This window comes from Salvia splendens, chromosome 3 (assembly GCF_004379255.2).
Source record: "Salvia splendens isolate huo1 chromosome 3, SspV2, whole genome shotgun sequence".
NCBI lineage: Eukaryota > Viridiplantae > Streptophyta > Magnoliopsida > Lamiales > Lamiaceae > Salvia > Salvia splendens.
The window spans coordinates 23,814,445-23,883,077 of NC_056034.1; the positions used below are offsets into that span (position 1 = coordinate 23,814,445).

General features: G+C 38.5%; 3 protein-coding genes across 3 annotated transcripts; all 3 read right to left on the reverse strand.

The window, feature by feature from the left end:
- Positions 1-36,628: 36,628 nt before the first annotated feature.
- On the reverse strand, positions 36,629-38,677 carry LOC121795524 (myb-related protein 2-like). Its single transcript, XM_042194068.1, has 6 exons — positions 38,338-38,677; positions 38,188-38,264; positions 38,056-38,101; positions 37,918-37,978; positions 37,772-37,841; positions 36,629-37,632 (listed from the first exon to the last, which is right to left on the reverse strand). Exons 1-6 carry the CDS (start codon positions 38,501-38,503, stop codon positions 37,060-37,062), a joined length of 993 nt encoding a protein of 330 aa, XP_042050002.1. The 5' UTR covers positions 38,504-38,677; the 3' UTR covers positions 36,629-37,059.
- Positions 38,678-50,931: 12,254 nt separating this feature from the next.
- Positions 50,932-51,615, reverse strand: LOC121796764. The gene has a single exon (XM_042195549.1). The coding sequence runs from the start codon at positions 51,613-51,615 to the stop codon at positions 50,932-50,934; it is 684 nt and encodes a 227-aa protein (XP_042051483.1).
- Positions 51,616-59,750: 8,135 nt separating this feature from the next.
- Positions 59,751-60,691, reverse strand: LOC121796765. The gene is made up of 3 exons (XM_042195550.1): positions 60,308-60,691; positions 59,884-60,208; positions 59,751-59,770 (listed from the first exon to the last, which is right to left on the reverse strand). The coding sequence occupies exons 1-3, from the start codon at positions 60,689-60,691 to the stop codon at positions 59,751-59,753; spliced, it is 729 nt and encodes a 242-aa protein (XP_042051484.1).
- Between the last annotated feature and the right edge of the window lie 7,942 nt (positions 60,692-68,633).

The following is a 68,633-nucleotide window of genomic DNA, read 5'->3' on the forward strand; positions in this document are numbered from 1 at the left end:
CAACCCTATAAGTCATTATCCATTGATATGTGGACCTTTCAAATTTGGTCGAACAACTGAATTATCTTGTTTGGTAGCCTACTATGAGAATTGACTTTAATTCGATTCCATCCCATATTCATGACCTATCTTATGTTCTTTCAAGCTACGTGGGGATGATCATAACCAATTGTTACAATTCGAATTCGGTTCATATCCAAATTAAGACTGTTTGATTACACTTTGAGTTCTTGATACATATTCTGAGTTCTTGATGCAACATTTGCAAGGAGAGGCAAATTTCTTTTCGAGCCCCTGGCGACGAGCCGACTATCTTGTATGGAATTTCGTTAAATCGACGAACCTCCATAATCTCTGCTTTGCAAGCAACCACCATGATCAGAAAAGGGCGTCCGACGTATCTTGTGTACTTGAATGGAGAGGAGAAGAAGGACTTGAAAGTGGAAGACGTAGCAGTAGTACGAGACTTTCCCGATGTGGTCCCTGAAACCTTACCTGGACCGCCACCCGACAGACAATTAGAGTTCACTATTGATTTGGAACCAGGTCTGCGCCAGTATCAAAGGTGCCATACCGAATGGCCCCTAAGGAGTTGGCAAAATTGAAGATTCAGTTGCAAGAACTGTTAGACTTGGGTTTCATTCGACCTAGTGTGTCACCATAGGGAGCGCCAGTGTTGTTCATTAAGAAAAATGATGGAACGATGAGAATGTGCATCGACTATCGTGAACTCAACAAGATGACCTTGAAAAATAAGTACCCACTGCCGAGGATTGATGATTTGTTTGACCAACTTCAAGGAGCGGGTGAATTTTCGAAAATGGACTTGAGGTCGGGATAACATCAACTAAAGGTCCGACGCGAGGATGTGCCTAAGACCGCTTTTCGCACTCGTTATGGCCATTATGAATTCGTCGTGATGCCATTTGGGCTGACCAACGCCCCGGCCGTCTTCATGGACTTGATGAACCGAGTTTTCCACGAGTATCTCGACAAGTTCGTGTTAGTCTTCATCGATGATATTTTAGTATACTCGAAGAACGAGTAGGAACATGGAGGGCATTTGCAAACTGTGTTGGAAACGTTACGAAAGGAGAAACTTTATGCCAAGTTTAGTAAGTGTGAGTTTTGGTTGACTCGAGTGAACTTTCTTGGTCATATTGTGACGACAAATGGGATAGTAGACCCAACAAAGGTCGAGACCGTGCAAAATTGGAAATCGCCGAAAACGCCAAGTGAAATCCGCAGTTTCTTGGGAATGGCGGGATACTATCGACGCTTCATCGAGGGATTCTCTAAAATCACGAGACCAATGACACAACTATTGAAGAAAGAAATCAAAGTGGTTTGGATGCCGGAGTGCGAGGTGAGTTTCCAACTGTTGAAAGAGAAGTTGACTACAACACCTGTTCTAGCTGTACCGGCAACCGACAAGGACTTCGCCGTCTATACTGATGCATCGAAAGTAGGACTTGGATGCGTGTTGATGCAAGATGGGAAAGTGATAGCATACGCTTCCCGACAGTTGAGACCGAATGAATTGAATTTTCCGACGTACGACTTGGAGCTTGCAGCAGTAGTGCATGCACTGAAAATTTGGAGACATCATCTCTACGGAGTGAGGTGAGAAATATATACGGATCACAAGAGTCTCAAGTTTTTCTTCGAGCAGAAGGAGCTAAACATGCGACAACGACGTTGGTTAGAGATCGGCGAAAGATTATGACTGTGGTATTCACTATCATCCGGGCAAGGCGAACGTAGTAGTCGATGCTTTGAGTAGGAAAAACCAACCGCAATTGGCTTATTTCCTAACGCAAGAGGAAGCGTTGATTCGCGAATTCGACAGAATGGGATTGGAAATAGTAAAAGCGCCCGAGACAGTAGGAGGAAGAATCGCGACCTAGTGATTGAGCCATATTTGAGAACCTAGCTCATAGAAGCCCAACGACGTGATGAGAAGTTGGAAGAGTTACGTGTGAAGGTGATAGCCGAGAAGCTTGATCATTACCGTGAGGAGGCGGATAATGATTTGACGTACGATGGACGATTGTGTGTGCCGAGCGATGAGGCCCTAAAAGATGAGATTTTGAGTGAAGCGCACGACACGCCTTACACTGCTCACCCCGGAAGCACGAAGATGTATCGAGATTTGAAGCAATGTTTTTGGTGGAACGGAATGAAAGGAGACGTGGCGTCGTATGTGGAGCGATGTCTAGCATGCCAACAAGTGAAGGCCTTACACCAACGGCCATATGGGAAATTGCAACCACTTGAAATTCCTGAATGGAAGTGGGAGCATCTAACTATGGATTTCGTGACGGGTTTGCCAAAGTCACAGAAGGGCAACACTGCAATTTGGGTGATCATCGATCGACTAACTAAAAGCGCGCACTTTTTACCAATTCGAATTACTTATGGCGCGGACAAGTTAGCAAAGCTCTACGTGAATGAGATTGTGCGTTTGCATGGGGTGCCAAAGACCATTGTTTCCGACCGTGATACAAAGTTCACATCAAAGTTTTGGATGAGTTTGCAACGGGAATTAGGCACACAACTGAACTTCAACACTGCTTATCACCCGCAATCGGATGGACAGTCAGAGGGGACGATTAAAATGCTCGAGGATATGTTGCGAGCCGTTGTCTACGATCGAGGGGAAAGTTGGGAAATTGTTCTAACATTGGTTGAATTCGCCTACAACAATAGCTACCAAGCGACGATCGATATGGCTCCGTATGAAGCTTTATATGGCAGGAAGTGTCAATCCCCAGTATATTGGGATGAAGTTGGCAAGAGGAAGATGTTAGGACCCGACGCTATAAAGGAAATGACCGAAGTTGTGCATCAAATCCGCGCAAGGATCAAGGAAGCTCAAGATAGGCAGAAGTCGTATGCAGACGTGCGTCGAACGGAAATCAAATTCGACGTTGGTGACAAAGTGTTCTTGAAAGTATCCCCAATGAAAGGAGTTGTGAGGTTTGGAGTGAAGGGCAAGCTGAAACCGCGCTTTGTAGGACCGTACGAGATTATCGATGAAGTAGGTCCTGTAGCGTATCGTTTGGCGTTACCTCCCAGTTTTGGGAATGTGCACAACGTGTTCCATGTGTCGCAGTTACGCAAGTACGTGTTCGACCCCAAGCATGTGATTCATCAAGAGGAAGTAATCCTAACCCCCGACATGAGCTACGAGGAAAGGCCAGAGGCAATCCTAGATCGGAAGGTGCAAGAGTTGCGAAACAAGTCGATAACATTCGTGAAAGTGCTGTGGAAACACCATGGTCCCGAGGAAGCCACGTGGGAGTTAGAAGATAGAATGAAAGAAAAGTACCCCGAGTTGTTTATGTGAGACGATCAAATTTCGGGACGAAATTTCTGTTAAGAGGGGAAGGATGTAACATCCCAAAATTTTTGTGACTTTTTTTATATGTCGATTGGAAATTTCATTTATAAAATTTAATTGTTGCTACGTGATTAAGTTAACTATGTGGAACAATTGTCATGAGTAATGTGGAATGAAGTGATGTATATTTATATATTTCAATGTGGGGGATTAATTAAGTGAATCATACATTTTTTTGTTCTAGCCAAAACAATTGAGAACTTTTGGCCCCCTTCAATTATTGAAATTAATATTTTCTCCTTGGATTTAATTAATTATTTTGGGATTTTTATCCCAATTAAATCCAAATCAAATTATCCCTAAATTGTGCTACATGAAATTCGAACTCTAGCCTATTATTTTTATGAGTGTCGAAAATCCCCTATTTTAATTAGGAGGATGGATTATTTTCTTTGAATAAATTAGTGCCTTGTTGATTCCCTTCTTTTATTTTAAATCCAATTAAAATCATGCCACATTTTGTTTCCTCACCATAATTAAATGAAGATTTGAATTATTTCCTTGTGGCAATTAGAGCTAATTTTTTGCCCCTTCCTTATTGTAGAGGAAATTATAATTGTTTCCTATTTCGTGGAACCCTTTTCATTCAAATTAATACCTATGTCTAATTAATTGGGGATGTGAATATTTTCCTTCTATTGTGTCTCTATCCCACACCTCTACATGCTTTTGTTTTGCCTTGTGGAAATTTATTTATTTGTTACCTATTTTATGGGAGTCTTTTCCTATAAATAAATTTCCAAATTTAAATCCTATTCTTATTTAATTGAGGATTTAAATAATTTCCTTGCGCACCCTACTAATTTTCGCCCCTCTCCCTTTTTATTTCTTACTTGGAGATTTAATTTATTTTGTTCCCTTGTTTATGGAATAGTCATTGTTTTATTTCCTAAATTGTGAATCTATTTCTCTACAAGTAAATACCAAATAAATTATTGGCTAATTAATTAGCAAAATTTTCGAAAAACTCACCCCCAAGTCACACGCCTATTTCCTTCTTTTAATTGTGGAATTTTTGGATTCTATTTTCTTCCTCCACAATTAATTAATTAATTTATTTGTGGGATTAAACCTAGAACTATAAAATCACCTAAACCTAACCCTAGCCCCCATTCTTCTCCCTCTCCCACACGTCAATCTCTCTCTCCCTCTCCCTCACACGCCTCCCTCCTCCCTCTCTTCATCCTCTCCAAAATTCCTTCCAACCTTGTTCTTGCATCCATTGGAGTTGGATTTTCAAGAGTTCCCGATGGATCGCGTCAATACTTGCTTCTACCGTTTGATTTTTGATTCAAGAAGGTATAACTAAAATCTTTTCCTCATCTTCTCCATTGAAACCTTGTTCTTGATTCCCTCATGTATATAGTGGGTGTAGGAATCATAGATCGCATAATTAATCGGTGGGAGTTTGTGTTTTGTATGAGGAGAATTGTGAATATGCGATTTTGAATGAATATGTGTGAAGTTTGAATGATTCATTGGTGAATGATGTGTGATTATATGAGAACATGATTATGAAAACCTTTTGAAGCATGTTTGTGTGTGGGGAGCATGAAAAATTGTGTTTGGATGAATGAGGAAGAAACCCTAATTTCGAAATTGTGAAACCTGAAAACTGTGGTGTTCGGACAATGGATTCCGACGTGAGTTTGACTGACAAACGATCTTATGTTGGTGCGAATTTTTAACTGAGTAAACTTCAAGGTGGTTTCTGTGTTGTGTGTAAATTTCAGCCCCTTTTGATGAAAGGTGAAGTTTTAATAAAGTTTTGAAGTCGACTGCGCAATTCTGCCAGAAACTTGTATTCTCGCCCAGAAAGTTTCGTTTTCTATTTGACAGACCAATTGGCCTCGTTTTGATGTGAATTTTGAACTGGATGAAAGTTGAAGTGTCTTCTGTGTTGTGTGAAAATATTAGCCTCATTGGACATCGGATGAATATTTGATAAATTTTTTAATTGAACTGCGCAGTACTGCCAGAGTGTTTTTGTTCCGACTAGAGAGTTGCACTTTTGTTTTGACTGGCCAAATGACATGATTTTGGTGTGAAATTTTAACGGGATGAACTTGAATGTGTCTACTATGTTGTGACCATATTTTAGCTTCATATGAGGTCGGATGGAGTTTTGGTGATTTTTACAAACTAACTGCACCGTTCTGCCAGATTTGTTATTATGTTGAAATATCACTTGTTGCCAAGTTTGGGTGAATTATATGAGGCATGTATGATTAAGGAATGTATCCTATGACGTGATTATGTGTGACACGTTGAGAAATATTATGGCATGTTTTCCTTATGTTGACGAATGGTTGGGATGGGTAATTTAAGAGAACGATGAAAGGAACGATAGGACATGCATGATAATGTGAATTGATGGAAGGCTGATTTGTGTTGTGATGTTGGCAAGGGTTATTGTGTGTACGTGAGCACGAGGAACGATGGTTGCCTTAAGTTGGATATTGAATTGATTAAGCAAACGAGGTGTGCTTTCTTTTACAATTCTTTTATTTTCCGAAAATATGATGTGGTGTTATAAGGGTGGTTTAACTCGTTATGTCATGCCATGATGTTTTGTTTATGAGATTGTTGCCTGATGCCTAGTTCGTCCGAGCTTGCTTCGTTAGGCTATATGGCTGTGTTGTGAAACGAATTCGGGTCTGAGTAGGGCCGCAAACCCTATCAGGCTGTGTACACTGGTGGGATCATGAGCCGTCCTTGCTAGTCGGCCGGTCTCGTGGGCGAATAGTGTGGCCACACTTTCGTCGCACATGGAATGATGATTGTGATTGATGGATTGTTGAGAAAGTGGGGAGATTATTTGACTGGCTAGTCTATGAAATGTTTTTGTGTTCTCGATGATATTTCTTAACTACATGTAAAACTCGAGATCACTGGTATGGATGACATAACTGTATAAAATGTTTTCGGCATGAGCCCATTGAGTACAACAAGTACTCAGCCCTGCATATGTTTTCCATATGTGCAGGTTGAGCGGGATGTTGCGATGGATGTTGAGTCTGCCTAGGGAATTTGGATGCGTTGTGTCTTCATACATAGGCGTCATCCTTGACTCTCTTTACAACCTTATTTCCGCTGCTATATTTTTTAACTATGCCTCAAGACTTTATTTTACTTCGTACTACTTTTGGCATGTCAAATACTTTTAGACGTTAATCCGCTGTTTACTTCGTTACTCTAAAACGGTTTTTCGTAAACTAAAACCTTTGTTCTTTCGGAAATTAATTGGATTTTGATATTTATTTTTCCCCGCCGCTTCCTTTGAAAAATTGTTTACTATAAGTCTTTGCTAATTAATAATGAATTTATGACATTAAGTTTCTTTAAACTAAAATATTATTCTTTTAAGCTAATGAAGTCTTTCATATAAACTGTCATCCTTAAATATTGTCTTTATTGTTATTCCGTGGTCACGATCTCCTCGTTTATCGTACCCCTAGTATGGGCGGTCGTGACAACTTTCTACCACCACATCCCTCACTTTTTCCTCATCTAGGAAGGAGGGAGCTGAATCTTCAAAGAATCCTTCATCGTTTGTGTTTTTCTTAAACCCCGAGGGGTCGAAACTCTGTTACTCTGTTTTTAGTTTATTTTCTCCAGATAATTTCTGAATCTTAGTTGTTTTTGATGTTTTTCTCTTAGTTAACTCTTGTTACATTCTGTTTGTTGCTCGATCTTTGAATCTGAGTTTGGAATTTTGAGTTTAAGTTGTGATTGTTAGAGATCATTTGTGAAATGGGGTTTTTAATGCACGCTGTGTTGGATCTCATGTTTTCTGATTTTTAGTTTCCCTGCTTCGATTTAGTTAAGTTTTCGCCACTAGATAATGTTATGTTCTGAGTTAGATGTTAGATCTGCATGATTTCATTGGTTTATGTTTAGATCTGAGTCAGAAATGGAGTTTGCGATGCATGTTGGTTTGGATCCGGTGTTCTCTGAGTTAGATTACGCTTTAATGATTGTTTGTTGTTCTGTTTTAGATCTCTCATAGTTAGATGTGCGTAGATCTGTGTTTTAGTTCATCAACTTGCATGAAATTAGGATAGATGCTATAGATCTGCTTACTTTCCGTTCGATCTACATGGATCTGTGTTTAATTTGTTTGTTTCCTGTTTTATAATAGGTGCTCTGCTTAGATCTGCCGTAGTTGTTTTTTAATTAAATTGCTTAGCAAAAAAGATGGCCGCAGTTCGTTAGAGTAGCAGTCCCTGTCACCTTTTTATTGTTTTTAGCTTTCTAGTAGTGCATTCGGTTGTGTCAGTGGTCCCTAGTTACTTTTTTGCAGAAGTACCTTTGTAGCCATAGTCTAGTTGATCAGTTAGTAGCTTACTTGATCCATTGACGGTTTATTTTGATCAAGTGCGTGAACCCTATCTGTTCTAATCTGCATGAGAACGAGAGTCATATCAACTTAGAGCATAATGAGCTTTCAAATGGCGCCGTTGCTAGGGATGGATGGCGTTTTATATGCATGTGTTTGAGATACTTGGTGTATTTATTTTTAATTCTTCTATTTTCCTTTTCAGTTTATGTACTGAGGCCTGAACTTTGGACGTTGGAATAACGCAGCCAACTGGAGAGATACAAAGACCAATTGGAGAATCAAAGAAGTAGCTAGCCCGGTCATCACCAGATCTGGGTTAAACATAGGGGGACCATCAAATACAAGTTCTGAAGGAGAGGAGGATCAACCCACGTTTGCTGAGTCGAAGGAGGAGACTGTTGTAGAGGGAAGACCAGTTAGAATGGCTTATTGGATGACGATCCTGAGATCGGTTCTCTCAGTGCTCACTTGCATGGTGAGCCAGCCCAGGCCATCGTGGTGACTCAAGGGCAAACTAATATAAAGGTGAAAAATAATGTGTTGGCCGTTATGCCCCACTATTATAGAAGGAAAATCGAGAGCCCATATTACTTCATGCATGAGTTCTGCAAAATATGCGGAATTCAGAAACGTCCAGCTGGATCAACTGAGGACGATCACCGACTAAGGGTCATTCCTTTCACATTAAATGGAGAAGCGAATACTTGGTTCATGAGGCTGCCCCCCAATTCTATCAGGACGTGGGCTGATTTCAGATCCAGTTTTTGGATTATTTTTCCCCTTCCACGAAGACTAACGGCTCTGAAGAAGGAGATACAAGGAGCCCATCAGGATGGCGATGAAACTTTGAGTCATGATCTGAGTAGGTTTAAGGGGATGCTGGATGCCTGCCCAAACAACCATATGGTAGAGGTAGAAATTTACAACAATTTTTATGAAGGAATGACACCCGAGAGCAAAGATTTGATGAATTCCTCAAGTGGCGGTGATTTCTCTAAGTTGAAGGTGAGTGAAGCGAAAAGAGTCCTTGATAGGCTGGTCAATGCCAAGAAGGCTTATGACACTCCTAGAGCCCTGATATTAAGGCGAGTAGCGGCAAATACGACCACATAAACAACTGAAGATAGATTGGAAGCCCGGATGGATATGCTGGAGAAGGCGATACTGACTGCCATGGAGAAAAAATAACCCATCTGCTCCTTCGGAGAAAGTGAAGACTGCATCAAGTCAGGAAGAGACTTATCCCAGTTATGGACCTCCAGGGAACAGGATTTTCAAGCACAGGTGAATGCGGTGGGGAGCTGGAATCAGAATAGTAACTGGAATCCTTGGAAGAATAAGGATGCCCCATAGAGGGATTACCCCCACTCCAGGTGGGCGGATCCGAACACAGCCCAACCACCACCACCATCGATTACCTACCAATAACCACCAGCGCTGAGTTATCAATAGCCGCTAGCCATTAGTTATCCACCACAACCAGAAGGGCAACCCCATTGGAAAAATCGTAACCATGATAGGCAGAACAACTAGAACAATAACAGGGGACAAGGGAACCAACCTAACTGGTCAAACCAGAATCAAAAAAATCAGATGGTCTCTTACGTTCCACCACATCAGATAGGATATCAGAACAACAATCCGAATGCCCAGCCACAGCAGCATAAGAATCAGGGATCGCATGGAAATTTTCACCATGGACATGGGTCAATAATCCACCAGGAGCTAGTTAGAGCCAACCAATTTCCAAGCAACCTAAGCACATAGATGACCTAGTAGGGGATTTGCTGAACTCTCAACAGCACCTCCAGGGCAATATGCAAGCTAATAACGATCTGGTGCATCGATTACAAGATGCACAACAAGAGCAGAAGGCAGCTATGGATATGCTCACAAAACAGATCTCGCAGATGGCCACAACGTTGAATGAGATATGTGGACATGATGGTCGGATCCCTGCTACTGTCAAGATGCCCAATAGAGCAAATATCAGCAAAATCGCTCTGCGATCAGGAAAGGATTATGCCGAGCCTTTGGGAAGGGCAGAAAGAGGAAGCGAAGAGTTAATCCCAGGGGGAAGTGGAAGAGAGAATGGTGAAGAGAATCATGTGAATGAGGCGAAAAAACCACTGACTCAGTTAGCTAACCCACTACCGATTGACCAAAATGAGGGCGAGCCGATTGAAGAAACAAGGAGGCATGGGGGTAAAACCTCCAATGAAGGTTGTGGCAACACAGTCAAGCGTACTAAACCCTTCCCCTACAGAGGGGAGAAAAAAGGAAGATCCACCGATTTCATGGAAATTTTTGGCAAACTGGAAATCAATCAGCCTTTCTTACAAGCGTTGAAGCTACCTCCGTTCAGTAGGTTCATTAAAGACTTCGTAGCAGGAAAGGCAAAGGCTGATGGGAAGAATGTGATTGGAGAAAGTGTATCGGTCGTAATCTAGAAGAGGAGACTTCATTCCAAGAGGACTGATCCTGGGATGTTCACTTTACCAATCATCATCGGGGATGTTAAAATTGAGCATGCTATGTGTGATCTGGGAGTCAGATTAGTGGATACAAAGGTGGTCATCCAGCTCACAGATAGGTCATGTATCAACCCAGAAGGAGTATTGGAGAATGTGATAGTGATGGTACATGATTTCCTCTACCCTGCAGACTTTCACGTGATTCGTATGAATGAGTCTGAAGTCCGTGAGTCAAGCAGAGTATTGTTGGTGAGGCCATTCTTGAGAACGGCCAAAACCATAATTGATGTAAGCGATGGTACAATTTGCTTGGACTACCATGGGGAAAAATTCAACCTTCAATATTGATGAAGCTATGAGGAAACCATTGGATACTGAAAATTTGCATTTTCTGGATGTAATTTACCCATTGGTCCAAGAATTTCTTGAGACTGAACTTTTTGCAGGAACAACTTGCAGCTGCTGAACTGAGCGACTCGATTGAAGATGAGGTCGCCGAATTGTGTGAGTCACTTGCAGTCTGAGCAGTCTGGAGAAATTACCTGATTTTGGAGAACTTGCAGCAAAGAATATGGAAAAGAACCCACTACCTCAAGAGGCGATCTCACCTAAGAGGGAGTTGAAGACACAGTGATAAGGCTCGTTTCATGCATGTGTTTTATGATAAAATTATACCTAATTCTGTAATCAGACGTGAAACTGTGAGCAAGGTGTGTGTAAATTCTGCCATAATCAGAGAATGAATGAATCAATTGGGCGGATAGACGGAACAAGATGAATGAAGTAAGAACTGTTGTGCTGAGTTAATCAAGCTAGAATTGAGTGGAGCTAGCATGAGCCCTCCCCATATGCAAGATTGAGTGTAATCCGAAGACCCCAAAAGCCAAGGGCAGAAGTGACTTTTCGAGAGGATGGTACCCTGGGGATTAGAGCCCTACGCCTCTCTATCTATCGAAATCCCAACGCGAGTAGGAGAGGATGAACATGGAGATCCACAAAGATACATTTTAGAATTCAGCTCTCTTCTAGGGCTGAAAGGGGAGTTCAACACACTTCATGTTCTTGATTTCTATCACACACACACTTGGGTTCTAGTTTACTTTTAGTTGGGTGGTGGTTTTATTTCGAAGTTTAATGCTGTGTAATGTCGTCCCGAGAAGGGGCGAAGATACAATCTTTATTTTGAGTTTTGCTACGTTTCGTTTTAAGTTTCCTTACTGTTATCAAACTTGAATGTTTTATTTTGCAAAGTGAATTTGATGATATGATTTTAGCTTACCTTGGATTGTTTTGTTTCCCATGCATAAGTTTTCTGTTTTACCTTTGGTTTCTGATTTGTGAGCATCTTTTAGCCAAGCGATTTTTGTTACTGTTAACTTATAATTTTTGCTTAGTTGCAAAGAAATTATGGATACAGTTTTCTAGGATGTTTAGATCTGGTCGTTTGTAGTATGGTAGAGTAGATCTGAGTAGGTTTATGTTGACTGAAGGTGAGAACATGTCTGATTTAGCTTCGGAAGTTGTAGATCTGGTAGTCGATTTGTGATTTCTACATGCTTATGGCTTAGTTGCTTGTTTACATAGATGCAGTTTAATTCTTAGGGCAAATTTTAAATTACAAGTTTGTTATGTTAAGTTTGTTGGGTCACAAATTGTTCGGGAATGTTCAGAACTGATAATGTTCTGTTTTCATTTTGATTCTATGAGGAAGACGAAGTTGTTAGAAAATGTTTACTTTATCGTACGTTTTGCAAGAGATTTTACTCTATTTGGCCATTTCCGGAAATTTCAGTATGAATTGATCAAGTAGACTCTAGTTTAGTTTTCACGAATTGATCAGTTTAGTTAATTTAGTTAGTTTATCTCCTAGTTTGTTCAATTGAGTAGTTTAACTTAATCCACCTTGTGAAGCGTGGCAGCAACCATTCCATTTTATCCTCAACAAATGTAGAACACATCATCTATGTGGGATCGATAGTATTGTGGGTTAAGGTTTTGAAAGCCCTAAGTTCCTCCATTTGCGCACTTAAAGTTGAATTAAGTCAAGTTGATCAGTTTAAATTTTCACAGGATCCATTCACATGCATTTGCAGATGAAGGAATACACTGGCAAGCTGGAACAATTTGACACTTTAACTTGATCAGTCCACAACGACAAACTCAGAAAACAACTACGAGAGATAACAGTCTACAAAGAATGATCTTTCAAATTGCGCCGTTGCCGGGGATGATGGCGTTCATCATACATTTGTTGCAAGACACCTTGGTGTAAATATTGTTAATATTTTCTTATCTTTCTTTTGATTTTCAGTTTGAAGAAAGAGACAGCTCAGGGAGATAACAACGTAGAATTAACATCCTTATATATGTGGATCAATCGCTTTATCCGCTGGTGTGGACCAAAGGGGCAACTGAGGCAGAGAAACACATAGATGGGCGGAGCGTCTCAGGTTTTGTTTAAGAAGATTAGTGTAAATATTGTAAATAAACTTTTCATTGTTTTTTGTTTTCCTTAGTTGGACTGCACCGAGTTTAGGAGGCAAACAAAGGAAAAAGTCGGACCAAACACTTTCCAATCCAAACCACCTCCCATTCCGCCAACTAACTCGGATGCTAGCAGTAAAAGAATCTAGGACATCACCTTCGCGAGTCCATCCGAGCCAATATCCACCCTAAACGGAGAAGAAATAACCATGGTTTGTGATTAAGAAGATGATCCGAAGATAGGTTTAATATATGCCCACTACGAACCAACATCTACCAGCTCCACCACCTGGGAGCAAGAAACAGTATATGTAAAACCAGATTTCTTACCTGTGTTTTTGGGAGCTAGTACCGAAAGTCCAATGGAGTTCTTACATGAGTTTTCAGTAAAATCTTCAGAGTGTAGAAAAGGCCGACTGGGTCAAGTGAGGAGGATTTCAAGCTAAAAGCCATCCCCCTCTCCTTGAAAGGAGAAGCAAATATTTGGTTTAGGGGACTAGCGCTTAACACCATTAAAACCTGGTCAGACTTCAGGGGGGAGTTTTTAAGCCAATTCTTTCCAGCGGCAAAGACAAATGCACTCCGGAGGGAGATCAAAGAGGCTACCCAGGGGTATGATGAGAGCTTGAGTAAATATTGGCACAGATACAGAGGTCTTCTAGACCCATGCCCAAACCACAAAATGTTGGAAGTGGAGATCTACTCAAGGTTCTACGAAGGGATGGATGCGAGAAATAAAAACCTGGTGAACTCATCAAGCGGGGAAAGTTTCTTCAAACTCACGGTGAGTGAGGCCAAGATTGTCATGGGAAGGCTTCTTAGTGCAAAAAGAGGGTACGGTGATACATTGATCACTCTACAACAAGGGAATGTGACAAATACTCCCGCGACAGAAAACGACAAACTGCTGAAGAGCCGGGTTGACACGCTTGAGAGAACGTTCCAATCAATGATCGAGTCAAGTCATCTGCAAGTTCCTTCAATCAAAACCCACACCCAGACTGATCAAGTGAGTCATCGCCAGAGTACGGGTGAGATCTGGAATTCGAACAGGAGTTGGAATCCTGGGGGACAAGCAAGGGTGCACCAACGTGAATACCCACACTGTGGAGAACGAGATAACATGAGAGCCCTACCTCAATGGAGCTGGGCAGAAGAATACCCACCTTTCCCATACAAGTCGGAACCACAACCAATTGCCACCCAAATGCCCACGTGGCAAATGGGATGTCCAGACCACCAACCTTACCCTGACTTTTGAGACTATGAATCCAGTCAACTGACGTATAAATCCCACTACCCTAGCCATTATCCGTCCTCCCTACATCACCCTTATCAAACCTAGCCATCCGATGCCGAAGATCACCTCCCGACATGGTCAAAGGAAGGCTGGCAAGCTCAGAGCCAAGTCCACCACAGTCAAGTCCACCCCAGTCGCATCCCCAACAAAGTTTTGAGCTACCATTGGACATGATTTGACATACAAAACCGATAGAGGAAAAGATCGAAGGATTGATCAAATCTTATTAGAACATGAGACCCTGCTTGAAATCAAATGATGAACTGACATTGGAAATGCAGAATGCTTATGATGAGCAAAAAACCAGCATGGATAAAATGAAAGGGATGCAGAAAAACAGAGCAAGATCTCAGGCGGAAGAGAGGAGGTTAGATGAAAAAGGTGTACACGAACCCGAAGAAAGGGATCATCAAGCACTAAATACGAGTTGGAGATTCCACCAGAAAAGCCGAACGAGGTGAAAACTGCTGAAGCAAAACCAACAGGGGAGGAGTCCCCATGTGAAGAAGAGTCAATCGTCACAGACAGAGCAAGGGTATTGTTATTAGATAGATCCGTTTCTTTGGTGTACTCAACTGATCAGGAGGAGACTCCTAACCTAGTCGTATCATTGGCACGATAACCTAAAAACCCTGGTATCAATAATTTTCTCAACCCACTTTTACTGGCTAGTATAGCGGATGTAAGGGTCAAATCCCACGGAGATGAATGCATGCAAGTTGTGATTGTGGTGATAATCTGGGAAGGGTTGGTTTGCTACCACGCTTTGGGTTGAGTTTTACCTAACGAGTAACTTTAAGGGACCTATAGTCTACCGACTAGTGAATGAACTAATCTTGAAATGGGACTGAGTATGTAAAATGTATGGGATAAAGTAGTTCTGGTACATGTGAAGAGTAGAGGTTACTATAAATGACTAAACAGAATAACAGAAAATATTTGGTGGGTTCAGGACTGCACTGTCAGGTCTGCAGGGTGTGCAGAAAAGTAAAGGACAAAAAGTAAAAAGGAGCTAAAGTAAAAGTGGTCCACAAAAGTAGAAAAGGACATTATCTTCATCACCAAGCTACTCAGAAATACAGCAAACTTACGAACTCCATTAACAACTTCAAAGAAATTATGCTACTGATTTGAAATCAAAACTAAAACTTAAATTAAAAGATTAAAACCATTAATCCTAATTTACGCTAACTACGAGACATGCAAGGTGACAGAACTGACTCGACTAAGACATTTTGCATTTTTTTCCAGATTTTATCGCTTGACACTTAAGAAATTACACAAACAAACTAGATCTAACTTAATAAGAAGAAATCATGCTCGAACGTACGAAATTCACTCTAAACTACTAGATCTAGCAAATCCAAACAAGAATGAAAACATTGCAACAGAGAGATAAACGAAAAGTAAAATCAAACTTCATAAAGATCAAATCCAGACGGAACACTTCAGAATCTAAAAGACAACTGAAAATAGCAAAGGTTCAAAACGAAACAACAACTAAAATTTAACTAAGAAAGTGATTAAAGATTGTTTTGCCCCTCGGGCGATGAAACGGTATTTCGGCTACAAAGATGATGAACTGGAACGACGGTGAACTCTTCTCCGGTAGTCGCCGGAGTCTTCAAGTGATCATGACTGGTGGCGAGGAATGTGAAGTGTGGGATCTAGTCTGCACTGCTGCCTGAACTAGAATTATCCGAGAGTAAAATGAGTTGTTGAACGAGTGCTACTTCTCTCTCCATGTGACCTTCTATTTATAGGGTGACTTGCCCTAAAATTTAGGGTTATTTCTCCTTGTGCATTGTCACTTTTGCCCCCATCAAATAGTTTGTCGTTTCCTAGAAATCCTTCCTTCTCCATCTCGAGCCTTTTGGCATGCATCCTGGTCACTATTGCACCCATCTGGCGTCCTTTCTCACTTGAATCTCCTAATCCTTTCCCTACTGGCTTGTACCCTTTTTCCTACACACTTAAGCAACTTTCTTGCAGATAATGCACGTTAAGCTCACATACTGACCAATAACCGAGGCCTAGAATACGACTTATCAAACTACTCACACTTAACACATGCTTGTCCTCAAGCGTGGAAGAACAAACCAAAAATTAATAATTCGAATTCTAGCTTGGTTACTCCCCTGACCGACCTTAAAACAAAAGACGCAACACTCTAAAAAAAATCTTTGACACAAAGAGAAAAACACTAATGAAAAATCACACATAAAAGAAAAACACATTAAAACACATTGAACAAACAATATTTTCAACCATTCTTCCCTTCTAGTTTGAGTTCAATCCTGTTATAAGCAGCCTCGAACTTCCGCCGTCCCCTTTTCTTCCCTAGCCAGTACATCCGCTTGTCAAGATCACCCATCCTTTGGCTCAAATACTAGATTCGCTCAGTCTCTTATTCCTTACCAGTGATGTTAGGATGACTTCTCTCAACATTGCTGGACCATAGATGCTTCAGATTCAGATCTCACGAGCAGCTCTCGAGGGTTGCAACGAGGCTGTGGCTTGTAGTGTATTGGGTAGATGTTCCTAAGGCTCTAAGGTTCAAAACTATAACTATTTTATTTTGTTGTATGGAGGAGCTGTGTGTATTTGGGCGCTTGGCATCTCTTCTTGCTTGGCTTGATATTTTTCGCGATTTGGCCTCCAACTGGTCAGTAGACTCCTTTGTGGCTTCGCCACCCTTATTCCTTCTTCTTTTTCGTGGCTTCGCCACCGTTATTCCTTCTTTCTTTCCTCCTTTTTGGACCAAGTATCTCCTGTTCAGTTTTCGTCATTTTTCTACTACTTTCTCCAGTTGTTTTTTCTGCCCTTGCTCTTGATCAGTAGCTCTTCCCTTAACGCCTTCCACACACACAGTCCTTAGGGCTTCTGGGTTATATAGGGGTTTTAATATGGCTGGAATGGGTTTCTAAGGGAAGTTTTTTTTTCTTTTTCGGTAGGGGTTTCCTAATGCCCTTAGGTTTTTGCCACTCGCAATCACTTCACCCTAGACATCATATGGCAGCCACTCTCTATTTTTTTCTAGTGTTTAGCAGAAATTGGTTCCGCTTTAGGCTTTTAACTCACTATTTAGGAGGACTTTTGTATCTGGCTTTCAGTTTAGGCTTTTCTCTCATACTCGCATCATCTGTATTGACTAGGATCTACTGGGAGGGGTGGTTTCCATTGTTTAGCATGCTTTATTTTCATTGACCCCCCACCATCATTTCGAAACGGTTGAGTTTTAAGCCCGTTCATTTAACTCATATCCTAAAAAAAACTATCCTAGAACCTTAGAACATTTTCCTAGATAACTAAACACAAACTAAACACATAACTAACACATATATATGCGTCATACTGGCCATTATCCCCCATCCCACTTCACAAGTGCAGGCTCTCATGTATAGGCAATGGAGTGGAAAATAGGATGGCTACTATGACGAAGCACAGACAACACAAAATATATACCTAAAACTTCTCACACTTAGACTATGCAATAGGCTAAGTGGGAGAATGACAACTACACAGAAACAGATATATATATATATATATATATATATATATATATATATATATATATATATATGCATCAACGTCGCAAACCTTCTTCTCACACTTAGACTATTGAATAGGCTAAGTGTTGGGAATTGGAGTTTGCTAAAATAAAAAACAAAACACACATATATACAATCTAATCTACATAAATAGAAAGAAACATTACGAACATAATAAAGGAAAATAATGACAAGAAATAATTAAAAAAAAACAAGACAGTAAATTAAAAGTAAACTAACTAGTCATTAGGGTGGGTGGTCATTTGTTCCTCCTGCTCCTCCTCGGTCCAGGGCTTGGTGCAGGTGATTCCTGGGGTACATCCTCGGGTGATTCAGACACGTCCTCCTTGAACTCATGTGGTTCTTTAGCTTCTTCCTCCTGTGTTTGTGGTTTACTTGGTTGGCCTGCATGGCTGCTCGTTCCTGCTTCATCTCTTGCTTTCATCTTCTTGAACTCCCTATACATCTCCTCCATCATATCTGCCATCCTGGTCAACTGGGCTCTGGTCTCCCTGTTCTCTGCCGCCATGTCTGCCACCACCTGTTCTAACTCAGCTTGCCTCCTCTCTTGGGTTTGTCCATCCTGTCCTGCCTGGCCCGCCATTGCTTTACCCGCAGGGAGCGCAGCTTCACCCATTGCATAAAAGTGCGAGACTCCTTCCCTAATATAGATTGTGTTTGTGCGGATGAAAAACGGAATATCGAACAGGCCAGGAGGGTCTACCAAGAACATCTGGGATAAGTCCTCTGTTTCGATGACTGTGATGTTGTTGCGTACGAATGATCCCAAGATGTGGCAGATGTGGTGAGTGGCAATCAGGTGACATTGGTAGGCCATCCAGAATCCCAGATGTACTCTCTTGCCGCTCCTCGCGCACCATAGCAGATATAGCTCCATCATTGATGTTCTCACGGCTGAATTAGTTTGGCCTAATAGGTTATAAGACAAGTACAACTGGACAAGTCGGAGGGTGGGATTGTTGAAATGGGTTGATCGGGACAGGGTGGAGGCGAACTGACTAGCAACCGGGTGTGTTAGTTCTTCCCATGCCTCCTGAAGGTTGAATCCCACATGTCTCCTAGGTATCCCTCTCTCCCTACTTCTCCATTCCGGTCCTATGGCCTCTTCTAGGCTACACACCCCTAGCCTCATAGTCCATTCAATCAAGCTCATCTCTAACTCCCTCCCGAATACCCTAAAGGAAATAGAAACCTCATCTAACTCCGTGGAGACTTGGAACCTGAACGTGGTGAAGAACTCTTTTGCCAATCTAACGGGTATATCAGGGTCTCTATCTTCCAAGAACCATTCAAAACCCAAGCCACACATGTATGATAAAAAAGCTTCTCGAACAGCTAATTCATCCAGAGAAGGGAGGTGGAGTACATTACCACATTAACTTGCTTGCTACTGTCATCCTTGTCATCGAAAGCGTCTTGGAGTTTCTTCGTATTATAGTGCTTCATATCTTCCATCACCTTATCATCGAGCTCCACGTGCCATCGTTGGTATTCCATTCTCTCCACTGGCGGATGGACGAGTTTGCGGTGATCTTTCGCCAGTTGTCGTTCCTGGAACTATTCATCCTCGAAGGAGGTGTCGTGTTACGAATCAGGCTCTTCACTGGAGCAATGATCCTTGTCACTGTCCTCATCTCTGACTGAACGACTCCTTTGCTCTTGTTCTCTGATAACGATCCCCGTAGTGGTTGTGCGGGCCTTCTTGCTACTCTGCTTCTTTTGCACTGGGTCTTTCCATTTTCTCTTCCGCTGTGAATGGTACCTTTCCATAAACTGTTGCCTTTCTTCTTCCATTTCTTGCTTCAGACTTCCAAGTTTTGTAGGAGTCCCTTCTTCCTGACTAGTAGCGGTAGGCGATTCTGGTTCTGTAATTGGGCAACTTTCCTTCTAGGCAGTAGTCAAGTCGGGATTCTCCCTAGGTTTTGTAGGAGTCTCCCTATCTTCATCGCTCGAGACTCCACCGCCCTAGATGCAGTGGTTGCCCCTATATTCCTTGCCATTCACATGCGTCGGCCTGTGCTTCTCCTTCGGCTCATCCTTCAGTACCAACTTTCTCTTTATAGGTTCGGGTTTCATCAAGGTTGACGTTTCTGCCACAGACTGGGCAGTAGGGACTTGTGGTTCCGTTTCCACCACATTCTCGGTTTCCACATTCTCTACTGGCTTGACGGTTGTTTCTTCTAGGACTTTCGTTGGGTTCACTGTGCTTTCACTTCCTACTGCCTCAAATGCGAGGTCCGGACCCTCAGCCATCTTTGCAGCATTCTCCTCTGCGCTTCTCACTCCATCCAGGATCTTTTGAAACTCATCATCAGTCATCAGGCCCTGCTTCTTAGCCGTCTCATTTAAGTCTACCTCCTCCGTCACTTCTTTTTATGTAGGACCATCTGCCATAGGCGTTTCGTCCTTATCGTTCCCTCCTGCCCCTCCTTCTTCTCCCTTTGGTGCCTCGCCCTCATTGCTCTCTGCTTCTTTGCCTGAATCTCGGTATGCTGAAATGGGGCTAACATCCAAGGGTTCATCTTGGGTTGGCTTTGGTGAGGGTTTGGGTATTTCAGGGGGTACGGTTATTTTGAGAGAGGGTTCTGGGGGTGTAGGTTTTGTTGAAGTTTGAGCGGTGGGTTGAGGAACTTACAGCGCTGGAACGGTTAGGTGGAGGGGCTTAGACTGTAGGCGTCTCACTCACTGTAGATGCGGCCCCTATAACTTGGGTAAATTGGCCAAAGAGGCTCCCCAATTTACCCCAGTGTTCGTCGATTGAAGGAATGCGGCCAACGCTTCCGCTGAAATCATGGCTCCCGGTTGTAAAGTTGGAGGCGGCGGCGGTTGCGGTTGACTCACCTGTGTTGGTTGATTCGCCGGTGGTTCCTCTCGCGGTGCTTCTCCCTCGGGTAGATTTCTAGGTTGTTCCTCTCTCGGCAGTGGAGAGGACTTGCTTTTAGATGTTTTGTATGTCATTTTCTTCTTCCCCATGGTAGGAATTTCGATGGTTTTGTGCTTGGTGAATTTGCAGGTGAGGATTTGAAATTTTTGGAGAGGGTTTTGGTTTCTAAGGTTTGAAAATGAGAGGGGGTGGTTTCTGGTCGGTTTATATAGGAAGGGTGGCAGTTGCAGGGTTTCAACTGGCTGGAACGGTTACCGGGTCGCGTCCCTTCGGCTCTGCGGTTTTTGACGCGAGTAGTTGATTGGATGCCACACGCGCCCCCAGTCGCACCTGCACCTGCGAAAATGGTGCACTGAGTAACAAAATAAAATAACTACCCCTAATTCAAATTCAAATTTCCCCCTTATTTTGCTAAGTATGGAAATAAAGAAAATGTGAGACTTAAAATTTATCCGGAATTGCACGAATAAGGAACTGTTGTGGTCAGTGCGCATCCTAATTAAAATTTATGTTTTGAAAATATTTTTGGGTTTTCAAATCTTGGTTCCTAACCATGATTAAAGTTTAACTAATAATTATTTACAATATTTATAACCCTACGCTAGGCAATTTGGAATTCTACCTGGTCAGTAGGCACATCTATTTCTTAATGAATAACCAGGTGGAACTCTAAATTCCTACCTTACTGATCACTAGGCGGTATCAAGATTTGTATGTAGTGGAACTTCTTCCACCACACACATTTCCGTGTTGTCCCAAAATATCTTCAGCCTATGTCCATTTACAATAAATGGTTCAGAGTTACGGGAACTCCCTGAAATTTTGACTGCTCAATTTGAACGAAGTTTCATCATCCGAGACTGGAAGAGTAGTACTTTCTGGCCAACATAGAGCTCTTTGGTTCTCAGATTCTTATCATGCCACAATTTTGTTCTCTCTTTGTACCACATGGCTGAATCAAACGATTCCAATCTAAGTTCCTTCAGCTCCTGTAGATGCAGCTTCCTTTCCTCTTTCAAGGCTCCAATATCCATATACACTTGTTGTACTTGTTAGAATTGGTATACTGAAAAAGCATATTTCGAGCATGTTACACGGATAGAATTGCTTGTAAACAATAAACTCTACAATCCACTTTTATCCCAAGGCGAGAAGAAGTAATTTTGTCGCATTGATGTTTGCTTGTGCATTTATAAGATGTATCTCAAACATTTAAATGTATAAGAAGCAAATAAGTCTAATTCTTCTACATAGTAGACTGGTCATGAACGACGTTCACAGAAGGTGACGCAGTCGGTTCTTTGTAGAAGAGAAAAATAATTTCACAACCTAGATAGGCTTTGGCTACCTATCGTGAAAGGTTGCAGTGTCAGTCCGCATGTTTCCTTACCTTTGGAAATAAACGACACTGGTGTGGTATAGCACTGAAGGATCTAACAGTTGAGATAAGTCTTTCTTGCTACTTACTAAAAGACGAGGTCTCGGTGATTGTTAATTCTAAATCATTGTTGACATAACATTGAGCATACGATATTGATTATGCACTACTTTGATTTATCAAATGGTACCGATTTTTCGCAATCCAAGAATCCTGGTATCTTGGGTAGTGGTGATCAATGTCTAGAGGTGCTAGCATTGTTTTTGCAATGAATCATGTGCTGGGTGAGTTCAGTTTGATAATATCCTTAAGAGGTGTTCGAAAAAGGTTTTATTATTCAGAAACCCGGCCGGTTGGAATTTATTCTAGAATAATAAATAAAGATTTTGAACTAGACAACTCTTGGAAAAAGATATTAATTAATTAAAGTTAAATAGCATACTTAAATTAATTAATGGATATTTATATCTTAAACACGGGAAATAATAAATTAAAGAGGTAAAGCCCGGATTACTCATAATTTGGGATTGGACGGGCAGTCAATATTATTATACTATAGTGAATGATAATAATATTCTATTGGACTTGTATTAAATTGGGGCTCAATTTAATTAGTAAAAGTCCACCAGGTTTGGCCCAAGTCCAACCTCCATGGATCCCTAATCTGGCCCATCATAACTCTATATAAAGGAGACTAAATAGAAGACAAAATTAATGAATTTAATCAATAAATTTCGTGTTCCCTCTTTTTATGAGGAGACGGAAATTTTCATTCCCTTTTGGTGGGAATTATGTCTTCTGCCTAGTCAAGCCCTTTTCGATTTTGACAAGCTTTGCCCACCCAAAGGTCATTATCAGAGTTCGGGATACAGATTAGAAGGTTTGTGGTTGAGTATGAAGAACATCATGTGGAGAAGGCGCAAGCAATCGTCGATTCTTTGGAGAATCAGATCGGTAATTCTAAACCGTAGGATTTCATGAATTAGGGTTAAATTCCTTAAGCATGAATTAATGTGCGTTCTAGCATGCAATTGATTGTTTAACATGTGAATCAATTAATCCCATAATCGGTCAAATAGATCTGTAGATCTGATTTATTTGTTTATGCATGTCTTCCGCTGTGCAAGGGGCTCCAAACTCCAACCATTGGTATCAGAGCCAATTTTTTGCTCTAGTTATGTGGATTAATTTCATGTTATGTGAATTGGTTGCTTGATGCATATGTTTCTTTGTTTTTGTGTTGTTACTTGCGTCGAATGTTTCGAGGGTGATATGAGCAACAACGGAGAATTGTTTCACGCTGAAATCATTAATTATAATGATTGTTTTTATTTAATTGATTGAGTTCTTGAAGTCGCGATCCACCTAATTTGATCGTATGGAGAAATTTTTTTCCATGGTTCATAGCGCGACTTTTTGTAATTGAGTCAATTTTAATATGTGATGATTACATATAATAATCATCTTTTTGTAATCGATGCTGCACGAAATTTTGATTCATGGATTAGTTGATTGCATATGTATGGTTTTATGTAATGATTGCTTTCAAGAATCTTGCGATGTAATCTTTGGATGTTGAAACCAAATCATTTCGCGCCGCGATAATCGTTGTCAGCGGTTCATGAATAAATTGCGGCAAGACGTGCAGCAGAGGCTGCTCAATTTGAACACGGCAGTACGCCAATCAATGGGAGTCCGATGACTCAGTTAAGCAGCAAGATGGCTGCGGTGAAGATGCAACCATAGCGTCGTTACAGTAGCGGCTGCTGTGACAGCAGCTGCGGTCCGAGTGGGAGCTCGTCGGTGGAGTTTCGGGGCTTGTGGCAGCGCAGCTTTCCAAATTAGTTAGGGTTTCCCTAATCCTAGGAACTAATTTGGAGAAAATTTTGAAATTAGTTAGGGTTTCCTAACCCTTGAAACTAATTTTAGAGTTAATTTAAAGATAAAATTTAGAATAAGTTTTGAATAATATCAATTTGATTGGATTATCTAAAATTTAATTTTTTTAATTAAAGTATGGATTAATGAGATATTTATCCTTATTTTATGGATTTAGATAGATTGAATTCTATCTAGATAAATCCTAGATAAATTTGGATAACAATAATTATTTTATTTTATCTTATGGATTTATATAGATTTAATTCTATGTGAATAAATCCTAGATAGACTAGATAAATAATTAATAATATTTTGATTTTATCCTCATTTTATGGATTTAGATATATTTAATTATATCTAGAGAAATCCTAGATAATGTGGATGATAGTAATTAAATTTATTTACGTCATATGGATTTAGATAGATTTTATTCTATCTTGTTGAATCCTTGATTGACTAAGATAAATATTAATTAAGTTTATCCATATCTTGTACATATTGATAGATCTAAATCTATCTAGAATATATCTTAGTAGATTTGGATAATTAAAATCCATGTTTATCTTTATCTTGTGGATATTTATAGAATTAATTCTATTTAAAAAAAATCTTAATAGATTTAGATAATTAAATGTATCTCTATCTTATAGATATTGATAGATTTATATCTATCTAGAATATATCTTAGAAGATTTAGATATTTGTTAATCCAGTATTGTAATTATCTTTTGGATTTATGATAGTTTTAGTTCTATCTAGTTAAATCCTAGTTGAATTAATTAATATTAATTCTAGTTTTTCCTAATTTTATGGATATAAATAGATTTATTTCTATTTAGAAAATATCATAGATAAATTTGGATAAAGATAATACAAGATAATCCTTATCTAATTGGATTTTTATAAAATTAATTTTATCTAGTATGAATCCTAATAGATATGATAATTCTAGTTTCTTATTCTAAATAATCTAAGATTGTTTAAATCTTAGAATGATTGGATTTTATCTTCGTCTTATGGATTTGGAGAAATTTGTTTTTATCCTGATATATCATAGTAAGATTTAGATAATGATAATCCAATGTCAGTTTTATCTTGAATTTTAGGATTTGATTTTATCCATGTGAAATCTAGAATAATCCTAAAAGAATTTAGATAGATTTCATTCTATCCAGATAAATCCTAAATTAATTTGGATAGTCATTATCCAAATAAATCGTATCAAATTCGAAATTCCTATTTTAGATAAGATAAGGAATTAATTATTTAATTAAATCTCCCTAGATTTATTAAATAATTTCAATAATTATCCAGTGAGATTAATTATCATATTATTAAATGGATTTATCTGTTTATTTGGTGATTATCTGTTTTAAGTGGATTGTCTGTCTCATCTACTTATGTGATAATTATGCAAAAACCATGTTTAAAATGACTAAGCGATAATTACAACAGTGCGTTGTATATGGTCTCCATAAATTGGTCTATATATGAAGCAATTTCTAATATTATCGCGACCCACCTTAGTGGGAGCAATAATCCTACAAAATAGCAAGTGCATAAGATTAGACTTCTTAATGATAAATTGTTTAAACTGGAAGCATGTTTCTAATATTATCGCGACCCACCCTAGTGGGAGCCATAATCCTATGAAATTGCAAGTTCATGTGTTTAAACATATTTATAAGATAGCTATGGAATTTTGTTAGTGGCGTGCGACCTTCCCTAGAAGGAGTATCAAAACAGAAACGAAATTCCTAGATGCTAATATTTATGGTTAAAGCTTAGGCAATATTTGGCGGCCATGCCACCTTAGTGGTCTCTGGACTATTCGTCGGTATTGTGACCAGGAAATTGTTGGAATCCGAATTTGTATGACCTCCCTAGAGGCGTACTTATTTTGGTTTTGACAGTTGCGAGATACATACATTGTTTTGTGGTTGTTTGCAATTATGTATCAAGCATAGTATGTGATAAATAGTTTTATTTCTTCTCAGCCAAATTCTTAATAATGTCTGCGAACCTTAATGAAATCAAACTCGAAGGCCAAAATTATGTAGACTGGAAATGTAAATGGATAACATTCTCATTGCTGAAAACTTAAAGTTTGTACTCACCAATTCATGTCCTCCATTTTCTCGACAAAATTCCACAAAGAAAGTTTGAGAATGCATTTTATGCATGTACTTGACAAGTTCTTTGAGGAAGAAGATCAAACTACTTTCTTTTAAGTAGTGAGACAAGTCTTGGTTTTTATTGATGATAATGAGATATCCAATAAGGACGCTGTCCAGATTCTATTGGAATATCCACAAGAGATAGAATGATTTGAGGAATCTTCTGATTCAGTTACTCAAATATTTTCTACACTCAGTTCATCGCCAAATGTAATAGGAAGTGATTATATGAAGGTTGTTACTGAAAAGTTGTAAACCTTTAGCATTATATTCACTTAATTACTATTGGAGGAAGATAACATGATAGTTGACGAATTCATTAAGGCTGCATCTTTCCTATGTCTTAGTTCAATCGAACAGAAGACTAGCTGTCACGCCCGCATTTTCTAAGGATAGAAAACACGGTTGATCGCGAATAGGGGAGGATTAAAGAAGCGGAAAAGAAAGGGGAAAACAACACAACTCGACCATAGCTCGAAACAAACGGGAATAGCTCGAATAAAATCAGAGTATCTCAACAATCAACAACTCAAAAATGAATATTATCTCAACGATACAAGAACTCAAAAGAAGGACAACTACTTAGCGGAAGCATTTGAGAGAAGGAATATGCCACGTATGAAGACATGACACATTCTACACACTTAATTTTCTTCAACGGTCTTGCTCAACACCCACCGCACCCGTCACGCTCAACCTGCACATTTTTAAAAAGAAATGCAGGGCTGAGTACTTGATACACTCAGTGGACTCATGCCGAAAACATTTTTAAAAAAAAGTATTTATCATGCCTCCATTGAGTGACCTTGGGGTTTTAACTTTAGAAATCGCCCAAGACACTAAAATCATTTCCATTGTAAAAACTCGTGACTGCAGTCATTTTCCCATAGATGTCTACCATATCTGATCCATTGATGACAAGGAATGTGGCCACATCCCAAGTCACTAGACCGGCCGACCCAAAAGACGGCTCACGATCTCCATAGGTGTACACTAGCCTGAATAGGGACTCACTCCCTAGACAGACCCGAATTCGATTATCCATTGATGGCAAAAGCCACATCAGATAGGTTTCCATAGAATAAAACAAAACACAGCATGATAAATATTCATATTATTTTCACATAAAAATATACTTAGGGCATTGCCCTTATTTAAAAAGAAAGCCCACCTCATTCTCTTAATATTCTTAACTTGAAAACTCTCACTTGCCTTACTCGCTTGCGAAAGAAACCCTTTTGAAATAAAATAATAAACTCATCAAACTCAAGAAAACATTTAATTAGAATGCATGCATCATACGCGTGTGCTCGTATTATTCTTAATTCTTTCCTAGAGAAAACGCATTTATAAAGTCTTTATACTTTTCTGATTTAAAACATCGCCAAAGAAACAATCTGCCCAAACAATAAATCCCGTCTATGACTAAAGCATACAACTAACTAATATAGTCCACTAAAGAAAAGTCAAACCAACAAATATACTTAATACTCCCAACCCACTACACGTATATACTCCCTATCCAACACATCAGTTCCAACTTAAAATATTAGACCAACCCAAAAACTAATTGGTCAAGCCCATTTCAAAAAACATCATTAACCCAAAGAAAAGGAGAAGAAAACATGTATCCTCCCATTTTAAAACACTTATACCATCCACTTCCATGAGTAACACAATTTAAGTCAAATACTCCATTTTTTTTAGAAAAACACACGTACAGCATCACATTCCATCTTAGAAAAAAAGACCCCAACTAATATTATTTGTTTTTTAAAACCATGGAACAAATACCCCCTTCCAGATCCGTCGTTTTCCCTTCCCAAAAACACAACAAGCATTGAAAAGAAATTAGAGTTCCGTCGCGTCACAGGGCTGCTTCTCCGTCGCCGCCACTGCTGTCTGCCGTCGTCGCTGCGGAAGCCCCAGCAGCCGCTGCCGCCGCTGCCCTCTTTTCCCAAGCAAGTAAGTCCCTCTGCCTTTCCCCAATTCATTCTAATTCTATTTCTCCTAATCGATTTTGATTTGTTTCTCGGATGATTAAATTTTCAGTTGAGACAAAGGCTAAACTTAAAGATTGAAACTTTGTACCGAGCACGATGATTCCTAATTATCCTAAATGAATGCAAGGAATTCAAGGCTGAGAATTGATCGGTGATTACCTTCTTAGGCAGCAGAAAACTCTCTTCTCCAACTCGGTTCTTTCTTTAAATTTTAGTTCCCGATTTTTCTTGGTATTGAATTTATGTGTAGAGAGATCGTGGCATTGATTGGATATATATATAGGCAAAACTGATAGATATTGATGGATTTGGTGGTTGGAAAGATTTTAGGGAGTGGAGATATGGGGAAATCGTTTGGTGATAGGGTTTGGAAAAATATCTTTGACCAAGTCAACTATGAAAAGATTTAATTAGATTACTTTGATTTTTTTTCTCCTTTTTTTTCGGGGTGTTACACTAGCAATGGAAAGAGAGAATTGCTGAATTGTCATCAATGTCTGCTGAAAGCAAGAAAGACAAGATACATTAGGTGAAAATGCAAAAAGAAGATGCATTGTAAGTCGGATTGACCTCTTCTATAGATGGATAATGGCTTAGATAACAATGCAACTTCTAAAAGAGAAATCTAGATCTAGTTGGGCAGTTGTTGCAGTGGGAGCTATTTTTTTTGCTCACTTTATTGTTTTGTTTTGATGTATAAGACTGTTTTATTGGTACAGTTTAGTTTGGAAAGAATTCAATTTCAGTTTCTAAACTTGTTAATGATTAAATGATGTTCGATGTCATTTGATAATGCGTGCATTATTGAGAAATGTGGGTCAAATATCTATCATAGTACCATAGAAAAACAAATTATACATCATAGTATCTAAACAATATAATTGCAAAAAGATTGAGTTTAACACCACAGTTCAACTTCTTAAACAATGAATGATAAAGTATTTATGGCACTTAATCATAAGGCCAAGAAAGTACTTAGTAATTGTTCAAACTAATTTTGCCTAACTCAAGTGACTATCAAGATTTTAACAACTTGTTTGTTAAATAGCTTAAAGGTCAAGTAAGTCTGGTTGATGCACTATAAGTTAGAATCCTTTGGTGGTTCAAGGGATTCAGAATACTTATATAGATGCAACATAGAAAGACTAGCAAGTCTCAATGGTCTACACCATAAGAGACGAGAAATGAGTTAAGATCAGGAATGAGAGTTAAATCCTAGTTGACTACTCCAAACATTCTTCTAAAGAATGAGATAGTCATATAAGAAGATATCGAAATCTCTCGAAGACAAGTTCGATAAGTGAACAGTTTTACTCAATAACACCTTATCATTGATGGGATATACATTGGAAACAACTAGTTATACTTTAAAGAAACTACCATAACATCAATACCTTCTACAACACACGAGTTGTGGACTAGAGGCAAGTTTAGTCCAGCACATGTCAAGGTGTGGAGTTATTCCAACACATGTTTTGGAAAAGGTATCCAAGTAATTGGAGTTGTGTATTGAGGTATGTTTTAAGGTTATCCCAAATGATAGAAAATGTACAAGTTCTATAATCTTCAAAGCAAGATAGGTGTTTGTTTACACGAATACTAGATTCTTTGATGAAGATTATGAGGAGAACTACAAGCCTAACAAACATGATAATTCTCAAGATAATGAGAATATCTATTTTCCATCTTAACCAATAAGTCATACCATTAGAAACTTATGCACTAAGAAAATCAACGTTTGTACCTAGGATTGTAAGAGTCGTGTCGTAGTGGGAGCGTTCTTTGCGAACATAATAAGTTCATGATTCTTGATAAGATGATAGATTCTGAATAACAATCTTAAATAGACAAGAATGTTTGCAAGACTTGCGATACTACCCATAGACTATTTCAGTCAGTGGGAGCTAGTGGACCTGCAAGTGTAAGCATAGATCTTAAAAGGCTAGAATAATGGCTGAACGGTTATACCAAGAGAGAATCATATTCTCGCATGTCATTCTGCCTAAGTCGATCTGTATCATATTGTCTATTGTAGCCTACATAAATTAGGATGTATGTACTATGATTGTCAAGACAGTTTTCTTTAATAGAAGTCTTGAGAAGATCATATGCATGGAACATCTTAATGGTTATGTAATAAATGGCAAGAAACACGTGATTTGGAAGCTTCTGTAGATCATTTATGGTCTTAGGAAAGCATCTAAATCATAGAACATGTGTTTCATGCACGTTGTCAAATCTTTTGAATTTGACCAGTGCCCTTAACAAAGCTACAAGTACAAGAATGTTGAAAGTACACTATGTATGGTATTCTTGGTACTCTACGATGATGACATCTAGACGGAATTATTTTGTCTCTAGTCAAGTGTTTTTTGACATTGAATGAGATCAAGAAGAATGAGACAAGTTCCATAATTGAAAGTCTCATATATGCTATGACGTGTATTAAGTTAGATATTAGCTTTGTCGTTGGCATTGAAGCATGATATCATTTTAACCTTGGCCAAGGACATTGGATTGGGTAAAGAATATACTATAGTACTTGAAGAAGACTAAACGGTATGCTCTAGTTTACCAGACATCCATGTTATGTCCTTTAGGTTACATCGACTCGATTTTATAATTGATTGATGATCGAGTTATCCTCTGACTATGTGTTAACGTTAGGAGTTGAAAACTTAGTCATGAAGGAGTGTGATTACATCACAGACTCTATCATGAAAATTACAAGTGTGGTTTCATCAGAAACTACTAAGTTAGTTGTTAATCTCAGTAACTTCCTAATAGCTTTGACCGTGATTCCAAGTATGTGTATGAGTATTATATTTTATTATAATTACTCTAGTCAGGTGTCTAACTCGAGGGAAACACGATTTGATAAAGCTAAGCAATCACATAGAGATGAAGTATGAAATTAATTAAGGATTAAGTGCGCAGCAAGACGTTATGGTTTCCAAGATATCATCAGAGAACAACCTGGCAGAACTTTTCACAAAATGCCTATATGGCAACATGTTTTACACATGAGGTGAAAAGTACAGTAGTTCGATGTATCATGGCCCGAGACCTGCTTAGAGTATAAGTGGGAGAGTTTTGGCAGTGGGTATACTCGAAAGCATGATTTTGAGTATAAGTGGGAGATTGTTAGAATTGGTATACTGAAAAAGCATATTTCGAGCATGTTGCACGGATAGAATTGCTTGTATACAATAAACTCTACAATCCACTTTTATCCCAATGCGAGAAGAAGTAATTTTGTCGCATTGATGTTTGCTTGTGCATTTATAAGATGTATCTCAAACATTTAAATGTATAAAAAGCAAATAAGTCTAATTCTTCTACATAGTAGACTGGTCGTGAACGACGTTCACAGAAGGTGACGCAGTCGGTTCTTTGTAGAAGAGAAAAATAATTTCACAACCTAGATAGGCTTTGGCTACCTATCGTGAAAGGTTGCAGTGTCAGTCCGCATGTTTCCTTACCTTTGGAAATAAACGACACTGGTGTGGTATAGAACTGGAGGATCTAACAGTTGAGATAAGTCTTTCTTGATATTTACTAAAAGACGAGGTCTCGGTGATTGTTATTTCTAAATCATTGTTGACATAACATTGAGCATACGATATTGATTATGCACTACTTTGATTTATCAAATGGTGCCGATTTTTCGCAATCCAAGAATCCTGGTATCTTGGGTGGTGGTGATCAATGTCTAGAGGTGCTAGTATTGTTATTGCAATGAATCGTGTGCTGGGTGAGTCCAATTTGATAATATCCTCAAGAGGTGTTCGAAAAAGGTTTTATTATTCAGAAACCCGGCCGGTTGGAATTTATTCTAGAATAATAAATAAAGATTTTGAACTAGACAACTCTTGGAAAAAGATATTAATTAATTAAAGTCAAATAGCATACTTAAACTAATTAATGGATATTTATATCTTAAACACGGGAAGTAATAAATTAAAGAGGTAAAGCCCGAATTACTCGTAATTTGAGATTGGACGGGCAGTCAATATTATTATACTATAGTGGATGATAATAATATTCTATTGGACTTGTATTAAATTGGGGCCCAATTTAATTAGTAAAAGTCCAACAGGTTTGACCCAAGTCCAACCTCCATGGATCCCTAATCTGGCCCATCATAACTCTATATAAAGGAGACTAAATAGAAGACAAAATTAATGAATTTAATCAATAAATTTCGTGCTCCCTCTTTTTATGAGGAGACGGAAATTTTCATTCCCTTCTGGTGGGAATTCTGTCTTCTTCCTAGTCAAGCCATTTTCGATTTTGACAAGCTTTGCCCACCCAAAGGTCTTTATCAGAGTTCGGGATACAGATTAGAAGGTTTGTGGTTGAGTATGAAGAACATCACGTGGAAAAGGTGCAAGCAATCGTCGATTCTTTGGAGAATCAGATCGGTAATTCTAAACCGTAGGATTTCATGAATTAGGGTTAAATTCCTTAAGCATGAATTAATGTGCGTTCTAGCATGCAATTGATTGTTTAACATTTGAATCAATTAATCCCATAATCGGTCAAATAGATCTGTAGATCTGATTTATTTGTTTATGCATGTCTTCCGCTGTGCAAGGGGCTCCAAACCCCAACAGTACTGCCCAGTATGCTCGATGTTCAATTCCCACTTGCAGATGACACATCTTCCGGAAGACTATGCGGTAAGGAGACATGTTTTGTAAGCGGTTCTGTATGCCCATAGCGCATCTTCCAACCTTTTACACCAATCCTTCCTGGAAGGGTTAACCGTCTTCTCAAGGATGCTTTTTATCTCTCTATAAGATACCTCAGCCTAGTCGTTACTTTGCGGGTTATAAGGACTAGACAATCGGTGATGAACCCCGACCTCTTCATAAGCGCCTCAATGGTACGATTGTAGAAATGAGTTCTTCAAGAATTTAGCAACCTCCTTAGACCCACAAGTGCTCGTGGCCTTAGCTTCAATCCATTTGGATACGTAATCAACTGCCACCAAGATATAGGAATCTCTATAGGACCATGGAAATGGACCCATGAAGTCCATGCCCCAGACGTCAAATACTTCGCATACAATAACCGGGACTTGTGGCATTTCATCTGTCGTAGAGATCCCACCGGTCAGTTGGCAACGGTTGCAACTCTTACAAAACTCATAGGCGTCTCTTTTCAGAGTTGGTTAGTAAAATCCACTGCCTAGCACTTTTCTTGCAGTCTTCTTGGGTCCGAAGTGCCCTCCACATGCCAAAGAGTGGCAATCCGTCAAGACGTCTCTCTGCTCCCAGTCAGGAACACACCTTCTAATCACCTAATCGGCTCCCATCTTCCATAAGTACGGATCATCCCAAAAGTAATATTTAGTCACACTTGTGATCTTCAACTTCTGAGCCTTTGTAATGCTTGGTACCTCCAGGAGATCCCCTGTAACTAGATAATTCGCCAGATCAGCGAACCACGGCTCCTGCCCAACTTTTTCTTTTCCTTTGGCTGTTACCTCCTGGCCAGTAAGTTTCATAACATTTTCCCAATCAATTCATCTGGCCGAGAAAACAACTTCACACAAGTGTTCCTCCGGGAACCTGTCCTGTACATCCTCGCTACTTCCTTCTTGCACGATTCTACTCAGATGATCCGCCACTTTGTTTTCTACTCCTCGCTTGTCTTTAACATTCCAATCAAATTCTTGCAGCAGGAGTACGCATCTGATCAGTCTAGGTTTCGATTCCTTTTTGGCAATCAGGTACGTGATCGCCTCATGGTCAGTATAGACGACAACCTTGCGGCCGGTGTTGGGAACTGCTCGGGCCGGGTCGGGGCTACCCAAGTTAGCTCTGGCAAGTTGGTTAGCCACATCCTCGGAGCCGACATCGGATAGGGATACCGACTTCGACCGTTTGGAGGAGGAGCTAGAGGAGGATGATACGCCTTCCCTATACTTCGGATGCGCCCGCGTCTCCTGCCAAATGTTGAGGTACTTGAACGGCTTGTAGTTCATGGATTGGTAGGTCGCCAAGGCAGAACTGATGATGTCAAGCTCGCTCCGGCCGCTCCCCGCCGACCGCTCTTCCTGGAAGTAATACCCCTGGAACTTTTGGATTTCTTCTTTGGCTCTATATATGACATTGCGCACCATACTCTCGTTGCGCTCGATTGTTCCAGCCGGCCGGTTTTGATTGTACCGGCGACAGATGCGTCACCAGTAATGGTCACCGGATTGGTTCGTGCCAACCTCCGGATCTTCGGAGATTGACAAGTAAGCTTTGAATAATTGTTCCATCTCCCCTGGAGTGTACCGGGTGCGGACACCACGAGTAGGAAGAGGAGGAGTTTGAGAGGGGCCGCTCCCTCCCGCTCTAGGTACGGGTGGTTCGGGTGTCCACCCGTATTGCCCTTCGGGGGCATCTTGGTCATCGATCGGGTAAGGCCGGTAGCCACCCGGAACTTGCGAACCTTGGGTTTGAGGAGGGGCCGAATATTCCGTTTCCGGACTAGGAAATGGTTGTGAACCGAACCAATCGGGGTTCCAACCGTGGGAGCCGGAGGGGTGATCGCCGGAGCCGGACATTTTTTTGTTGTGAGTGAAAGAAAGATTGAGAATTGTAAGAATAGAAATGAGAGAATTTAGATGAGAATTGTGTAGTGTGCTGTGAAATTTTTGGTGTGGAAGTGGGGGTATTTATAGATGAAAATGTGTATTTTTGGGGGAAAAAATTGAAAAATAAATTAAAAGTGGGTAGAAAACGGATATAGTTTTTTGGGAAGTGAGAAAATAAATATTTTTTTTATTTTTAATTGGATTTTTTAATTAAAATCCGATTTTAAAAAAACAAATTGCCAACGCCATTGTCGTTGGCCAATCACAGGCTGGCACGAAGGCTGCTCGCTGGCACGGACGTGCTCGATGCATCGAGCAGCGCCGTTGCCGCGCCATTGGCACGGACGGACGAACGACAGATTTCAACTGTTGTGGATGCTCTTATTAATTCCAAGAGTGGACTTAGCAAGAAACACTTATTTATTATTCATGGAATAATTAAATTCCAACTGGCCAGTTTCCGAATAATAAAACCTTGTTCAAGCTCCTCTTGAGGACATTATCAAACGAGACTCACCTCGCGCACGATTCAACATATTAGCAATCCTAGCACCGCTAGATATTAATCACCACGACCCAATATATCAGGATTCTTGGGTTGCGAAAAACTCGCACCTTTTGATAAGTCAAAGTAGTGCATAATCAATATCGTATGCTCATTTCTAACGTATGTAGATTTAGAAATAGTATTTTATCAAGACCTAGTCTTTCAGTAGATAGCATAAAGACACGTCTTGCTGTTAGATCCATTCAGTGTTATACCACACTAACGTCATCTTATTTCAATAAGGCTTAGAAATAATCGGACTGACATTGCAACCTTTCGGACTGATATTGCAACCTTTCGCGATAGGTAGCCAAAGTCTATCTAGGTTGTGAAATTCTTCTTTTTCTTTTGCAAAGCATTGCATAAAACCGACTGTAGTTACCTTAAAGTGGACGACGCCCACAACCAGTCTACTAAGGAAAAGACTTAGGTTTTGTTTACTTCTTATGCATTTAAATGTTTATAAAACATCTTATAAATGCACAAGAAAACACAATGTAATAATATACTGATCCTATTCGTGCGATACTGCTCGAATAATACTGAATCGGGTTAAAAGTGGATTGTAGAGTTTTTCCGTATACAAGCAAGATTCTATTCACGTGAACTTGTGCGAACTTGCTCGAAACATGCTTTTCAGTATACTAAACCTAACATGGAGTTGGTTCCTCTATGTTATCCTTCTCTTCGTCACTGCTCGTGCCTAGGTCAGACAGTGCTGTCGACAGGCCAGAACGGGTGGTGATGAGTATCGAACCTCGTGGAAGTATTTTCGGTCTCCACTGCTCAAAGTTCGAGCTTCTTCTCATAAACTGAAAAACAGAAGAAAAGGAAAAATTATGAACAATATATACACCAAAGTATCACACACCAATGCATATAAGAACGCCATTTGAAAGAGCTAGGGTGTTGTTATTAGGTAGATGCGTTGCGTTGGTGTAATCAACTGATCAGGAGAAGACTCCTAACCTAGTCGTGTCGTTGGCACGATGACCTAAAAACCCTGGTATCAATAATTTTCTCAACAGAGATGAATGGATGCAAGTTGTGATTGTGGTGATAATCTAGGAAGGGTTGGTTTGCTACCACGCTTTAGGTTGAGTTTTACCTAACGAGTAACATTAAGGGACCTATACTCTACTGATCAGTGAACGAACTAATCTTGGCAGGGTGTGCAGAAAAGTAAAGGACAAAAAGTAAAAAGAAGCTAAAGTAAAAGTGGTCCACAAAAGTAGAAAAGGACATTATCTTCGTCACCAAGCTACTCAGAAATACAACAAACTCACGAACTCCATTAACAACTTCACAGAAATTATGCTACTGATTCGAAATCGAAATTAAAACTTAAATTAAAAGATTAAAACTGTTAATCCTAATTTACGCTAACTACGAGACATGCAAGGTGACAGAACTGACCCGACTAAGACATTTTGCATTTTTCTCCAGATTTTATCGCTTGACACTTAAGAAATTACACAAACAAACTAGATCTAACTTAATCACAAGAAATCATGCTCGAACGTACGAAATTCACTCTAAACTACTAGATCTAGCATATCCAAACAAGAACGAAAACATTGCAACTAAGAGATAAACGAAAAGTAAAATCAAACTTCATAAAGATCAAATCCAGACGGAACACTTCAGAATCCAAAAGACAACTGGAAATAGCAAAGGTTCAAAACGAAACAACAACTAAAATTTAACTAAGAAAGCGATTAAAGATTGTTTTGCCCCTCGGGCGATGAACCGATATTTCGGCTACAAAGATGATGAACTGGAACGGCGGTGAACTCTTCTCCGGCAGTCGCCGGAGTTTTCAAGTGATCATGACTGGTGGCTAGGAATGTGAAGTGTAGGAGAAGCGTCTCCACTGTTGCTGGAACTAGAATTATCTGAGAGAAAAATGAGTTGTTGAATGAGTGCTTTTAAACAAAAGGAATTGAGACACTGCGAAATAGTAGTATATTTTGATCTGAATTGCATCATATCAACCCATTTAGGTACAAATGTCCCTATGCATCAGCACCATGTGAAGCCGTTCAAATCCAATTGCTTGCAGCTTGAGCCTGCGTCGTCTGTGTTGAGATCCAGTTTGCTTGAAAAGAAGGGCAACTGTATCTGATTCGTTGTTGTCGTCTTATTCGTCTTCTCTATTTTCATCAGATCATCTGCTTCAACTCCAATCCCAATCGACAGATTGTCAAACATTCCGCCATCTTTGACGTCGCCGCCGCGCCATCTCTGCTTCATGCTGGCTGAATCACTGTTGTTGTTGTTGTTGTTATCCTTGCGCGGCTGTCTGAAGCCGACATGATTATTGTACGATTCCTGGTCTCTGAAAGTGGACGACGAGGTCAAGCAGCTCTCGATGGAGCAATCTGCTGGGTGCAGGCACAGATCTGATAGCTGTGGGAATGCTGCATTCAAACATTGCGTGGAGACCTTCGACGCCAGATCGGATAGCTGGACCTTAGCTGCCTCGAGCCCGATGGTTCCCATGTTCTGACCCCCGAGGGTTTCCTGCGCTTTCTCTAGAACAGACTGCAGATATTTTCCCTGAGCCTCGATCCTTAGCTGCAAATGCCGCTGCACCTGTATTATGCAGTGTTGTTTTGTAAGTTAATAAACAGAGAGTATAATAAGAGAGAGGAGAAAGTAGAGACAGTATCGTTTTCATTTTATGAAACAGTTCATTTTTAATAGGTCAATCCAAAAAAGGAAACGTGTTTACCTCAAGCTGTTCGTGTAGCCTTCTTTGCACTAGAATCTGCATTTCTATGGCTTCGCCTAAGTGCATGTTTCTATTGAAATAAAAATAGTTAGATAATTATGCTTATGTACGGAGCAGATGATTATAACATTGTCTATTTCTCTTACTTATTTGTCTGGTTTGCTGTGTTTGGGATGTTGGTTTGTGCTCCGTTATCCGGCGGCATGGCTTCAATCAGAGGTTGTTTAAGTAAGTGTGTGACATTTCAACAAAAGTTAGCTTCCACAAATTATAAGATGTCTTACAATTTTTGTATGCTTGTCCGTGAATGTTTTTACTCAGCCTGTATTTCTGCAGCAAAAAAATTGGCAATTGAGGTTTTATTTTTATAGTACTACATGTTATGTTATGACTAATTTTGATGGGGAAATGTTTACCTGAAGGTGACTCTTCAAGTGGTATAAAGTGAGGCCTTGAATTCCCATAAGTTTCAAAACTGATTTTGGAGTGGCTTCTGCATTATATCAAGTACTATATGTAATGAATCATTTGATGAACGTGATAGTTGAGAATTGAGATGTGCTTACTCTCTGCTCCGCCGAGCTGATTGACTGCTTCGATGAAGCGTTCGTGCAGGTCCGGAGTCCACTTCAGCCTCGGCTTAGCATCTGTGGAGAGTACAAGCCCCGAATCCTCGTACTCCGACATTCTTGTTGAAGCTTGAATGCTCCTCCCTTGCTGTTGATGATACATTCCTGCTTCCAATTCGACGAATTAATTTAGGCCGTATGTTGCTTAATTACTGCATAATCTGTAGTCCTTTCTCAGCTAGGTGTGTACTATGTCTCTTGTTGTATCATACTATATGCTACAATGTCTTAATATAAACATATGAAGAGAAGGGAGTGAAGAATAGAATCTTGAACAGGGCCAGAGAGAGAAGATTCAATTCCAATTCTCCGACAGCTGCTCTTTGTTGAAAATTTTAACACCCTACAAATAGGTGCAGGAATAGATCCCACACTCATACATTTTTCTGTGATTATGCGAATTGTATTCCTGGAATTAATTGGTGGAATAATATTTATTCCCTCCTACCCCTCTTTGACGTGGAATGTGGATTGGAGGAATTCAGTCACCATTTATGGTACTCCTCCGTTCCAAGATTTCTTTTAGGCATGAGATTTAAAAAATTGATGTATTGAATGTTAAAGTGGAGAGAGTTAAGCAAGAGACATAATAAAGTAAAACGTAGTAAAGTATGAAAGGGGATAAAGTTTTAGCCAAAAAAAAGAAATGACTCAACTATCTTGAAATAACTCAAAAAGGAATAAGACTCAACCACCGAAAATAAACCCTAAGACTCAACCAAACAAGTTCAATTTTGACTGAAGCATCAATGTTAATCTTGATAATAATGGAAAACCCAACCTCAGTAAATAAAGTGATGAATCATCTCATTTACTTAATTGTGGAGGGGGTGGGATCAACGGTATCTATTCTCTTAATACAAAATTGATGCTTACATAGCCCAATTTTATTGGGACCCCTCAAAAAAAGAAATACCTAGAGAGAACTGTGATCATTAGTAAATGACATGCAAAGAGGTAAATCACATCTTTTTACATGACTATTTAGGTCCATCCCCAGGATGCATCTATACCATGATGTTGATTTAGAGTTATAGAGTATTAATCAATCTAACTCAATGCAATAATTAAGAAACTAGTAGATGGTGACAATGCCCAATATTAGTAATGTCTAATTTTGCTAAAAACCATAAATCTGGCTAAATAATTATGTACCATCTGATCATGCAAAAGGAAATGATATTCTGAGCATTAGGAAAGATCATTTGATTCTGATATGTTTGCATATTTTATTCAGTTTGGAGGAATCTATCAAAGACCTTTTACTTAAAAGCATAAATTCCTCTATAGTTTTGCTGGCATGTGGATAGAAATCACATTATCATGGCACCAATATATATGTGTCGATACAAAATTAAATTTGAAATTTATCATGTTTAGCTCGAGAATCTAATCTACTCGTGCTCATTGAATTAAATACAAAAAACAACCTACTTCGTGTCGTGATAGTACAATATTTTTCCTACATTAGCACAAAGAATTGTTGGAATTAATATAAAAGTATATGTTGGAATTGATAATTGAAAGAAACATTTGCAAGGTAAAAAGAATGAGTGGGAGAATGAAAGTTCAATGATTATGGAGAAGGTAGATGTAGCATGGTGATTGGTTGAGGGCGACATAAGTGAGTGTTAGAAATGACTATAGAATTGAATTCGGCCGGAGAAGGAGAAGGAGAAGAAATTGAGGAATAATTTAAATTAAAGGAATCTTAACTCAAATATTAAAAGGTGATGGACCATATTCTTTGCTTCCCATCGCCACAAAAAATGGATTCTCATCTACTTTAATTAATTACCCTTTCCATTCTTTATTCTCATGGACTTCAACACAGTTTAAGATGCTCTAATCAGTCATGAAGTATATCATTTGTCCTCATCAGTACTACTACTACTCTCTTACATTTTGGCTGAGAGAGAGAGTTGCCCTTTGATCATTACTAGTAATTATATTGTCACTATTTTTTTATTGTTTATTCTTTGGGGTGGGGAATCCGGTTAGTAAAATTTCACACACGCATGCAGTAGTAAGTTTGCTAGGGTGCAAGTGCAAGCGAAATGAAATAATTCCGGAACATCCTGCAATAAAAATAATTGGGTTTTTTGTTTTAATAAAGAGGATCAACAATGGTTCTCCATCTATTCCGTAATGACTCAAACCCCGACCTATTAGTTAGGCAGGAAGCATATTACTAACTGAGTTGCGCTTCGTTGTCTTGGTCTTATTTTAGGTGTTGCATGGAGTAGATAGGGTTTAATGTTGCTTGGTTCGATTGTATTTTATATTAGTAATACATAAAAGGTGATATTCAGTATTCTCTGTCATAGAATAGAAATCCATAACTGATTTGTAATGGATTTTGAGAAGTAATCCATCCGTCCAACAAGAATATGCACTTTTGATTGGGCACGAATTTTAATACATAATTGGTAAAATAAGAGAGAAGTAGCTAGAAAGAAATAAATAATTAAAGTATAGTTAGTAAAAAATAGGTCCCGCCTCATTAGAGAGAAAAAAAGTTTCTAAATTTAGAAAGTGCATATTCTTGTGGGGCGGACTAAAAATAAAAGAGTGCATTGATACGATCATGGAAGCCATGCATCAAGTTTGTACCTGCAGCTGGCTTCAACCAGTGATCCGCCTATCAAGATGACGTCCAAATGCTTTGGGAATACCACCAATTTCTTCATCTTCGAGAGAGCTTCGCGTGAGTGTCTTGCACGCCTCAATCGGAGTCCGGTGGAGGGAGTTATGGCCATTTTACGGAAGACGCGCTGTATAGAAAAAACTCCACCTAGCCGGGTTAATTTCAAGGAGGATAAATCACCTGGTCGGGTGTCATTTTCGGACCCCATTCTGCCTCAGCGGGCCACCCAAGCTTTAAATAGTACTTTTCGTCACTTTCATAGTTAGTTGTTGATGAAAATAGATGCTTGAGAGATTTGTTCCTCTTAAGGAGGGTTTCCTATCTAATTATCTTAGTGAAGCATGGATCAAGTAGATGTATACTTTGAGGATTGTGGTGTCCTTGAAGGCTTAGCCATGGATGCATGTTAGTATGGTGTAAGTGTCTTAGCTTATTCCGTCAATGACATTTCATCTCTTATTCCACATTATATTTTGTTGGTCTTCCTTCTTTTGGTTTAGATTCAATATATTTTTGTTGGATCTACTTGTATCTTTTGATTGCTTGAGAAATTGAAAATCTACATCACAAAAATATTAGATCAAACATCTTCAATTTGGGATTTCCTTGGGAAATGTATCTTACAATACATGGATCCTTATCATGCATATTCTTGTGAGACGAAGGAAGTATAAAATAAACGATAGACAAACTTAGTGTAATATGAATCTCACGTTTATATACTTCCTCCGTCCCACTATGTGTGACTAAAAAAAATTTTTTGCCTTTGTTTTGAAAAAATTATAATAAATAGTTAAAGTGTAGAGAAAGTAAAGAAAAAATTATAATAAATAGTTAAAGTGTATAGAAAGTAAAGTAAAAGAGAGAATGATGTAGAGGAGAGTCTCTTCTACTACATTATTCTCTCTCTTATTTTACTTTCTATTCACTTAAACTATTTATTATATCATATTTACAAAAGACGGTCGAAAAGAAATCTATCACATATAATGAGGCGGATGAAGTATTAATTTTATAATAAAATATGAATGAAAAGAGTTAGTGAAATGTACTCCATCCGTTCCAAGGTAGTTCGGACATTTCTTTTGGGCATGAGATTTAAGAAATTGATTTGTTGAAAGTTAAAGTGAATAGAGTAAAGTAAGAGGCCTAGCGGTAAAGGGTGCTGGATACCGCGTCCATCCTGGAGGTCTCGAGTTCGAACCCTGGGTGGCGTAATTTGTCTTTCCTCCTTGTTATAGGAGTTAATTTGTAATTTCCTCCTTCATATATATGATATAAATATATGAAGTTAATTTATAAAAAAAAAAAAAAAAAAAAAAAAGAGTAAAGTAAGAGAGGGAAAAAAATAAGAGAGATGAAGAGAGATCGAAGTAAGAAAGGAAATAAAGCTTTTACCAAACAAGGAAATGACCCAACTACCTTGGGATAGAGAGGGTATGATTTTTGTCTATTTATAGTAAAAGTGAAAAGTGACTTTATCGTGGTACAGACAAAAATGACCAAAAATGACTCTTATTTTGGGACAATAGAAATATTTAGCACTCCCTCACTTCGTCTACCAAAAATATTCTCATTGGTGGATGACACAGATTTAAATATGAAATTGGTAAGTACTTCCTCCGTCCACGAATACGAGTCCCGTTTTTCCATTTTAGTTCGTCCGCGAATAAGAGTCCAGGTTCACTTTTACCATAAATGGTAATAGGGTCTCACCTTCCACTAGCTCGTTCCACTCACATTTCATTTAAAACTAAGACCTTTTTTCCACTAACTTTTTCCATCCATTTTTCTTATCATTTCTCAAACTTGTGCCGCCAAGAAATAGAACTCCTAATAGCGATCGGAGAGAGTATGAAAGAGAAAGAGGTAAAAGTATATAAAGTAGTAGTTGAAAAGATAAAATGCGAATAAAGTACTAGATACAAAGATAAAAGTGAATAGTAATAAATTATGAGTAACTTTTCATTCTAGGATATTTTTGTTGGATAGATAAATATAACACGATGAGATTAATTTTTGAAGATGCAAGAGAGTATGTAATTTTCTAAACTAATTAAAAATTAGTAAAGAGATGTGTACCGTTTCCTACTGACGAATTTTAAGTTTAAAACAATTGATATTAGTATTTGATATTATGAGCTCAGTTAAGGTCAATCAAATGATCCAATCTGATAAAAAAAAGTATCTAACCTGAAGTAAATTCACAACGGGTGACCTTATAGTACATTTTAGTATTCATATAATTGTTATTGAGATATGACTTTTTAAAGTATGTTGAACTCGGAATTAGAAACTTGTAATTATTTATTGCAATGTCAAATCTGCAACTATTGATATGCTAAGTCTCATGTCCTCCAAAGATAATAATCTGAGTATACTCCACTCCAGCATCATGTTCGCGTCAACGTCATCGCTGGAACCCGGCATTGTCGAAATACTCCATAACCACATTCTTGATTAGCACCGGAGGTTCTCGACCAATTACTGCTGCCCAAAAGTTTGTGTTTGATTGGGCGTTGGCTTAATTTATGATGGACTTCTTTTTTAATGATCTCTACTTATTGGCAAACATAAGATGATGATGATGATGATGATGTTATGCACAATATTTATTATATAAACCATGTCTAAAATAAATGGCTAATCATGTTATGATGATTTGCTTATTTCTATACCAAAAACGCAGCCTTCTCCTTCTTTCTCTTTTTTCAATATTTTTCACCTTATTTTATACTTTCTCGTCTTTCTCAACTTTTAATATTTTCATTCTTCGTTTTTATAAACACAGCCTTCTCTTTCTCTCTCTTATTTCAACATTTCCATTCTTTGTTTTTATATTTTAAATCTGAAAACATTAATTATAATCATCATTCATGATATAAAATATTTTATTACTATTTAAATTATCAAATACTCCGTAATTAACAGCGTAAGAAATAAATTAAGGATTTGAAATGATACCTGTTCAAATAATCAAACATATAAAATAATTAAGAACATCATATTTTGAGTTAATTATTCTATTTCAAGAATGATGATAATAACAATAATTAAAATTATCAGATTTTACAACATTTTTCAGCATTTTATAATACTACATAAAAAGAAGAATGAAAATATTGAAAGAAGGGAGAAAGATAATGCTGTGTTTTTTAGTAGGACTAATATAAATGAAAATATTAAATGTACAGAAAGACAAGAAGGTATAAAATAGAATGAAAATATTGAAAAAAGAGAAAGAAGGAGAAGGCTGCGTTTTGGTCATAAGCACAACACAAGATGCTGTGTTTTTGTGCACCGTAGGGGATCCGATCCACCTCCGGTTGGTGAACCTCAAAATTATTTAAGCTCGATTCTAATTATTTAAAAACAAATTAGCCGCAAAGTTAGGCCTATTATTATGCTCAACTACATTTGTATACAGGTACCACTCCTTTGTAGCTTTTCAAAATATATCTACAACTAACATATCCTTAAAACATCTACAACCTACATCTCTTTTATACCCCAATGCATATTCCAACTTTGTCACATAATCATTCCTTTCAATTTTTACGGTAAACCATAACTCTTACACTCCATATATCGGTCAATATGGTCAACCTCCATGTCATCTTCATATTTTTTTTAAAAAATATTATTTGAGGTGTCTCTGTTAACCTCGGTCCATTTAAAGGCAATCACAGACTTCATGGTCCACCACACCATTTATTACATTCTCATATAGTCATACCCAACTTTAAAATTGGGTCATTATTAAAGTTTAGAATTAGTTTATTTTTCAAAAATTAATTTTTGTTATAATATTCAATTTTCTTTAATTAAAATCAGTTTCTAAAATTTAAAATTTTAAATTCGGCATAAATGATGTCCACTCGTGCCCAACAAATTGGCATCTAACCGACTCCTCATTGGTAGAGCGATGTTTGCCCTTTCGCGTGTTTAAGTGACGTCCAACCCTAGGGAGCTTGCTATGCGTTGTGCGAGCGTTCTATTTTGGGAATATGAAAGTGGACTGATGCGAACATCATGTTCGACATCATGTTCAATGTCGTATCAAAGGTCGGCGAGTGGATTGAGGACCAAGGAATCAAGGAAAGAACGAGAAAATGGCAAAATTCGACAGTGAATCAGGCCAGGGGGTCGAACTCGGTCAGGTGGAAGCTCGACCACCCGGCTAGGTGAGCCAAAACGGCGAGTTAGGGTAGGACTAAGGCACAAAACCATCCAATCATACTGGGCAGTTTAAAGGACTCGACAAAGTAATTGTTGCACACAAATTCTACCATTTATGAGCCGTAAAACCAGCTGACCGGGTGAGATGCGCGAAGACAAAATTTCACTCCCATTTTGTGACTTTTCACCTCCTTTTCTCTTCCAAGTATAAATAGAACTTTAGGCTTTATTTTCTTAGAACATATATGAAAAAAAAATACACCTCCTTGTGAGTTTTCTCCCCATTTAAGTTGACTTCTATCTGTGAATTTCATCTTTCATGGTTGCTTGTGTTATTTGAAATAACATTGAGTAACGATATGCAAGTTTTTGAGTGGATAGGTTCCAGATCATTGTAAGTGAGTTACTTTGATGAAAGTTGTCAATGGTTGTTTCCATCTTATTGAAGATGTTCAAGATCCCAAAGAGGTTCCATATTCCTAACATTTTCCGTATAGTCTCTCACTTTTCACCCTATCTATTTTGAGTTCACCTTTTGAGAGTGAATTTCGCTTATTATTTTGAGTTTTGGTATAATTAGAGCAAGAACAAGTTCGAGGTAATCATTCATAGCTCGATTTCACAATTGGAAAATCTTGGTTCATATTAGAGACAAAGGCTCCGCGTTGTGGATGCTCTTATTCATTAAACCGATGTGTATATATATATATAGGGGGTGCACTACAATATAATTATCCTACGGAAAACAAAGACTACGCAATATTCATTGGATCAAAATTTAAAAGGATGAGATTGCTGGAAAATCGTATTATTATAGTTATATGAAATCTTCATCTAAAGATTAATAATGTCTAAATGGTATAATATGATAGCAAAAATAATAAGTGCGAAATTGAAGGCGGTTATCTATCTCATCTAAATCAAAATCGAAACAATTATATGGTACGACTTGATTGCCACAATGGTAGAGCTTTATCATCACAATTTAGTATGGTTATTACTATTAGTTTGCTATAAGTAACATGTCGAAGTTTTCACATATAAACATTTCAAATTTATCATCAAACTCTAATAAATTACTCATTTTAATGTTTTTTCATGTTAGTGATCAATCTATCATAAAGCTGTAATGTTCTTATCATAGTATTGTAATTTAGTCGTCATTAACACATTTGTCCATATATAAAAAAACAGTCTCATTTGAAAAATAGAAAATTTCTCTTTTATATATTATTCACTTTTTCTCTCAGTTCTTGTATTTTACTCACATTTTTTCATTCTTTCTTTTACTTTTCCAATTTCTCATTAAAACACATGCCGTCAATCCATTTGTTTAATTTTCGTAGACGGATGGAGTACTATAATTCTATCATCATATCTATAAGACTAATCCGTATAAAATTAGCAACTTATGGTATAGTCTAAATTACGTCCATTTTATTATGCGGGAAATACATACTCCCTTCGTCCCTGAAAATTATTTGTCACCTTTCACTTTTACTATTTTTTATAGTGGACCTCACATTTCACTAACTCATTCATACTCATATTTTATTATAAAAACTAATATATAAAAATAGGACTCACATACCACTAACTTTTTCAACTCACTTTCTTTTACATTTCTTATAATCCGTGGTGGGTCAAATGATGACAAATTATAAGGGACGGATGGAGTATATTCTATAATGTTCTCAATTTGAAAATACTCCTTACGTCCGCCATTAAATCTCCCATATTTGATCGGCACGGGTTTTAAGAAATTGTTTGACTTTATGAAATAAAGTGGGTAGAAAAGTTGGTGAAATATAGAACCTACTTTTATATATTGGTTTTATAATAAAATGTGAGTGGAATGTATGGTCCATTTATTGAATATGGTAAAATAAAAATGAAATATTTATTGACGGACGAACGAAAAATAAAAAATAAAACATTTAATGGTGGACGGAGGGGGAGTAATTCACTTGAACGATTTTTAATCAATAATGTACTAGTACAATAATTTGGAAGCAGACACACGTTGTTATAGGTTATGGTATCGTCCCATCACCCTTTTATAAACTATTTAGGATTGTCTTATATAGAATTTGCTCGTGATGTTAGTACTCCATTAATTTTCTTTTCTTTCAGGATTGTCTGATATAAAGTTTGTTAAAAATTGTAACTTATTTTTGTTTTCTGGAGAGTATTGTTTAGTGATAGTTATTACTATTAATAAGGCAAGTTTGAATTTTACAATATTTGCTGTCAATACACGACCAATCTTTTTATAAGACTATTATTCGAGATATTAATATGCTATTTATAAATAAGTGTACATAAATTACACGGCTAATCTTATTTAATATAGTATAAAAAATGAATTTTAGTGACTTTAATTTAGAATTGATTAGACTAATCACTCACTTTGATCCCATTCCATGAACTAAATAAGAGTCTAATTCAATAATGAAGCATACATCTTGAATCTCATGATATGTTAATCGTCTCTGTACAATTACCCTTAACTTAGGATAGTACTTTTGAAGAGAAGTAATGTCTTATTTGCATTAATCGTACACCTACCGTGAAGAAATGGAAATATGATTAATCAACTAAGTTTTAGTCAACAAGTCTTCTTAATTTCCATCAATTATTTATAAATTGAAATGAAGAAAAAGATAGTCCAAGTTGAGGAATAATTTTCTTGTAGAAACGTGAAAGCAATCCATGTGTGTGACAGATTGGACTTATTCCTTGTTGACGGAGCAAGCAACCGTTGCCTATTTGCTCTATCTTCTTATTGCTATTATTTCGATCTTCTATTTATTTACTCATAGTATTTTATTAGTGTGATGCATAAATAACTACACCATCCGTTCCATATAAATTAATCATATTTTCTTCTTCATCAGTCTCATGGAAATAGTCCATAGTTATTTATGGCAATATTTTTCTCTTTCTTTTTTACCTAATCATTTATTGGTCACACAATCCACTAAATAATTTCAATTACTTTTTTTTCATTTTCTCTTACTTAACCAATCACACATTAAAATTCGTGCCAACCATAAATGACCTATTTATATTGAACGGAGATAGTAATATACATGCATTTATAGGGATGTAATCAAATGCAAACTCTAAATATTGTACAAAGTTCAAACTATAATCTGGACCGTCAGAAAATGACAATAGATGACAAAATAACAACAACAAAATGTGTCAACACAATGTCAACGGTTGATGTTGTGTTGACATTGTGCTGACATTTTTTATTGCTGTTATTTTGTCATGTGTTGACATTTTCTAACGATCCAAATCATAGTTTAAAATTTTTACAATTTATAGAGTTTGCATTTTATCACTATCATGCATTTATATATATGTGTGCATACATTGACATTTATACATGCATTATCTTGATATAACATACGTTTTTATTCTATTAGAATTTAATCGAATTATTTTTTATTCCAATTTTTAAAAAAATCCAATTGTGTTGAACTTTCCTGTTTTAAAATAGAATAGGATCAAGATCAAACCTTAATCCATGGTATTTACATAAATACCATGAGGTTTCTCTTTAAGAAAATACACAAGATATCCCATTATAATTGAGTTGTTTCTATTTAATTTGTCTTTTTCATATTTTATTCTCGTGTTACTTATCTTCTTTATTTTTACTTTCTTTATTGTTAGATTCTTTATAAACTTACTTTTAATTTGATATATACACCTTTCATTCATGAATATAAATCCATGTTAGATTGGACACGGATTTTAAGAAATGTAGTAGAAAGTGAGTAAAAAAATATTAGTGGAAGATAGATCCTATTTTTATATAGTACTTCCCCCATCCCACTCTAAGTAAACCATTTCCCTTTTTATGATGTTTCATTCTAAATAACACATTTTTAAAAATAGAAACATCACTCTCTCTACTTTTTTTAATTTTGAGAAAATGCTTAATTTAACTAACTATTTAATGTGTATAAATTTCCATTATATTGTTAAAGATGTTTGATACTCCCTCCATCTCATTCAAGATATCCATATTCTTGAATGACATGGAATTTTAGGATGAGTTGTTAGATGGAGTAAGTAGAGAGAAAAAAATTATCGAATATTTTAATAAAGAAAGAGGAGAGAGAGATAGAGATTTCTTTCCACTTATAAAAAGTGAACAATTTCAATGGTACTCCCTCTATCTCATAATAGATGTCACACTTTTCTTTTTAGTTTGTCTCATAAAAAATGTCACATTTCCTTTTTTTGAAAAAACTCTCTCTCACATTAATATAAATATACTATTTTCTCTCACATTTCGTAAAATCTCGTGTCATTTCTCAAGTGTGTCATCTACTTTGGGACGAATGGAGTACAAACTAAAAGAAAAAGTGGATATCTTTTACGTCAAAGACTCAGAAGTTCTTTAATGGTGTATACTAGTTTCACGGATCATAAGTTCACGACACTGCAAAATAGATAAAAAAGAATATAATGAAAATATCGTCATGTGCTTCCTTCATTGGTGAAGCATTTGTCGCACTGATGTTTCTAAGTCCTAATTCATTCTTTAAAGTAAAACTCGTGAAATGACACGGGCTTTAATAAATAATTGATAGTAAGGGCATTCATTGTGGGGACTTTAAATCCGGAGTCTATCTTATAACCTAACTCCATTTTCTCCTGCTACACCAATAGCTCATCACAGAGCCTATGCGCTCATCTCATAGCCTATCCCATTTATCACATTACCACTATTTTATACTCCATATTTCACTTATAATGGTTGGTGTGAAATAATATGATATATAAAATAACAAGAAAAATAAATTAAAGACAACTCAATCAAAAAAATAAATTTCATTAAAAAAAGCATCCTACATTTAAAAAAATAAGAAAAAAATACACTAAAAACATTGATTAAAACATTGAAGTCATTGTTGTGACTACGGAGAAGTAAAATGTAGAGTGAGATAAAATGAGGTGAGATGAATGCTAATAATTGATGGGGAACGAGGTATATACAGGGAACAAATAATGAATAAAATTTTTTTTAAAAAAAGAAATTGCCTCAGCCACTAGATCGTCTTCGGTGGTGGAGGCGATGAAGAATGGCGATCGGCTCCCTCACCACAATGGGGGGCAATAATGGGCGAAAGGGTGACCGATCGCTCGGCGGTGGCGATCAGCCACCATAGTGAATGCTCTCAGAAAATGAAGAGAAAAATTGGTAACAGATAGGAAAAAAAATAGTAAAAATAGTGTTTATTAATTGTGGGATCTACTTTCTAAAATATGGAGTATTACTAAAATTTAGAAAATTTATAATTTTATGGGACGGTGCAAAATAAAACAGACATTATTTTTAAGAGAGTAGTAAATGGTAAGTTTCGATGTTAAATGTATTTAACCATTAACAAGATGAACTATAAATTACTCCGAATTTAAGATGCAAAAAACCTTAATCAGAACAAGATTCATTTTGTACCAATTTTTGTTATATTAAGCAGAATAAATTGCAACTCTAAGACGAGAAAACAAAGATCAATATTTACAATGACCGCAATTTCACAATGCATACCTATAAATATATACTTTACCATTTACCAACTCCAGAAATCTTACGGCACCAAGAAGTAAGAAAAAAAGCATTATAAGAAAAAAGATAAGCAGGTATTGAAGGTGCCACGTCATCCAACAAACCCCAAAGACTCTCAACATTTACTACTCACATGCCCATCTAATTCCGCCGGATTTATCTCCTCAGCCACCCACGACCCAGACCGCCTTCCTGACGCGAACCGGGTCATCCCTCCCAAACCGGGCGGTTCGCCACTAACCGGAACTTCCCTCACTTCAACACTCACGCTCTTCCGCGGCGCCGGCTCGACGTCGTCCACCATGACGATCTCCATCACTCTTCCACTCCCGCCCTTCTTCGACCGCAAGAGGCTCATCACCTTCGAGCAGATCCCGGTTTTCGGCTTCTCGCCCGGTTTTATTACCGAGTTAGACCTCCGCCGGCCCCGTTTAGATCTGACCCGTCCCATGCAGGAGACCTTGGGCGAACCCGGTTCGGCCACGGGAGCGGTCGGCTTCGACTCGGACCGCTTGGGAAACAGCCTTATGCTGGCCGGTTGAGCTCTGCGTTTGGACTCCACGAAGGCGGTTTTTTGAGTTTTCGGGAGTCCGAATATGGATGCCTTGGGCTTCAAGCTAACCGGAAACCGCTGCGAATTCGTATTTGAGTTGGCTCTCGTTGAATCTTTTCGCTCGTAAAAAGCGTTGCGGTCGAACCAGTCGTATTCGACGTCTTTGGATAGCCAGAACGACTCCGGCGGGGCTTCGTTTTGCGGTGGATCGTCATCGGCGAGTGTGACGAGATCAACTTGAGGCATTATAATAAGGAGAAAAAATATGTTGATTGAATTTTTATTTTTATGATTTTGGACATTTCGTAGAGAGAGTGGTGGGAACGGGAGAATAATAAAAGGAGGAGAAGATATAAATTGGGGCATGCAGGAAGGAAGGAGAAAAAAATAATGTTACTGTAACTAAAATAGAATTGAATATTGAATTATTTTCGGTGGGATTGTTTCAACTGCTTGACCACTAATTTTATCTACTACGGTGGTTGTTTATTAAGTACTGTGGGATTAATATACTCCCTCCCGTGTTGGAGAATATCTTTTGAGCAGAAATATGGAGTAAAAAGTAAGTGTGCTGTATTTTCTCAAAAAGGAATTACTCAACTCCAACCAAACATCCCAAAATAAAATATGATTCAATACTAACAAAATGAAGACTGTATAGATATAATTAGAAAAATATTAAGATAGCATTTTTGTTTTGATCATTTTCCTATCAATTGAAACCCAAATATTTACTGCTTTACTCATATTACTTTTGTATTTTAATTAAAATCAATTTTATTGATATTTTTTGTTTAATTATTTTAAAAAGCTTAACTATTTACACTAGTAGATATATTTGTACAATATTGCCAACAGGTAAATTAAGATGTTTCTCTCATTTATTATGTCTTTTATGAAATTCACTAATTAATTAAAGCATAATTTGTTTACAGTTATAAAATCTTTAATTTCTTTTAATGTAATGAGGACTGATAATTGATATGTATTTAGACTCTGTTTTTTAACTCAACTAATTATAACAAGAATATCAATTCATATATAAATTTTAGATGAATAATAAGTACGTATAAGTGCAAGTTCAAGCTAATGCATTTCTTAGAAAATTAAGCATAATATAATATTAATTTTACTGGGTATAGTTTATTTTGAGTTGAAATTAAAAATTAAAGTATAATATTAATTTCTCTACGTGAATTTTTAAATATTCTTGTAGAACATATATACAAGTGAAGTGATTAATTCAACTATTAAAGGTAAAAGGAAAAAAATATTTTTCATAATGCTCCGAAAGGCTAAAGATTTAGCCGCTCGATTCTGAGTACCAAAAAGGTTATTAAGATTGTTCATAATCTCAGTAGCAGTGTTCATGCCTTGATGCTGATGTTGAAGTACTGTTGACATAGAAGCCAACATGTAGCACTTCGCCATCTCATTGGCTTTACACCACTTTCTGTATGTTTCTTTCACTGCTGCAGAAGCATTTGCAGCAGGTTCGGGTGGACATTCCGTAGTGAGCACATATTTGTACTCTTCGGCAGTGAGAACGATATCCAAGTTTTGTTTCCATACGATATAGTTATGACCTTCGAGTTTGTGTTCTTTAAGAATGGCGGAAAGAGGATTGAACGACATCTTGATTTGGATTTAGCTGAGAAAATGAATAGCTTATTGTTACAAACTTCTAAAGAGTAAAAACCATTAAAACAGTTTAGATTCTCACAAAAGTTAAATAGAATTAAGTACGCCTCTAGGGAGGTCAAGTAAAAGATTCATATTTAACAAAATTCTGGTCACAACATCGACGAATAGTCCAGAGACCACTAAGGTGGCATGGCCGCCAAACGTTGCCTAAGCTTGTACCATTGAATATTCACCCTAAGAATTTTGTTTCCGTATTGATACTCCTTCTAGGGAAGGTCGCACGCCACAAACAAAATTCTACAGTTATCTCACAAGTTAATTTAATCTTCTGAACTCTGCAATTTCTTAGGATTAAAGCTCCCACTAAGGTGGGTCGCGATAATATTGGAAATCACGTCTAGATAAAATTAAACTTTATTTTGAGAAGTCTAACCAATGAACTTGCTATTTCTTAGGATTAAGGCTCCCACTAAGGTGAGTCGCGTTAATATTAGAAACTGCTTCATACATAGACTAATTCTTTGGAGACCATATACGACAGGGATCGTAATTATCGCTTAGTTATTTTAAGGTATGGTTTTTCTTTTAATTATCACTTAAGTGAATTAGGCAGAAAGTTCACTTATATTAATTTGATTAATTAATAAATTATAAATAATTAATCAAATATTTTCTTTAATTAATATTAATCGATTATTATTAAATAATAATAATATTAATTATAATACTTATCCTTTTCCATTAGGTTTAGGAAATCTAGATAGAATAGGATTTAATTGAAAAATACTTATCCAAATCATCTTAAGATATATTCTAGATAAATGAAATTTATCAATATCTTATAGATAAGGATTATAATTCAAACCTATCTATATCATGATAAGTATATATTGTGGATATAATCTACATTAAATTCCAATTTATTTCTTCCATAAAAAATATGGAATCCTAGATTTATAGAATTTATTTGAATAACCAAATCTAATCTAACTAGGATATATCTAGATAGATATAATCTATCAAAATCCATAAGATATAGATTAAAAATTCAAACACATGTAAATCTTAACAAATTAATTTAATGATATTCCATATAATTAATTTTAATTTTGGATAGGAATCCAAAATTTCTAAAATTAATTTACGTCTCTGTTTATGCAAGAAATCAATTGAATAAACATAATTCCATTACTGCATAATGATATAAAATGTGAAATCCCATTATTCAAATAATGAACCCATAAATCACACAAACAGACTACGGATATTGCGACTACACTCAGTAAACACACAAATAATGATACCACAATTCAACACTAATAAATCACGCATGAAACACATGGAGTAAAAAGTAATCCCATATCATTCCAAGTAATCAGTTTCATACTTCAAAAAAAACGCAACATTAAAACATGCATTAGATTATTAGTGAATTGAATTTGAATTTGCAACTGGTTTCCTCAAAAAACGTAGTCAGGCAAATCATGAAGTCGGTTCCCATGAAAAACGCTATAAGTTCAAAACTATTAACACGTAATTCATGCGACAGGATTAACGAATCACGTATTCAGTTTCAAACTTCCGGAATCTCCGGCTAAGTCCTGACCCTACTCTTGGCCGTAAATTCTTGGCCAGCAGCGACGACTTCACACACTTTTCCGAGCCCCACTCTCGGTCGTGTAAACAAAACTGATCACCGATCAGGCAGCCCTGGTGCTACTCTCGACCTAGTAGACTCGGTCAGCAGCCTCCAACCACCAGACGAATCAGTTGTCCGGCAGTTTTAGATTACAGGAATCGCCGGCGCTGCTCTCGGCGTGAAAAACAGCCAGCGGCGCCCTTCGACTCCCACTGATCCAGCCTCCTCGTCGACCAGCCAGCCCGGTAACATGGTCGAAACTAGTCGACCATCGGCGCCTGCTTCCCGTCGACTAAACATGTGTGATCCGGAGCTGCCCTCGGCTTTCAACCGGCAGCTCCCACTGTTCTGCGTGAATTCTGATCAGCTAGGTCATGGAGGGCATGTCATGACCTTGATCAATGCGATAACCGATCGTCTCACCATAGGGCACGATCAAATCGACCTCTTTTCGAAAGTTCTAGATATACAGTTCATCATTCAATAAGAATTGTATAGACACTAAAACATGCGTCGAAAACTTTAACCATGTATTCATACAATCAAAAGCATGTAGTAAATCAAACAATCAGAGCCTAAAAACCGGCTCTGATACCAATTGTTGGTTTTGCAGCGGAAATCTATTTAGTTTGATTGAACGATTTACATCTAAACATGCTTTCATCCGATTGTAAACTAGAAACATGTTTATAAACATATAATCACATATCATATTGAATATATATGCAATTAAATACAACGATTTACCGTATGAATTCAAGTAAATGAATTCGAACTCCTTCTTCAATCGTCTCTACCACGGATCTTCTGATCTGTTCCCTTTAACTCGAAATTGACCTTTGTGTGGGCAAAGCTTGTCAAATCCTCAAAAGCTGGAGAAGAATTGAAGACTGAAATCTCTACGGAAGAACCCAAAAAAAAAAAATCGATATTTTTCACTCCAGATTGTAGAGATCGAAATTTTTACGGGAGAATTAATTAATCTGTCTTCTCTTCTTCTCCCTTTTATAATAAGTTAATTATTTTGGGCCAGACCAGGGATCTGTGGAGGATTGGATTGGGCCACAGTTCAGGCTTTCACTAATTAAATTAAAATCAATTTAATTCAAGCCCAAACTTAAATATTATTATCATCCACTATAGATATAATATTGACTGCCCGTCCAAACCGAAATTACGAACATTCCGGGACTTCCTCTTTAATTAAATCATTTCCCGTGTTAAAGATATAAATATCCATTAATTAATATCAAGTCTGCTATCTGACTATTATTAATTAATTTCTTTTTCCAAGAGTGGTCTAGTTTAGAAACATTATTTATTATTCATGGAATAAATTCCAACTGGCCAGTTTTCTGAATAATAAAACCTTTTTCTAAACACCTCTTGAGGATATTATCATACTGGCCTCTCCCAGCACACGATTCATTGCAATAACAATACTAGCACCACTTAGACATTAATGATCATTACCCAATCTATCAGGATTCTTGGGCAACGAAATTCCCTCACCATTTGATAAGTCAAAGTAGTTTTCAATTAATATCGTATGCTCAATGTTATGTCAACAATGATTAAGAAACGATAATCACCGAGACCTCGTCTTTCAGTAAATAGCCAAGAAAGACTTACCTCACTGTTTGATCCTTTCAGTGCTATACCACACCGACGTCGTTCATTTCCTTAGGTAAGGAAACTTTCGGACTGACGTCGCAACCTTTCACGATAGGTAGTCAAAGCATGTCTAGGTTGTGAAACAGTTTTTCTTCTGCATGAACTGACAAGTTACCTACTGTGAACGCCGCTCACAACTCGTCTACTATGCAGAAGACTTAGACTCATTTTGCTTAAACTATGTATTTAAATGGAAAACGCATTTCAACATCTCATAAATACATAAGCAATACATAAGCAAAATACATTGTAACAAAATATTATTTCTCATAAAATGGTAACAAATGGATAAAAGAGTTATTACATATACAAGCATTCGAAAGATGCTTTCAGTATACTAAACTCTAACAATCTCCCACTTATACTCAAAACAGCTTTCGAGTATACAAAAACTGTAAAATCCTCCCACTTATACTGAAAGCGGGTCTAGGTCAATCGAACACCTAATCCTTTCACGTGACGTTCAAACGTCCTGGCTGGAAGTGCCTTTATGAATGGATCTGCCAAGTTGTTTTCTGATGCGATCTTGACCACTTCAATGTCTCATCTCCGCACTATATCACGAATGATGTGATATTTCCTTTCTATGTGTTTGCTTGCCTTGTGGGCTCGTGGTTCCCTTGAGTTTGCCACAGCACCAGAATTATCACAATAAACAGTGATGCTCTTGGGCATACTCGGAATCACATTCAAATCAATAAGAAAGTTTCTGAACCATACTGTTTCCTTTGCGGCTTCTGATGCTGCCACATATTCAGCTTCCATGGTAGAGTCCGCGATGCATTTCTGCTTCACACTCTTCCAAATTACGGCTCCACCTCCTAAAGTAAACACATATCCAGAGGTTGATTTTCTCGAATCCCGATCAGACTGAAAATCTGAATCAGTGTAACCCAAAGGATATATCTCGGATGCCTGGTAAACTAGAGAATACTCCTTAGTTCTTCTCAGATACTTGAGTATTTTCTTTACCGCAATCCAGTGTCCTTGACCAGGGTTTGACTGATACCTTGCTACCATGCCAACGGCAAAGCAAATATCGGGCCTTGTGCATAACATAGCATACATGAGACTCCCAACAGCTGATGCATAAGGGATCCTTCTCATAGCTTCTATCTCAATAGGTGTTTTGGGACACATATCCTGAGACAAGTTGATTCCATGGCTAAAAGGTAGAAAACCTTCCTTGGAATCTTGCATGCTAAAGCGTTTAACTATCGTATCGATGTAAGATTCTTGAGATAGGCACAACATCCTTTTCTGGCGGTTCCTAAGAACTTTAATGCATAGGATGTGTCCAGCTTCTCCCATATCTTTCATCTCAAATTGACTTGAAAGCCAATCTCTCACGTCTGACAACATTTTCTTACTGTTTCCAATCAACAGTATGTCATCTACGTAGATTACCATAAACACTACATTCTTACCTTCAACTTTCCTGTACACGCATCTCTCATCTGGGCACTGCTCAAAGCCAAAAGACTTAACAGTTTGGTCAAAACACATATTCCATGATCGGGATGCTTGCTTGAGGCCATAAATGACCTTCTTAAGCTTCCACACCATGTGTTCTTTGCCCTTGACTACATATCCCTCGGGTTGTTCCATGTAGATGGTCTCCTCAAGACTTCCATTTAGGAAAGTTGTCTTGACATCCATCTGCCATACCTCCCAATCCATGTAGGCTGCGATAGACAAAAGAATTCGGATTGACTTGAGCATAGCTACTGGCGAAAAGGTCTCATCGTAATCGATACCTTCTCTCTGGGTATAACCTTTAGCTACTAGTCTTGCTTTGAAGACTTTAACTCGTCCGTCAGGTCCTCGTTTGCGTTTGTAAATCCATTTGCTCCCAATGGCAGTACAACCTTCAGGTAGGACTAACAAATCATAAACATCTTTGTCTATCATCGATTGTAGTTCAGAATCCATTCCTTCTTTCCAGGAATGACTATCTGAATCTGCCATCGCCTCTTTAAAGTTCCATGGGTCTGATACATTACCGTCTGGGTCTAAGTCAGATGACTCACCCAAACCAATGTACCTTTCTAGTTCACGAGGAACCCTCCCACTACGACGAGGCTCTACAATTTGTGGTACAGAAGTTGATATCTCAGGTATAGATTGTACTTGTGTTATTGGTTCTTTGCTTGTGGAAACTGAAGTATCTCTTAGTTCCTCAAGAGCTACTTCACTGCTGGGTTTATGATTCATCACGTAGTCTTCTTCTAAGAACTTAGCATTTGTGCTAACAAATACCTTCTTATCTCGTAGACTATAGAATTCATAGCCTTTCGTTCCTCTGGGATACCCTATAAACAAACATACCTCAGTACGAGACTCCAACTTCGTTGGATCTTTCTCCAACACGTGTGTTGGACAACCCCACACTCTGAGATGTCTTAGACTAGATTTTCTTCCAGTCCAGAACTCATGTGGTGTTGTAGGTACTGATTTGGATGGTAAGTTGTTCAAGGTATAGCTTGCTGTGAGCAACGCGTGTCCCCAGAACGAAATAGGTAACTTAGCATAACTCATCATCGATCGAACCATTTCTAAGAGGGTTCTATTCCTTCGTTCAGCTACGGCGTTCTGCTGGGGTGTGCCAGGCGCAGTCAATTGGGATTCAATTCCCGCCTCTGATAAGTAGTCAAAGAACTCACTACTAAGGTACTCGCCTCCACGGTCAGACCGTAGAGCCTTGATTGTCTTACCATGTCGCGTCTCCACAAGTGCCCTGAATTCTTTGAACTTTTCAAAAGATTCTGACTTGTGACGCATCAAATAGACATATCCAACTTTCGAGTAGTCATCAATGAAGGTGATGAAATACTGAAAGCCGCCTCTAGCTTGAGTAGTCATTGAACCACACACATCAGAATGAACGAGCTCAAGTACTTCCTTGGCCCTATTACCCTTGACCTTAAATGGTCTCTTAGTCATCTTGCCTTCCAAACATGATTCACAAGTTTTATAAGGTTCTATTTCTAGATCCTTAAGTAGACCTTGGTCTACCAAGGCTTGAATCCTAGTAGGGTTAGCATGACCAAGTCTAAGGTGCCATAAGTACGTTTCGTTCATTGAAACAGAAGGAGATTTTCTTTTTCGAGAAACTTTCGATGTTGAGTTAGATTCATTTTTATGTTGCATATACTGTGTAGACATTATAGTGTAAAGGTTGTTTTCCATGATACCACGACAGATATAAGAACCACATTTCTTGATAATGCATGAATCATCAAATGAAATCGAATATCCATCAGAAACAAGTTTAGAAACTGAAATTAAATTTCTTCTAAACGAAGGTATCAACAAAACATTGTTCAACACTAAAACTCTATCACTAGAAAAACGTAAATAAACGTCTCCCACTGCAACGGCTGCCACTCTCGTAGCATCGCCCAGCTGGATCTCGATCTCTGTTTCATTCAACTGTCTTGTTACCTGCATTAAATCAGGATCAAAACAAACATGATCAGTAGCTCCAGTATCAACCACCCATTGCTGAGTAGATACAACTGCTAAACATGATTCAACAACGAAAGCTTGGTGCATACCTGAGCCATTGGCCTTCTTAGGACAATCCGACTTCCAATGCCCCTTTTCGCCGCATTTGAAACACTTGCCACTTTGCTTCTTGTTTGTGTTCACCCGTTTCTTTTTGCCCTTAGCTATCTTTGGTGCTACAACATTCTGGGCTTTCTTCTTCCCCTTACCTGGCTTAGAGCCTGAGGAAGACGGCCTAGAACTCATCATAGCAGCCTTTGTCTGGACCATAAGATCCTCCGCTGACTGCAACTCAGTCAACAGTTCAGCTAGGGTGCAAGCCCTCTTGTTCATCTCGAAATTGAGCTTGAACTGCTGATAGCTAGCTGGCAAACTCTGAAGGATTATAGTTACTTGGGACTCGAGATCAATGATCCCTCCCAAAACCTCAATTTGATTGAGGTGGCTCATCATCTCGAGGACATGGCCCCTCACAGATGTGCCCTCCTTCATAACCTTAGTCATGATGCTCCGAAAGGCTAAAGATTTAGCCGCTCGATTCTGAGTACCAAAAAGGTTATTAAGATTGTTCATAATCTCAGTAGCAGTGTTCATGCCTTGATGCTGATGTTGAAGTACTGTTGACATAGAAGCCAACATGTAGCACTTCGCCATCTCATTGGCTTTACACCACTTTCTGTATGTTTCTTTCACTACTGCAGAAGCATTTGCAGCAGGTTTGGGTGGACATTCCGTAGTGAGCACATATTTGTACTCTTCGGCAGTGAGAACGATATCCAAGTTTTGTTTCCATACGATATAGTTATGACCTTCGAGTTTGTGTTCTTTAAGAATGGCGGAAAGAGGATTGAACGACATCTTGATTTGGATTTAGCTGAGAAAATGAATAGCTTATTGTTACAAACTATGTAAGATTCTAAAGAGTAAAAACCATTAAAACAGTTTAGATTCTCACAAAAGTTAAATAGAATTAAGTACGCCTCTAGGGAGGTCAAGTAAAAGATTCATATTTAACAAAATTCTGGTCACAACATCGACGAATAGTCCAGAGACCACTAAGGTGGCATGGCCGCCAAACGTTGCCTAAGCTTGTACCATTGAATATTCACCCTAAGAATTTTGTTTCCGTATTGATACTCCTTCTAGGAAAGGTCGCACGCCACAAACAAAATTCTACAGTTATCTCACAAGTTAATTTAATCTTCTGAACTCTGCAATTTCTTAGGATTAAAGCACCCACTAAGGTGGGTCGCGATGATATTGGAAATCACGTCTAGATAAAATTAAACTTTATTTTGAGAAGTCTAACCAATGAACTTGCTATTTCTTAGGATTAAGGCTCCCACTAAGGTGAGTCGCGTTAATATTAGAAACTGCTTCATACATAGACTAATTCTTTGGAGACCATATACGACAGGGATCGTAATTATCGCTTAGTTATTTTAAGGTATGGTTTTTGTTTTAATTATCACTTAAGTGAATTAGGCAGAAAGTTCACTTATATTAATTTCAAATTAATAGGTAGTTCTATTAAATCCATGAAATTTGTAATAGCCGAGACCTAGATTCTCGAGGATTTTTAAGAAATAAAAAAACCAGCTTTTATTTAACGAATGAAATAGTATTTTTATTTCTTGAGAAAGGGTACAAATTACAGTTTTCAGAATCTCAAACTAAAGTTACAATCTTTGACGACGAAAATAAAAGTCGAGCTACACTTTTACATTTAGAAATCCCTAAGGGCTACTTCGGCCTTCGTCAAGGGCCGTCTCGGCCCCAGATTTTCGAACGAGCCGAGAGGACGAGACCACGAGGAAGAACAGCCTCGGTTCCTGCCAAAGCACACACGAAAGAGAATTAGTTGCATGAATAGAGACAACTAAAAGAGGTGTATTAGGAAAGGGAAGGGGAAACAATACCTTTCAGAAATGTGAGTGAGAGTTGGCCCGAAAGAGGCAAACTCCAGCCAGCAGGCTCCCATCCAGCTAATACTCTGCAAAGCTGCAGATAGCAGCCCTTGCTTCCCCCACCCGAACCTGTTATAGTCCGGGAATCAGCCCCCACAATGCCATTAAATGCACGAGTACACCCCTGCAAATCCCTGCAGAGTACAGCCACTACCATGAAACGCCATCAGAATCTGTTAGAAAAGAGGAATCAGGGACTCAGAGTATGCACTGCAGAGCTGCAGAGGGAGCAGCCAGCTGCACAATCTGTGGAGCCCTTTGCCAGCCAACACTCAGCTATGTGCAGCTTTCAGTTACAAACCAAGCATATATACATGCTCTCCCCCTCGTTCCACTCCCCTATACTTCAACTTTCTCATTCAGTGGATAACAAGCTAAAGGGAGGGAGGAAGAACCAAGACAGAGAAGAGGGAATCGAGCAAGAGTAAGAGCAGCCTCACTCAGCAATCACAAGAGGTAAATCCTCCAAACCATACTAGCATCATGTAACACACAGTAGATAGCCAAGTTTGAGAACTTAGGGACAAAAGCTCAGGAACGTAGATGCTCTAGAACAAGAATCGAATCACCATAACCTGCCTAATGCTAAATCGTCTAAAAGAGGTCATAAATTAGCTAAGTAAGAAAGACTTAGCTTTAGGGACAAGAAACTGCCCCGGTGGCTACTGGCGATAGTAAGCCCGCGAAGACAGCTGCGGAGAGCCCCGGGTGCAGCGGCGACGGCCTACAGGCGACGACGGCCACGACGCGACGGAGGCGTCGCGAGCAGGGTCGTGGTGATGATGAGCCGTTCCTGCAGTGCAGCCGAGAGTGATGAGAGGGGGTCACGGAGCCGACGCCTCCACCTCTGTTCCGACGATAGCTCGAATTCGCCGAGCCCCAGTGATGGCGATGACCACGGCGACGCCCCTCTGTCCTAACAGCGCAAATTCGCCAAGCTAGCAGCCAGATGCTGCGTCGAGGTGAAGCACGCCGTCTTCGGTGACCTCGTGGCGGCGGTTTGCCGAGAAGAAAGGGGCAGAGAAGGGGTTTGAGCTAGGGATTCGATCTTGTTGATTTGGAGTTGTGTTGAGAAGAAGAAATGAGAGAGGCCGACCTAGAGAGTGGTCTCATTTGGGTTTTTGGGCCACTGAAATTGGGCCTCAGTTTAAAAAAAAAAAGAAGAGAAGGGAAATGGGCTTGAGGAAATTAAAATAGTCTGGGCCAGAATATTTAATCTCTATGGGCCTAAGATTTTATTTCTGGAATTTATTTCCTAAGCCACGGAAGAAAAGAACTTATAAGCCGTGAGTGAAATAAAAGCCAGTAAATAATTAAGCCGACTTTAATAGCCACAAGAAGTGTTTTAAAAATACTTAAGATAATGCGGGAAATTCTAAAACCCGAACAGTCGGCCAGTTCTGGAGAAATTAAACCACCGATTTAATTTAAGAATCTAGATTTCTAAAATACTAGAAGAAAGAGATAAAATAAAATAGCACACGCTTAGGCATGCATTCATGCAAGATAAGCATTTTCTTTAAAAAGCCTAATTTAAGTATATTCAACTTTGTAAAGGAACGTCGTCACTCGACGCGTAATCCCAGGACAGAAAAGCACCCGTTTTGCAAGAGTTAAGCAATTGAGGTGGGGTTTCTCTTCCTTCTTTTAAAGCATGCTTTATGTGAAAATATGATTATTTGAATGAGTTGTCATGCCATGTTTTGTTTTATGATTGCCTATCTGTTGGCTATGCCAACCCAGTTAAATCGAATTCGGGTCCCAGTAGGTCAGTAAATCCTACTCGGACTAGTGTACACATAGGGACCGTGAGCTAGCGCTAGGTTGGCCGGTCCGTGGGTCGTGAGCTAGCGCCAGGTTGGCCGGCCCAGTGGTCGTGGAATGTGGCCACATTCCCGATTCACACAGCTGATATGGCATATCATCAGAAGTTTAAAAGACTGCAGTCTATTTTCAGAAAGAAATAACAGATTTTAGTGACCGGGATAGATTTTCAGTAAAACCCCGCGTTCACTCAGCTTGGCTGACAACAAAAAGAAAACAGTTTTCGGCATGAGCCCACTGAGTGCATCAAGTACTCAGCCCTGCATTTTGTTTTCCTTAATGTGCAGGTTGATTGTTGTCAAAGCCGAGGAGGTGTTGGGACAGAAGACTAAATAAGCAGAAGGATAGCTGGTGTAGTATGTCTTCATACATACTACATCTGTCTTGGTACTCTTCCGTTGCGCAAAATTTTAGAACTTGTTTTTAGCAAAGACAATTGTTCCATAACTACTCTGATTCAGTATGATTTGTACCCTCAACACATTTCAGACAATGTTTTCCTTTGATCTAAGTATCTTATGACGAGTTGAGACAGTTTCAGTATGTTTTAGTCGCGGAAAAGCTACACTTTCTTTGACTAGGGAGATGTGGTCGTGACAGAGTGGTATCAGAGCACTTTTCTTTCGCTCTGACCCAAGAACCTTCCTTCTAAGCCTCAGTCCAGAACAGTAGCACTAGGCTAGGAAGTGAACAGAATGATCAGTACAAGATCCCAACACCTCAGCTCGACACGATCAACTGCACCAGAAACAGGGGTCGACGCCCGCTCGTCCAGAAAAGAGAATTTTAAAGAAAGAAAATATTTTTCCATTTTGAGAAGGAAAATGAAATTTTCTAAGTCTTCAGAAAAAAAAAAAAATTTTCATAGCCCTAAATGGGAACGAAAATGTTTATTTGAAAAGTTTACAAGACGCAACGTGCTAGCTGATACTTTGCATGAGATATGCTTAATGTATCTGTGATTTATGTTTAAAGAGCTTGACATGAATGTATAGATGTCATGGGGACTATGTATGTGAACCTAGAGTGCTTTAGAAAAGTATCTTAGGTGAGACATGCAGAATCAAGTACTAGCAGAACGAGAATTTGTTACCGCCCTCCAGAGCGACGAGACCAACTAAAACCCATCAGTTTGGGCAAGCTTCAAATTCCAAGGAATTATGAGAAAGGAAAGACGAGCCAAAAAGTACTATTGTACTACTTATAGACAACAATTAAAGGAAGTCCATTCTTTTAAGCACACAGATAGCATACATATGTATACTAGACGATGAACCAAGAAGTTCCCAATGTCTTTACAAAGACCAAGTTTTAACAAAAATAGTTTACTTTCAAGCCTGTTCGGGAGATACATCCCTACACGGAAAGAGATCGTACCCGCGACCTAGTAAAGTGATCTAATGTGGCGTAACAAGCCCAAGTGGCTACGTGATCCAGAAGCGATACTTATAGCGTGCTACGAAGCACGATGGAGAATGTAATGTTTTACCAGAATCAGCGTTCTAAGTTATCGAGAACGATATGAAAGTATGACCTCCAGCTGCGGTTATCAGTTTAACAGCACGAGGAACCCCATCTTGGAATGTATGGTTTCCCAGAACGCGTTTATCATGTGCGAGCTCCACAAGAAAAACAAGGGAGTGTCACATAACTAGAACCGATGATTATAATCAATAGTACTTACTTGGATTCCCAATGAAATCCCTTCTAAGAGTCCTTCCAAGGACGATACCCTCGTCTATTCAGACTCTAGTTTTGACTCGCAAGTACCATGTCAGTGTTCATTTTTCTGTGCGAGGTTTGACTCATTTCCAGCTTATGGACTGCAGTCCTTTTGACTCATCGTACATAAAGAGTAAAGTTTTGACTGTTTAAGCTCCAGTCGTAAACCCTAAATTCTACAGTTGTTCATATCTATGATCTTCGGAATGAGCGTATTCCTCAGACATTCTTTGAACCTCCGGGACAACGATGTCCTGTCGGCTATTAAGACCTTTGATTGACTCACGTTCTGCAAGTAGTACGCCACTTTCATTCTCTTCAGGGAAGCGGTGACTCAGTTTCAGTTCCCAAATTTGGGATACTCTTATGTTCCAAGCATCGTTATTTGTTGTTGCCTCCTTTGAGCCACAATATTGGAGATTTATATCTCGATTTCTTGGACCTATGCAATGAAATTTCATTCTTACGATGCTTACGTTGTGATCCCCAGAGTGATCAAGACAGTTAAACATTTTCCTCAGGGAATTTCATGTGGTGCTGGAACTTTTTACCTCCCTATTTTGAAATCCTACAAAGGTGAAATTTTTCGACCTCGATTCCAGTACATGTATTATTCCTAGTCTCGGAATTTTTTCTGCAGCTCGAAGTTAAGGCAAGCATATTGCACCTTTCCCCTAACAAGCTTGCCCTAGCTGATTTTTTCTGAATAGTTCATTTCAATGCGTTGCCTTAATGAACCTATGAAATCATTGATGTGATTTTGTTATTCCATATCGAGATGCCTTTGAAACATGATCAATGTTCCTTCATTGAAATCGCCTACGTTTATAAATTTTCGTGGTTGATCATCTTAGGCGATGACATGTTTGAACCACTGTCCTTGATGCCCAGATCCTTTCAGTTTAATTGGACAACTGTATTGTCCTATTTTGCAGCTTACTATGGGAATTTACAGTTAATTCATTTCCATCCAGTTTTCATGACCTATCTCATGATTATTTCTAGCTCCCACCAGGGGTGAGCCTCAGCTTCTATGAGTTTGCCTGGAACCAGTTGAACTACGTAGTTCTTTGAATGAACTCAATACTTACCTTCAAGGTCGATTATCGATGAAAATTCATATAAGTTGAACAAGAGATGTTATTCTAGTCCAGTTGGGTATTCAGTAGCCCTTCAAATTTTCAGTCACTCTCTTGTGTGAATAATAATCCAAGTTAAGACTATTAGATTAATCATCGAGTTATTGATACGAGGCTAGCAGAAAAAGGCATGGTCTCAGTTTCTTTCAGATACGCATAATAAATACGTCCCCATGGAGACACGTGCAGGAAATGATGCACCAACCAGAAGCGTCGCATAACCGACAGCAAAGCGTTAAATACTTCGAATCTACGTACCGCTTGTGACCAGCAGGTGGAAGATCGAATATTTTGTTGTATAGAGAAGCAACTAGCCTTGAGTAGAGAAATATCAAGGAATATTCGTGGATTAAATGATGTCCGAAGACGTAAAAGACCTATATGGTAGTTTGAACGATCAAAATGCTTACTCCGAGTAAGATAAGTAAGCCACAAGAACAAAGACTCAATCATGGGCATGTAATGAAAGCCATGGAGAAAGTACGAGTGTATTCGTAGTTTATGTTTGACGGAACAAATCCCATCAGCAAAAGGGATTCGTCTAAGAGGTGGCCAGGAAAAGCTAAAACTGGAGAGACATTCGGGAAAGAGGAAAGCTTGATAGCATCGCTACCCTCACAATCCCTACTGTGAAAGGAAGAACCAAAATTCTCCTTTAAAGAGTTATCGGAGAAGAACCGATTGGGAGCCCTATAATACAGAGCAAGGGCAAACGTTAGCAGTAAAACGGGAAGAAGTATTCTATGATTTGCCACACCTCAGTTAAGCGGCTCAGAAAGGAGCTGTCGATAGAGTTTTGTGTTAATCTGGACACGAGATCTAGATCACTTTGGAAAGTCATGCTAGATTATTTCACCATGAATCGCTCAGTCGAACCAAAAAGGGCATGGAGACAGTAGCGTTGGGAGAAAGAAGCCAACACCTCCACATGCACTAAACCAATATTCAAGGATTGACGCGAGTAGAACAAGTCTGTACTAAATCATGACGAAAGAGTCGCAGTAAGCACAAAAGCACCTTGAAAGCGGTAAAAGTAGACTACCTCAACTAAGCGAGAGGTTACGAGATCATTATGGCAGCTCAATGACTACCTTTACGATCGATGCAAGCGTTAGAGAACTCAATACCTGGCGATGAAATCTAAGATTAGAAATAGCTTCATCACCCAGACGAAATGAATTACTAAAGGAATGACTTGAATCAGTCATATTATCTCAGTCACCATATAGAATGGCGCTCAAGAAATAAGAAGAACTTAAGATCCAGTTACAAGAATAAGTAGACCCGGGTTTCATCAGACCCAGTGTATCGTTTTTGGGCACATCAGTACTCTTCATGAAGAAGAAGGATGGGACTTTGCAAATGTGTATCGACTATCGAGAGCTAAATAAGTTAACCCTCAAGAACAAGTACCTCTACCGAGAATCAACGACCTCTTCGACCAGCTGCGAGGAGCCAGCGTATTCTCGAAGATGGGCTTGAGATCGGGTTATCACTAGCTGGGAGTTCGACAAGACGGTATACCTAAGACTGCACTTCGCACCAGATATGACCATTACGAGTTTACTGTAATGCCTTTTTGGGCTTACAAACGCCCCAGCCGTGTTCATGAACCTAATGAACCGCGTGTTCCGCCCATATTTGGACAAGGTCGTCCTAGCTTTTAAAGACGACGTGCTCATGTACTCAAAGAACAAGAAGAAACCCGAGGAGCGCTTGAGAACTACGTTAGAGACGTTAAGAGCCGAGAAGTTCTATGCTAAGTTTAGCAAGTGTGAGTTCTGGTTTAACAAAGTGAACTTTCTTGGACACTTAGTGACAGCAGAAGGGATCCGAGTAGACCCCGCTAAAGTTGAAGCCGTGCAACGTTGGCAGTCACCAGCGACGCCTAATGAAATTCAGAGTTTCCTAGGACTGGCATGATGCTACCGAAGGTTCATTGAGGGGTTTTCTAAAATAGCGAGGCCGATGACTCAACAGCTCAAGAAAGGAGTTAAAGTCAATGGGACCCCAGAATGTGAAGCAAGCTTCCAGTTGCTAAAGGAAAAGTTGACCACAGCGCCAGTTCTAGCTGTGCCAGAAGCGGGAGTCAACTATGTGGTGTATACAGATGCATCAAAGGTCGGACCCGGGTACGTGCTGATGCAG

Coding starts and splice junctions, on each gene's coding strand:
- LOC121796764 (XM_042195549.1), bottom strand. CDS start 51,615: ATGCCTCAAGTTGATCTCGTCACACTCGCCGATGACGATCCACCGCAA.
- LOC121795524 (XM_042194068.1), bottom strand. CDS start 38,503: ATGTATCATCAACAGCAAGGGAGGAGCATTCAAGCTTCAACAAGAATG. Junction 38,265..38,337: donor TCAGCTCGGCGGAGCAGAGA/GTAAGCACATCT, acceptor GATATAATGCAG/AAGCCACTCCAAAATCAGTT. Junction 37,633..37,771: donor GGCTACACGAACAGCTTGAG/GTAAACACGTTT, acceptor TGCATAATACAG/GTGCAGCGGCATTTGCAGCT.
- LOC121796765 (XM_042195550.1), bottom strand. CDS start 60,691: ATGTCGTTCAATCCTCTTTCCGCCATTCTTAAAGAACACAAACTCGAA. Junction 60,209..60,307: donor TTATGAAGGAGGGCACATCT/GTGAGGGGCCAT, acceptor ATAATCCTTCAG/AGTTTGCCAGCTAGCTATCA. Junction 59,771..59,883: donor TAAGAAGGCCAATGGCTCAG/GTATGCACCAAG, acceptor GATTTAATGCAG/GTAACAAGACAGTTGAATGA.